General features: G+C 40.8%; 2 protein-coding genes and 1 non-coding gene across 3 annotated transcripts; all 3 read left to right on the top strand.

Annotated features, from left to right (window-relative positions):
* The first annotated feature begins 4,068 nt into the window (after positions 1-4,068).
* CRISP2 (cysteine rich secretory protein 2) lies at positions 4,069-18,917 on the top strand. Its single transcript, XM_061146104.1, has 7 exons — positions 4,069-4,152; positions 7,688-7,804; positions 8,641-8,728; positions 12,660-12,805; positions 13,176-13,273; positions 15,796-15,884; positions 18,712-18,917. The coding sequence occupies exons 1-7, from the start codon at positions 4,084-4,086 to the stop codon at positions 18,837-18,839; spliced, it is 735 nt and encodes a 244-aa protein (XP_061002087.1). The 5' UTR covers positions 4,069-4,083; the 3' UTR covers positions 18,840-18,917.
* Positions 18,918-44,719: 25,802 nt separating this feature from the next.
* Positions 44,720-64,290, top strand: RHAG (Rh associated glycoprotein). The gene is given in 9 exon segments (XM_061146103.1): positions 44,720-44,882; positions 55,131-55,314; positions 55,918-56,068; positions 57,680-57,827; positions 58,022-58,188; positions 60,033-60,170; positions 61,069-61,194; positions 63,501-63,567; positions 63,777-64,290. Coding segments are annotated over 9 exon segments (1,350 nt in total). The 3' UTR covers positions 63,983-64,290.
* On the top strand, positions 60,625-60,696 carry TRNAS-GCU (transfer RNA serine (anticodon GCU)). The gene has a single exon. It is a non-coding gene; the product is annotated as a tRNA-Ser (tRNA).
* Positions 64,291-72,089: the final 7,799 nt, after the last annotated feature.

The following is a 72,089-nucleotide window of genomic DNA, read 5'->3' as shown; positions in this document are numbered from 1 at the left end:
TTAGGAAGTATCACTGTGAACAAAGCTATTAGAGGTGGTGGAATTCCAGTTGAACTATTTCAAATCCTTAAAGATGATGCTGTGAAAGTGCTGCACTCAATATGTCAGCAAATTTGGAGAACTCAGCAGTGGCCACAGGACTGGAAAAGGTCAGTTTTCATTCCAATCCCAAAGAAAGGCAGTGCCAAAGAATGCTCAAACTACCACACAATTGCACTCATCTCACACACTAGTAAAGCAATGCTGAAAATTCTCCAAGCCAGTCTTCGACAATACACGAACCATGAACTTCCAGATGTTCAAGCTAGTTTTAGAAAAGGCAGAGTAAACAGAGATCAAATTGCCAACATCCACTGGATCACTGAAAAAGCAAGAGAGTTCCAAAAAAACATCTATTTCTGCTTTACTGACTACGCCAAAGCCTTTGACTGTGTGGATCACAATAAACTGTGGAAAATTCTGAAAGAGATGGGAATACCAGACCACCTGACCTGCCTCCTGAGAATGCAGTATGCAGGTCAGGAAGCAACAGTTAGAACTGGACATGGAACAACAGACTGATTCCAAATAGGAAAAGGAGTCCGTCAAAGCTGTATATTGTCACCCTGTTTATTTAATTTACATGCAGAGTACATCATGAGAAATGCTGGGCTGGAGGAAGCACAAGCTGGAATCAAGATTACTGGGAGAAATATCAATAACCTCAGATATGCAGGTGACACCACCCTTATGGCAGAAAGTGAAGAAGAACTAAAGAACCTTTTGATGAAAGTGAAAGAGGAGCGTGAAAAAGTTGGCTTAAAGCTCAACATTCAGAAAAAAAAGATCATGGCATCTGGTCCCATCACTTCATGGGAAATAGATGGGGAAAAGTGGAAATAGTGGCTGACTTTATTTTGGGGGGCTCCAAAATCACTGCAGATGGTGACTGCAGCCATGAAATTAAAAGACGCTTACTCCTTGGAAGGAAAGTTATGACCAACCTAGACAGCATATTAAAAAGCAGAGACATCACTTTGTCAACAAAGGTCCATCTAGTCAAGGCTGTGGTTTTTCCAGTGGTCATGTATAGATGTGAGAGTTGGACTATAAAGAAAGCTGAGCAATGAAGAATTGATGCTTTTGAACTATGGTGTTGGAGAAGACTCTTTGAGAGTCCCTTGGACTGCAAGGAGATCCAACCAGTCCATCCTAAAGAAAATCAGTCCTGGGTGTTCGTTGGAAGGACTGATGTTGAAGCTGAAACGCCAATATTTTGGCCACCTGATGTGAAGAGCTCACTCATTGGAAAAGACCCAGAACCTGGGAAAGATTGAAGGCAGGAGAAGAAGGGGATGACAGAGGATGTGATGGTTAGATGGCATCACCGACTTGATGGACATGAGTCTGAGTAAACTCCGGGAGTTGGTGATGGACAGGGAGGCCTGGCGTGCTGCGGTTGATGGGTTCGCAAAGAGTCAGACATGACTGAGCGACTGAACAGAACTGAACTGAAATTTTAGTATGCATAAAAAGAGTGAGAATATGCTTTACTAGTGTGCATGCTCAGTTGCTCAGTCATATCTGATTCTTTGTGACCCTCTAGACTGTAGCTTATTAGGCTGCTCCGTCCATGGGATTCTCCAGGCAAGAATACTGGAGTGGATTGCCATTTCCTCCTTCATGAGATCTTCCCTACCCAGGGATTGAACTTGTGTCTCCTGCATTTCCTGCATTGGCAGGCAGATTCTTTACCACTGAGCCACCTGGGAAGCCCTGTTATTTACTCATGTTAAAAGCTAAATGAAAGCTAAATAATGTCAAAAACAACATCAGATAACTGACAATGAAATTGGTATTAAAAAAATTCTATTTTGGAAATGTATTGATTTAGATTTACTTGCAAACCAGAATGTTCGAAAACAGAAATAGATGTAATATATATTGTGCTCTAATCTCCTCTGCGCGCTTTTTCTTCCTACAGACAAAGCAGACTCTTCATCCTGCTCTGAAAACCAACAGTAAGGCATAACTCATTTATTTAAATGTGAACATTTTGTCAATCATTTTTATTTTGCTAGTGGTAAAACTATATGTTTAATAAGTGAATCCATGATTTTCAAGCTTAATGGATAAATTTTTATTGAGAGAATGGGTCAATTCTACTCTCACTATGTCAAGTTGAAACAAATGAATTTTTTGCATCTGATTCTAAAATACATAATATAAGTTTCCATTTTTTTTTTGTATATCCAACTTTTGGATGTACAAGTTTCTATTTTTTACTTTGAAACAATTATACTAAAACTATATTTCATAGAAAAATGTAAAATATGACAATTTGTATATTTTATATACCCTTACATGTTAGTGATTTTTATTACAAACATATACATTTATATATTAATATAGGGATTTTTAAAATAAAGTATCTCCATTAGGCTGCAAAACGATTGATTTTTCCCAGTTGAAACTATATTTTCCTTTCAATGTGCATTGATTTGGACATCATAATTGGATGAAGGTTAATTTCTAACATTACTTTAGAAATTTTCATTGGCATAAGTCAATTAACTCTTCTAAGCCTCAATTCTTTCATTGGTAAAATACTGCCATACCCACCAAGGTATGAGAGTGAAATTAGACATTGCATTTTACCACAAACTATCCATAAATATTCATTCCCCTCCCTTTGAAGATCATACTATTGAGAAGGAAGGCAATACACGGAATAAGTATCAATTGTCTACTCTTTACAAATTAATAAGACCTAAGAAGTACTGACTTCCCTGGTATGTCAGGTGGTAAAGAGTCCACCTGCAATGCAGGAGACCCCAGTTCAAATCCTGGGTTGGGAAGATCCCCTGGAGAAGGGACAGGCTATCCACTCCAGCATCCAGGCCTGGAGAACTCCATGGACTGTATAGCCCATGGGTCACAAAGAGTCAGACATGGCTGAACGACTTTCACAAGAAGTACTGCAGATAAATAATTTAGAAGTTTCTTTCCCTCCAAGAATTTGGGAGTACCAATTTCATAGGAAGAGAGCTAATCAAGGTATTATTCCTTACTTAACAAAGTGAGCAGTTTATATGACTAATACTAGACAGGGAATATGAGTTCTTCCTAAACTTAGTTCTTGTTGCTTCATCTAAAGGACCAAGGATTTTTTTTTTTTTTTTTTTGACACATTGACGAAGGACAGCCTGGGCAACCCAATGCTGAGTGTGGTTTTAAAAGTTAATAAAGATATTAAGCCACCTTTCTACCTAATCATGGATTCAGCAGATTTGAACAGCCTGGACTTTCAGTACATTTGCTCTCTTTGCATTTTTTCTATATTGGGAAATGTGAAAATACAGACAAGTTTAAGGAAAAAAAAATAAACATCACTTCTAATGCCTCCGTTGGAGAAATAACTTCTAATAAAGTATTTGTACATTTATTTCTGTGCAGTCACAACCCTGAAATCTTGATTAGAGTTGTTTGTAAATAAAAGGACAAACATCTAGTTTTCAAAGAGAAGAGGAAGCTAAGAGATGGTATACAATGAAAATAAGCTTTCCCAAAAATTGAGCTGAATGATCAATTGCTGCTCAGCTGTGTCTGACTCCTTGCAACCTAATGGACTGTAGCACACCAGGCTTTTCTGTCCTTCACCATCTCCTGAAGCTTGCTCATGTCCATTGAGTCAGTTAGGCCATCCAACCGTCTCATCCTCTGTCATCCCCTTCTCATCCTGCCTTCAATAATCAATGCAGGATCATAATTATCTGTGAAGGAATCTATTTTTTTTTTCCATGTTTTTTTTTTTCTGATGAGTTCAGGAGCAATAGAACTGGGCAGAAAACAGTACGTCCCTTGCCTTTACAGGTATAATTCAAGTCAAGTTCTACAACTTATCGTTTCTATCAGAGGCAGGGGTGGGTCTACTGATTCTTCTTGCACCGTATGGTAATTCTCTCTTCTTACATTACTTATGACTTTGGGAATCACAGCTCAGTTGAAATAACCAATATCATTACATTCGTTCTCCCATCTTAGAGGCCCCTGTACTACATGTTTTGATGCAGATCTGTGTTCCCTCTGACTCACTTCCTAGCTATGGCTTTACTCCCCGTGGTGCTGTTCCTGACCGCTGTGCTGCTTCCATCTTTCCCCACCGAAGGAAAGGTAACGTTAAAATCAAAAATATTTCCAGAACTCTTTGGGATGTGCAAAAAGTGGAAAGTGGAGAGTGGAAAAAGTGAGTGTCTGGTACATCAGAGTACCCACTCATAGCTCAAAGAACTTAATTATCTAGATGAAAGTTTAAGGATGCTGTCAGTCACACAAGGCTATTGTGAAAACTTGAAATGTGACTTTTCCATAACAAGATAAAAGACAGACCAAATTTCAAAGATTTAGTATTTTTGAAAAAAGAAAAATAGTTCAGTATTTTTATATTGAGTACATGATGAAATGATCTGGAAAATTAATGTAGTAGGTCTTTAGGGTTGTTGTAAAGAAATTAACACAATTTTGGTGGCTTTGCACATAGAAATTTATTCTCTCACAGTTCTGAAAGCCAGAAGTGTGAAATCCGGGTATCAGCAGGGCCATGCTCCCTCTGGAGGATCAAAGAGGAAGTCTGTTCGGTGTCTCCTAGCTTCTGGTGGTTTCTACCAGTCCTTGGTGTCCTTGACTTGTGGCTGCATCACTGCAATCTCTGCCTCCATCTTCACATCACCTTCTCCTCTATGTCTCTTTTAAAGACACGTGTCATTGGATTCATTTTTCATTCAGTATTGGTCCCTGTCCTTAGGAACATAATAAGCAGACAGGAGAAATAGACGCATGATGAGATGATGATGATAAAATGTAGTCAGACCCATGTTCACAGTATTTGCAGAGCTTTGAGGGGACTCAGTGCCTAAGAATGTTCAAACTGCTACACAGTTGCACTCATCTCAGTTCAGTTCAGTCACTCAGTCATGTCCAACTCTTTGCGACCCCATGAACCACAGCACGCCAAGCCTCCCTGTCCAACACCAACTCCTGGAGGCCACCAAAACCCATGTCCATTGAGTCAGTGATGCCATCCAACCATCTCATCCTCTTTTGTCCCCTTCTCCTCCTGCTCTCAATCTTTCCCAGCATCAGGGTCTTTTCCAATGAGTCAGTTCTTTCCATCAGGTGGCCAAAGTATTGGAGCTTTAGCTTCAACATCAGTCCTTCCAATGAACACCCAGGACTGATTTCCTTTAGGATGGACTAGTTAGATCTCGTTGCAGTCCAAGGGACTCTCAAGAGTCTTCTCCAACACCACAGTTCAAAAGCATCAATTCTTGGGCACTCAGCTTTCTTTGTAGTCCAACTCTCACATCCATACATGACTACTGGGAAAACCAGAGCCTTGACTAGATGGACCTTTGTTGGCAAAGTAATGTTTCTGCTTTTTAATATGCTGTCTAAGTTGGTCATAACTTTTATCTCACACACTAGCAAAGTAATGCTCAAAATTCTCCAAGTCAAGCTTCAATAGTACATGAACCAAGAACTTCCAGATGTTCAAGCTGGATTTAGAAAAGGCAGAGGAACCAGAGGTCAAATTGCCAACATCCGTTGGATCATTGAAAAAAGCAAATGAGTTTCAGAAAAACATCTACTTCTGCTTTGTTGACTACATCAAAGCCTTAGACCGTGTGGATCACAACAAACTGTGGAAAATTCTTCAAGAGATGGGAATACCAGACCACTTTACCTGCCTCCTGAGAAATCTGTATACATGTCAAGAAGCAACAGAATCAGACATGGAACAACAGACTGGTTCCAAATTGGGGAAGGAGTATGTCAAGGCTGTATATTGTCACCATGCTAATTTAGCTTATATGCAGAGTACATCATGCGAAATGCTGAGCTGGAGGAAGCACAAGCTGGAATCAAGATTGCCAGAAGAAATATTAATAACCTCAGATATGCAGATGACACCACCCTTATGGCAGAGAGTGAAGAAGTACTAAAGAGCCTCTTGATGAAAGTGAAAGAGAAGAGTGAAAAGTTGGCTTAAAACTCAACATTCAGAAAACTAAGATTATGGCGTCTGGTCCCATCACTTCATAGCAAATAGGTGGGAAACAATGGAAAGAGTGACAGACTTTTTCTTTTGGGGGTCAGGTGGAGAGTGGTTCCAAAATCACTGCAGATAGTGACTGCAGCCATGAAATTAAAAGACGCTTGCTCCTTGCAAGAAAAGCTATGACAAGCCTAGACAGCAAACTAAAAAGCAGAGACATTACTTTGCCAACAAAGGTCCACCTAGTCAAAGTTATGGTTTTTCCAGTAGTCATGTATGGATGTGAGAGTTGGACTATAAAGAAAACTGAGCACCAAAGAATTGATGCTTTTGAACTGTGGTGTTGGAGAAGACTCCTGAGAGTCCTTGGACTGCAAGGAGATCCAACCAGTCCATCCTAAAGGTAATCAGTCCTGAATATTCATTGGAAGGACTGATGCTGAAGCTGAAGCTCCAGTACTTTGGCCACCTGATGCAAAGAGCTGACTCATTGGAAAAGACCCTAAACCTGGGAAAGATTGAAGGCAGAAGAAGGGGACAACAGAGGATGAGATGGTTTAATGGCGTCAACGACTCAATGAACATGAGTTTGAGTAAACTCTGGGAGTTGGTGATGGACAGGGACGCCTGGTGTGCTGCAGTCCATAGGGTCTCAAAGAGTTGGTCATTACTGACTGAACTGAACTGAAGTGATGGGACTCAATACTAGAGGAGCAGAGAATAACTTATCCCAAGGTGTCAAGGGAAAATCAACAAAGGACCCCATCTGTTCAGATTTACACTTCAAAATTTTATTCATGCTCATGTAGTATCAGCCTTTTTTGTAAATTTAGGCTATCCAATTGCTAGACCTTGTGGGAACAATTCACATACCCTACTCCACCTCCAGCTTTAGGACTCAACCCTCCCCCAGCACACACACACAATGATACACCAAGAATATCTGCACCTGGTTTAATACCTTATCAATTATATTTCTGTTACTAAAAGGAACATGGCCAGGAATGGTATACTGATTGGATGGCTTTGCTTCCTCCAAATGGCCTTGGAGATTTTTTTAAGAGGGTCTTTTGAGTGACTCCATAAAATCTACAGAGCAGAATCATTTTACCAGAATATAGAATGCACTTTGACTGAACCTAAACATTCTTAATCTAAAGACATTCCTTCCCTAAGAACCGATACCATGTCAGGACAAACCTACCCTTAAAGTACAGGGTGATTCTTGAGTCCCACTCTTATCCCCCTGTTGCAGCATGTGGATAAATCTGTCTTAATGTTCCTGTTATATGCCTTTGTAGGCAAATTATAAAATACTATAAAGCATTATCACTCATATATTGAGAAAAATCATATTGAGAGTTCCCCAGAAACTCGAAATTGGTGTTTGTGGCCTCAAAAAGAGTTTTTAATTTGTCATGACATGAATTACATCCCCATTCTCAAAGCTTCAAACTCTCTCTTTCCTATTTGTTGTGGCTTTGGCTCAGTTCATTGACAATGCTTACCAATTCACAGTGTCCTGAATGGAACATTTTGTAAATTAATCCCTGGTTCCTTAAATTAACTTATTGCCTCTTAAATGCAATTAAAAATTTTTTATTTCCCTCTTAAATGCAATTAAAAAATAACCTTATTTTTATTTTCCTTTAGGATCCATCCTTTACTGCTCTGATAACCACTCAAGCTGAAGTCCAAAGAGAAATTGTAAATAAACACAATGAACTAAGGAAATCAGTCTCTCCACCTGCCAGCAACATGCTAAAGATGGTAAGAAGCAGTAATATAAGAAAGTAGTGTGAACCAGAGTTGGTAAGAATAGGCAGCTGGTAACTGGCCTGTCTTAAAAATTTTGTGGTTTACAAATTTCTGTCTCTATTTTTATTTCATTTAGCTGTGTCATGGGCAGGGCAGAAATGAGTTTCCCTTTATAATGTTTAAATAGCTTGTCAAAGTTATAAGGCAATAAAATTGGGAATGCAGACCCAGAAGCCAAATCTTCAGACATCAAATGTGAAGTCATTACATTTCTTTTGTTCACTATCTTCCTCAGTCAAAAATAAAGAAATTTATCTTTCAGGATTAATGCCTTTTAGGGTGAATATTATAACAGCCCATTTCCCAGGAAATAGTCCATAAAAACTGTCCTCTCCCATATGGACACAGTGGGCTACAAATGAAATTGGCAATAACCTGGGTCTGCTTATTACTATTGAAATGTAGTTACACTCCCTCACATGTTAATTAGCATTAAGAGTAGCACCATTACTAAAAGATCTTAGGTGTCGCTGCTATGCTATCATAGTCAGATAATATTGTATTATCTTAGGTGTTTCTCTCATTAAATATATCACCTGGGGACTTGTCTTTGTGTGGTAACTGGCACTGGGGCAGATAAAGACACACATATGCAAATAAAAAGATATTTTAATACCAATGACAATTAGATAATATTATAACTTAGATGATAATATAACTTTCTGGCCAACCTAGCACATCTACAGAAGTTTTAAAGTAGTGCAAAATCAGCGTACCAATCAGATTTTAAAGCGTGTACTTCATTGGAGTTTAATCTTTGTGTATTTTGATTTTCTTGGGACGTTTAGGAATGGAGCAGAGAAGTGACAGCAAATGCCCAGAAGTGGGCAAACAAGTGCTCTTTGGAACACAGCAATCCAGATGAACGAAAGATCAGTACGTAAATCAATACATGTTTGCTGAATAAATGAACAAATAAAATACTGGACAAATAATAGGATAGACCACTCTGGGGCATTGTACTAAGAAGACTTTGCAAATAAATATATGGCTGTATCTTTAAAATAAAGTGTCTGTATATAGAGAGATACATACTAGTACTAGGTATGTACCGGTACACAAAAAAGTGCTATATTGTGTTTGTTGATTGTTTCCATTATGCAGATTTATTTCTTAAGCAGCTCATTTATTTCTTTGACTAGCTCATGGTAAAGAGGTCATGCAGAATCATTTTTCCAATTTTCAAGACTAAAAAATAAGGATGTGAAGGAATATATTATGCAAAAACATAACAGGAAAGAGTATCATACATTGGAAAATTAACCAGGCTTCCTAATTTCTCACCCTTTGCCTTTTTTGTGTAGCTGTTTGGTGTTTTGAAATCCATTTATTTTGCATTCCCAAAATGTATTAAAATATGTTGAATTGTTCCTAAATTTTACACCAAAAATATATAAGCTTTTAAAATCAGGATCGATATTTTGGGTGTGTTGATTCATTTTTTAAACTTCTGATGACAAACTATCAAATATTTCATATAGACTATGTGCCTATAATGTATAGAATAATAGACTCAAAAAAATTATAAGACATATCAAGGATCATAAAAACCATGGAAGAAAAAAAACTGGTATGCATAAACATTACATAAAATATTTTACATTATCAAGCATGATATGTACATAGACAAGCCCAGTTTAAAAGAAGTGAATAAAAAAATAAATTAAAAAAGAATAAATAAATAAATAAAAGCAGTGAATAGCTTACCTATTATTTCAGCAGAATTATTATTGTTTATATTGTTGGATGCAAGCATTATGATGAAATTACAAGAAGTGACTGCATTCAGTAGACTATTGGAACAAATGGCCTTAAAAACGCAAGTCTACTGTTAGATTCTTAGTTTCTGTCTTTCCCTGTTAAAGGAGATATTCACAAACATTTTATACTCTCTTTAAGCAGCACACAGACATTGTTATTTCAAGTTACCAAAATGTAAATATTAAATGAGGGCTAAAAAAGTTAGGGAAAATTTTCTGGACTACAAGGCACTTATTTCTTTTCAAATTATTTTTTGTGGTAAGAACACGTTTTTTCAGTTTTTAAAAAAGATATTATGATAGTAAAGATTCAACATGTGATCTACTCTCTTAAGAAATGCTTAAGTGTATAATCCAATATTGTTAACTACAGATGCTTTGTTGTCCATCAGGTATCTAGAACTTAGCCATCTAGCTTCCCTGAAAGTTTCTGCCCATTGTTTAGTAACTCCCCATTCTCCCTTCCCCCAAGCCCAGCAGCCCCCATGCCACTTCTAGATTCTGTGAGATACTTCACAGTGATGGAATCGGGCACTAGTTGTCTTTCTGTGACTAGGTGGTTTCACTTAGCATAATGTTCTCAGGGCTCATCCATGTTGTTGCATGTTGCAGAATTTCCTTCTTTTCTAAGGATGAATGATAGCCCATTGTATGTATAGACCACATTTCGTTTACCCATTCATCTGTTGGTGGACCCTTAGATTGTTTCCACATCTTGGCTGTCATGAATAGTGCTGCAATGAACATAACAGTGCAAATATCTCAAGATCCTGATTTCAGTTCTTGTGGATAAATACTCAAACTCAGGACTGCTGGATCGTTTGATAGTTCTACTTTTAATTTTTTGAGGAAGCTCCGTACTGTTTCTCACAGCAGCTATACCATTTTACATTCTCACCAACAGAATATACAAGGATTCCAATTTCTCCACATCCTCACTATCACGTTCTGTATTTTTTTTTTTTATAACATCTTGACAGTGGGGGTAAGGTTATGTATTTCACTGTGGTTTTGATCTGCATTTTCCTGATGATTACTGACTTTTGAGTCCCTTTGCATATACCTATTGGCCATTTGTACATTATCTTTGGAAAAATGCCTCTTCAAGTCCGTTGTGGTCAGAAAAGAGTCTCAGTCATTTCCTCAGGAAGCTCCCAGAAAAATAAAAAAAATGGATTTCTGGACATTCCATCCAATTCTTTCTCTCCCCGGATAGAGGCTAGCCACTAGGGTATTTTATTTGCTCACTCTGTGCTGAGCGAAGAAGGGAAGTTATGGCAACCGCCAGCCCAAATCTCTGTCTCTGTTCTTACTAGCCCCAGACAGTGAGTTTATGCTAGATCTTCTTAGCATTCCAAAACAGGCAAGTCAGGAGGCAGTTCTTCAGGCAGCCTCTGGAAAATGTGTGGCATCAGATAACCAAACCAACTCCTTCCCTCCCCAGGGAGAAGCAGGAAGTTGAGGTCTTTTTCTGCTTACCTGTGCTGAGCTGTAGAAAAGGGTTATGATATCTCTCAATCCAAATTGCCAACTCTGTTCTCCCCCAGGGAGCAAGACACTGCTCCAGGACTGGCAAGGAAGGTGCCAGTTCTTTGGGTAACCCCAGAGAAATTGGAGCACTGTACACCTTGATCAACTCTACCGCCCAGGGTAAAGCTCAGAGCTAAGATTTTTCATGTTTGCTCTGGCGCTGACCCAGGAGGAGTTATGGGATCTATCAGCCCGGTCACCATCTCCCTTTTTACCAGACTATCAGAGCTCCAACACTAGCAAGACAGAAGCCAGCCTTGTGGGGCGTGCCCTTGCAAAATTTGGATTGTGGGACCCATGAACCAACTCCTTCCCTCCCCTGGGAGAACCTGGAAGCTAGGGAGTCTCTTCTGATCATATGGCACTGTGCTGAGGGTAGGGACTCTTGCAAGAGGGTTTTCCAATTTCGCTACAGACTTCAGGGAGTCTGGCTGTATATCCTTCAGAGTATGAAGCCTTAAAATTTGTTTCTTGATTTCTCAGGAGGGCAATCAGTTCATGAATTGTTGCTGAGTCAGTGTGTCTGTTGGGGGTAGGAGAGGCCAAAGCTTCCTGTCCCAACATTCTGCCGATGAGAGCTTCTGCAAAGTCCTTCCTCCCTAACTCCCTGAGGAGGGTTTGGCTTTGAGACGGTATGATTTATTGATTAAGGAAAGATCAACAAGTTCTGAAAGTTGTCTTCCTCCTGTTGTCAGTTGCCTCTTGATTAGAGGTCTTAAAGTCTGTCTGCTGGGGACTTCCCTGGTGGTTAACACTCTGAGCTTCCAATGTAGGGGGGCTTGGGTTCAATCCCTGTTTGGAGAACTAAATTCCCACATGCCCTGTGGCACAGCCAAAAAGGAAAAAAAAAAGACTGCCTATAATCTTTTCTTCCCCGAAGTTTACACAAATCATAATCATAAATATTTACACTAGCTCTTATATGTGAAAAATCCCTACTGAGTGTAAAAGGAAAGAAATAATAGAAATTGTTGCTGCCTTACTCAAGCTTAACAATACAAAGCCGAAAGCACACACAGCATACATATAAAGGATTTAGCATGAAAAAGAATGCATCTTTGACAACCCAAAAGGAGAAGGATTTGTTTCATTTTAATTTTTATTGAAATAAAGTTGATTTACAATGTTGTGTTAGTTTCAGATGTACATTAAAGTGATTCAAATATACAGATATATAAATATATGTGTTCTTTTTTTTTTTCACATTCTCTCCCATTGTAAGTTATTACAGGATATTGAGGATCGTTCCCTGTGCTATACAGTAGGTCCTTGTTAGAATAAAGTCTTCTCAACCTATTCAAAGGTTACATGTTGTGACCAGTCTCAGTGGGCTAGGTAGATCTGTCTTCTTTTTACCTTGGTAATTGATTAGGAATGGAAGTCCTTTCTTAATGTTAGAACATATAGTTAGAACGTACAGGCAGAGTTGGAAGGTAGCATTCTTGTGTTCATATAGCTGACTTCTCTTGCCACGGCATGCTTTGTTGCTATCTTCATGATGATCTGTTCCTCCTTAGGCACAAAATGTGGTGAGAATCTATACATGTCGAGTGACCCTACCGCCTGGTCAGATGCAATCCAAAGCTGGTTTGACGAGCGCCATGATTTTGTCTATGGTGCGGGACCAAAGAGCGCCAGCGCAGTTGTTGGACATTACACTCAGGTGAGCAGGGCAATTGAAATACTTCGGCCACAAGTGCCCTAACAGAGGAGGCCTCTCCAGATGATGACCAACTCCACTCTTCAGTTTCGGAGAAGAGCTTGAGTATAATAGGATCCTGGCATCTGGCTGGTATTTCATTTCACACCATTTTTACCATGGTTGGCAAAATTCTTAGCAGGGAAGTACATGCTGTATTTTTCCAGCACTAGAAATGGATAAGATAGTGAATGTACGTGAAATTTAATATTTGTAAAGTTTGTGACTTTGTTTCAGTAGTTTAAACATTTCCGGAAGGCATTTGCTGTTATTTGCATTTTAACATTTACCCCTTCTTTAATGTACTCTCTTGTATTCCCTTATGGATTTGTAGCTTGTCTGGTATTCATCTTTCCGTGTTGGATGTGGAATTGCCTACTGTCCCAATCAAGAGAGTCTAAAATACTACTATGTTTGTCAATACTGTCCTGCGTAAGTATACACTTTAAACTTTATACCAATAATTCATTGGCAATTTAATATTTTAAAATACTCATATTTAACCAATCAAAATTAAAAGCCTATTTCAATAAAGGGAAGGAATAAATTTTGGGAAAGGCTTTTTAAAATGATATACATTCAACTTACCAGAGAAGAGATCAAGTTCTCTGTTCCTAAAACACTTTCCTCAGTTATGAGTTGATGTCTTTTCTCTCAATTCCCTTTCCCTGGAGCTCAAGGTTATTCCTTGAGCACGTGTTGTATAATTCTTTAATTTGGTGTCATTAATTCTTGCTAATTTTACATCTTAAGAAGGTGAAAGCTTGTAGGCTAAGCAAGAGGTAGTAGTGGAGTAGAAAATAAAGGATAGTAAATTGTGATTCCAGCCCTTTCTGCTAAAATGTTCTAACTCCTACCTATCTTAAAAGCCATGCATGTTATTATCATTAGAAATGATTCATTCTTTGGGGTCTCAAAGATTTTTCAAAAGATCTTTAATACATTTCAGAGTCCCAAAAAAGGTAACAGCTTAAGCTTTTGTTTCTCAGAAGTTTTCACGAAAAACTCCACAATGAACAATCCTTAATGTCTTTATAGCAGGAAACATGCTTTTCAGTAAGCAAAATGTTTGAAGTTATCCAGAACAAAGCCTACAAACACATTGAAGACCTAACCTTAAGATATCTGTTAGTCTTGCTTTCTTTTAAACCTTGGAATTCTTTACTACTATAGGCAGGGGGTCCCCAAAACCAAGCCTCCTACAGGATTTACTTGATACTATAGGTAGCTCAGTTGGTAAAGAATCTGCCTGCAATGCAGGAGACCACCTGCAATGCAGGATACCTGGGTTCAATCCCTGGGTCAAGAAGATCCCGTGGAGAAGGAAATGGCAACCCACTCCAGTATTATTGCCTGGAAAATCCCATGGACAGAGGAGTTGGGGGTGGGGGGTGCTACAGTCCATGGGGGGGGGGGGGGTCACAAGAGTCAAAGCCATGACTTAGAGACTAAACCACCATAGGTGACCAGACACATGAGCTTCCTGTTTGAGGCATATGGCCTCCAAAGTCATTTTCCTGCAAACACCTATCGGAGTTTAGTATTAATAGAAAGAATTGGTAGGTCATTTGGAGAAGGACAGTTGAGGCCTAAGAAGATGCTGAACTGACCTCCTCCCCTGGAGACAATGAATCTGCACCTACATACAGAGCAGGTCCTCCTGAAGAAGACATGTGGGCTGATACATACAAGGACCACATAGAAATGGGCAGAAAGATGGAGAATGTATCCAAACTCACTGCCTGGCTGTGAGAGACGAAGCATTTAGAGCCAGGCATCTGAAGTGAGAGTTGGTGTGAATAACGAGGAAAAGCAGGTGTGAGAGAATCTCTGGAACACTTTTGTATCTGTGTCATAATTTCCCCAAGGGCCACCACCTTGCATCCTGCCGTGTTCTGTGCAGGGAGACTGAGATGCAGATACATTGCCTTGGGCCCCTGACTCCCTCGACACTGCTGAGATTTGGATTCCTGTGTATTTTTCAGTGAATTACATAAACAGTCAATAGGATAATGATCATCAGTGAATTACAAGTTAGTCACTGTAATTGATTATACCCAGGACATTGGTATTTATCAAAACTTTTAAAATGGATGTTCTTTTTTTAGTAGATATAAAAATCTCTCACATACCACCTCTGGAAACTCACAAGCCTTCCCTAGCTTTTCAGGCCCACAGACATACACATCATAAACCACTTAAATACCAGAACATCATCTAGAAATCAAATATATGTATATTTAATGTGATATATATATGGGAGTTTTGTTGTCCTTAGTTCATAGGGGAGAAATTATGGTATTTATCCTCTTTTAATATAAAGTTATATTGTAACATTGAGTATTCTTTTTCATACTGCAACCCCCTACCACCAGGGCCTTCCCCTGGCTCTGTAAGGGATGTATTTACTCCTAGTCAGCTCATTGAGGTGAGCAGCCTTACCAGTTTGACTGAGACTTCCCTGGTGGCTCAATGGTAAAGAATCTGCCTGCAATGCAGGAGACCTGGGTTCAGTCTCTGGGTTGAAAAGACTCCCTGGAGAAGGGAAAGGCTACCCACTCTAGTATTCTTGCCTGGGAAATCTCATGGGCAGAGGAGCCTGGCAAGCTACCGTCCACAGAGTCACAAAGAGTCAGACACAACTTAGCTACTAAACAACAACTGGGAGATGAAAAGTGTGTTGCCACAAAAACTTACTCTGAAAGCTTTAAACTAATTATGCCAACTTAGTTGCTCAGCCTGAAGAATTCGAGTCAAGTAGATGGGTCAGTGTGTGTGAAGTGTCTCCTTAACTTGGATGTTATCTAAATTATCTACATGTTGGGAATTGTAATTTTTCAGTTTTGTTAACATAACTAAAAACATTTAATAACATACATTAAGTGGTTGATGTTGCTCTTGACAACCAAACAGCAAAGTGAAAAATATTTAACATTGTGTGTTTTAAATTGCAGTGGTAATAACGTGAGTAAAAAGAACACCCCTTACCAACAAGGAACGCCTTGTAGCAGTTGCCCTGGTAACTGTGACAATGGATTATGCAGTAAGTTTGAAACGATTACCTTGTATTATGGTCAGGAATTCATATTTAGGGACTTCCGTGGTGGTCTAGTGGTTAAGACTCCATGCTTCCAATGCAGGAGACATGGGTTTGATCCCTGGTTAAGAAACTCAGATCCTACATGCCACACAGAGTGGTTCAAAAACATTTTTTTAATTAAAAACAAAGAATTGGTATTTAATTTTCTTTTTATGGATTAAGAAATCTCCTAACAAATTTAAATAATGTCTTTATGCAAAAGACAAAACGATTACTCAATAGAGTGTAAGTAAATATTTTACACACTTCAATAACCTTCGTATTCTTTGCAATGAAAAGAGTACAGACATACCTCACAAGAAAGAACTAACTCTACAGAAAGTCACACACATTTGGGGGTTTCTCAGTGCACATAAAAACCATTTTACACTATCCTGTAGTCTATTAAGTGTGAAATAGTATTATGTCTAAAACCAAGGTACTTAAGTTAACATAAATAGTACTTTCAGAAAAATGACTCTAATAGATTAGCTTGATGCAGGGTCACCACAAACCTTCAATTTTTAAAAAACAAAACACAATATCTGCAAAGCACAATAAAGTGAAATGCAATAAAATGAAGTATGCCACACTGAGGAAACCAGATCTGAAAGAGACACGTGCACCCCAATGTTCATCGCAGCACTGTTTATAATAGCCAGGACATGGAAGCAACCTAGATGCCCATCAGCAGACGAATGGATAAGGAAGCTGTGGTACATATACACCATGAAATATTACTCAGCCGTTAAAAAGAATTCATTTGAATCAGTTCTAATGAGATGGATGAAACTGGAGCCCATGATACAGAGTGAAGTAAGCCAGAAAGATAAAGAACATTACAGCATACTAACACATATATATGGAATTTAGAAAGATGATAATGATAACCCTATATGCAGGGCAGAAGAGGAGACACAGATGTGCAGAGCAGACTTTTGGATTCTGTGGGAGAGGGCGAGGGTGGGATGTTTTGAGGGAACAGCATTGAAACATGTATGCTATTTATAGTGAAGCAGATCACCAGCCCAGGTTGGATGCATGAGGCGGGTGCTCGGGCCTGGTGCACTGGGAGGACCCAGGGGAGTCGGGTGGAGAGGGGGGTGGGAGGGGGGATCGGGATGGGGAATGCATGTGACTCCATGGCTGATTCATGTCAATGTATGACAAAACCCACTACAATGTTGTAGAGTGATTAGCCTCCAACTAATAAAAATAAATGAAAAAAATAAAAAAAATTTTTTTAATTTTTTAAAAAATGAGGTATGCCTATATTTCCACATGTAAGATGAAATGAAACATCTAGCATTCATTTGTTTTTGTGACCATGGAGAACTCATTAATAGCTATTTATTTTATCAACATTAATACCATTACACCAAAGATTGTATTTTGAAAGAGCAAAATGTATAAATTTAAAGATGTGAGACCACATTATGGCTCAGTCTACACAAACAAACTAAATATTTCTTTTTGTGCAAATGAGTCCCCTCATGATGATTTAGCATTTTTTTTTCCTATAGTATAATTGGAAGCATGGTGATTAACATAATAAATGATCACAGTCCTATAATTTAATCATGATTATATGCACATTTTTAATGACAAAATCCAACCTGTACTTGATATTGATTCATAGAGTCCATGAACATATTGTTGAAAGGGAAGGAATAAAATAAATGTTATAAATGTCATTTCTAAAGTTGTCATGATCTGAAACAAAAATAGCTGTTGGCTTTTTATAGTTGGGATACTTTTATTAAAATTATTACAAACAGTAGAGTTGGCATATTCTCTGAGATTTTTACCTTCAAATGAATTCATCTATAGTCCACATTCTTTCTTACTGAATTGTAGAACTAGAATTCAGAATATTGATGATGTCAGAACTATAAATCAACTAGAGGAAAAATATCAACTTAGAAAAATGTGGAATATCTCTACCTCTACTGAGTGCTATATTTGCTAAGGAGCTTGGAATTTATCCTATTAGCAATAAGCACACAATTCAAAGGTTTTCAACAAAAGAGTGACAAAGTCAGAATGATGTTTTATAAAGAGCTTTCTAGCAATGGTGTGTAGAAACTACTGGATGGAATTCAGTTAGAAAACTGTTGAAAAGCATGAATTAAAAAGAAACGGAGGGACTTTCCTGGTAGCCCAGTGGCTAAGACTCCAACCTCCCTGTGCAGGGGGCCTGGGTTCGTTCCCTGGTCAGGGAACTAGATCCCACATGCCACAACTAAGACTCAGTGAAGCCAAATAAAGAAACTGAATGTCTTGACTGCATTTACTGCAAAATGAATGAGGAACAATGGACAGGGCTGAGAGACAAGGTGTCGAATAGCCAGTGTTTGTAACCAGACTAGCTTCCCAGTAGCTGCTGGTCTCAAGCGGTCTTTGAACACCATGGCTAGTAAGATTAAGGAACCAAATTTTTAATTTCACCTAATTTCAAATAATTTAAATTTAAATAGCTCTGTGTGACTGGTATGTCCCACGTTAGAGTCTACAGGTATTTTCGTTTCACACTCTTTGCTAAGGGAGCAAAGTAGGTCAATTCACTTTAGAAACACATCACCAAGTTCAAAATAAAAAGTGGTGAGTTGATCGGTGCACTCAGCTAAGGCACCTCGTATGTCCCTCAAGAAGCAAAAGGCCCTTCGTGGTGTAAGCGACCCTGACTTGCTTATCCAGTCTTACTGCCTCGTGTGTACACTTGGAATGTGTGGATTGCTTTGTTGCTACTGAGGAAAACGATAATGATGTTAACTCGTCTGTTTTGTTACAGCCAATACTTGCGAGTATGAAGATCTCCTCAGTAACTGTGATTCCTTGAAGAAAACAGCTGGCTGTGAACACGAATTGCTCAAGGAAAAGTGCAAGGCTACTTGCCTGTGTGAAGGCAAAATTCACTGAAATGCCCGATTTGCGTCGTGTAGGACTACATGGAGAAAAGCTGCATCATTCAGTTGACACATAACCAGGAGGGCGACTGTAGACATGTTAGATATACATTTGATTCCCAACAGTAATGAACCTTTTTTCTCCTGGATATTTACAGAGATCTCTTTCATACAGAAATTTACAAAAGTAGCACAGTCTGCCATGACAACTTTGGACTGATACAAACTGGTCACATTACCTTTAGTTAATTGAATCAAGTTGAAGATTTTGAAAGCGGTACAACCACGGGACTTAGTCTGGATTAAAATAGTTACATGTTTCCTGAAACAACATGCCAAAAAGAGAAGACTGTAACATTGCCACTCCCTAGAATGAATTCAAACATTGACATCTACCTTTGTTTTCCAACCTCTTCTTTAAACAAAAGCAAACAACTTTAAGAATAAAGAACTTATCTAAGCAAACATATGGATGTGATTTAAATAAATAAAATATAAAATCATATTTTATAATATTTATACATAGCCCTAGTTAGACTCAGCCCAGATAAACGATAAGACAAAGCAAAACTTCTGAAAACAGCTGTCTATAAAGTTAAATTTTAACAATAATAATAACAAAATGAATCAGTTATATTCTCATTTGCTTTTTGTTTTTTGACTTTTTGATCTCCTCTTAACTGGCTTGGTAGGGCTTCCCTGGTGGCTCAGACGGTAAAGCGTCTGCTTACAATTGGGGAGATCTGGGTTCGATCCCTGGGTCAGGAAGATCCTCTGAAGAAGGAAATGGCACCCCACTCCAGTACTCTTGCCTGGAAAATCCCATGGACGGAGGAGCGTGGTAGGATACAGTCCATGGGGCTGCAAAGAGTTGGACATGGCTGAGCAACTTCACTTTCACTTTCACTTAACTGGTTTGGTATCCATTTTTTGTGTAAAAAAAATAGTACAAAAATACACATGTATTCATTAGCCAAAACGTTTGTTCAGGTTTTTCTGTACTATATAATGAACTTTTTGGCCAACCCAGTACCTTCACATTTATGGAAAATGTACATGCAACATAGGAAAAGTATACCAGAAACTAAAGAGATTGGTTACATAGAGTAAGTGGGCCAGAAGGGGGTAGGTGGGATGGGGAGTGTCAAAAAGGGTAGGAATAAATGTGTTGGGGGAGTGACCTCTTCATTTGTAGAGGTTTATTTTGTGATTTTTGTCTGACATTTCACACACTCTTTAACATAAAATATAATCAACAGGATGGAGAGAAAATCCAAAATGTAGTAGAAATAAGAATAAACTATATTGATTACAAAACAATCACCATAAAGTGTGAGAAAGAATCAATTCAACTAATGTTTGAATGCTATATTTGGACTATATGTCTTCTATATATGTATACAAACAAATGTTCAATTCTAGTGAATGAAATTTTGCTTTTAACATAGACCCATGGATTAGTAGTTCTGAAAAAACTATGTACCCCATGCTGTTCTGTGCTTAGTCGCTCAGTCGTGTCCAACTCTTTGCAGCCCCATGGACTGCAGCCCACCAGGCTCCTCTGTCCATGGGGATTCTCCAGACAAGAATACTGGAGTGGGTTGCCATGCCCTCCTCCAGGGGATCCTCCCAACCCAGGGATCGAACCCAGGTCTCCCACATTGCAGGCAGATTCTTTACCACTGAGCCACCAGAGAAGCCCAAGAATATTGGAGTGGGTAGCCTGTGCCTTCTCCAAGGGAACTTCCCAACCCAGGAATCAAACCAGGGCCTCCTGCATTGCAAGCGGATTCTTTACCAGCTGAGCTACCAGGGAAGCCCACTATGTACCTTACAAACACAAATAATTACAAAGAATGGAAGCCAGGATTCTCAATTATGGAGAAAGGATTTACACATATTGAAATAAAGGATCAAATCCTGTGTTGTACTGGAATTGAGGTATTGGTGTGAATTTGTAGTTTTTCACATAGAGACAGAAATGCTAGAGAAATATCAGTGATAGAAGCAGAAGGAATCCCTCCCCTTCTGAAATCTGAATGGCTGATTTCTGAAACTGGAAAAGCACATAATGGTCCCCAGAGCCACTAGAGATACAAACCGTACTTTGGTATGCTAATTTTGGATGATCAGTTCAGTTCAGTCTCTCAGTCATGTCTGACTCTCTGCGACCCCATGGACTGCAGCACGCCAGGCCTCCCTGTTCATCACCAACTCCCAGAGTTTACTCAAACTCATATCCATTGACTTGGTGATGCCATCCAACCATCTCATCCTCTGTTGTCCACTTCTCCTCCTGCCTTCAATCTTTCCCAGCATCAGGATCTTTTCAAATGAGTCAGCTCTTTGCATCAGGTGGCCAAAGTATTGGTGTTTCGGCTTCAACATCAGTCCTTCCAATGAACACCCAGGACTGATTTTCTTTAGGATGGACTGGTTGGATCTCCATGCAGTCCAAGGGACTCTCAAGAGTCTTCTCCAACACCACAGTGCAAAAGCATCAATTCTTTGGCACTCAGCTTTGTTTATAGTCCCACTCTCACATCCATACATGACCACTGGAAAAACCATAGCCTTGACTAGATGGACCTTTGTTGGCAAAGTAATGTCTCTACTTTTTAATATGCTATCTAGGTTGGTCATAACTTTCCTTCCAAGGAGTAAGTGTCTTTTAATTTCATGGCTGCAATCACCATCTGCAGTGATTTTGGAACACCCCAAAATAAAGTCAGCCACTATTTCCACTGTTTCCCCATCTGTTTCCCATGAAGTGATGGGACCAGATGCCATGATCTTAGTTTTCTGAATGTTTAGCTTTAAGCCAACTTTTTCACTCTCCTCCTTCACTTTCATCAAGAGGCTCTTTAGTTCTTCACTTTCTGCCATAAGGGTGGTGTCATCTGCATATCTGAGATTATTGATATTTCTCCCAGCAATCTTGATTCCAGCTTGTGCTTCATCCAGCCCAGCGTTTCTCATGAGGTACACTGCATATAAGTTAAATAAGCATGGTGACAATATACAGTCTTGACATACTCCTTTTCCTATTTGGAACCAGTCTGTTGTTCCATGTCCAGTTCTAACTGTTGCTTCCCGACCTGCATACAGATTTCTCAGGAGACAGGTCAGGTGGTCTGGTATTTCCATCTCTTTCAGAATTTTCCACAGTTTATTGTGATCCACACAGTCAAAGGCTTTGGCATAGTCAATAAAGCAGAAATAGATGTTTTTCTGGAACTCTCTTGCTTTTTCAGTGATCCAGCGGATGTTGATCTCTGGTTCCTCTGCCTTTTCAAAAACCAGCTTGAACATCTGGAAGTTCACGGTTCATGTAGTGCTGAAGCCTGGCTTGGAGAATTTTCAGCATTACTTTACTAGCGTGTGAGATGAGTGCAATTGTGTGGTAGTTTGAGTGTTCGTTAGCATTGCCTTTCTTAGGGATTGGAATGAAAATTGACCTTTTCCAGTCCTGTGGCCCCTGCTGAATTTTCCAAATTTGCTGGCATATTGAATGCAGCACTTTCACAGCATCATCTTTTAGGACTTGAAATAGCTCAACTGGGATTCCATCACCTCCACTAGCTTTGTTCGTAGTGATGCTTCCTAAGGCCCACTTGAGTTCACATTCCAGGATGTGACTCACCTGACTCTAGGTGAGTGATCACACTATCATGCTTATCTTGGTGGTGGAGATCTTTTTTGTACAGTTCTTCTATGTATTCCTGCCACCTCTTCTTAATTTCTTCTGCTTCTGTTAGGACCATGCCATTTCTGTCCTTTATTGGATGATAATTATTCATAAAATGTAACAGCAAAGGGAGAGATGCAGTCTTAATCACTTTTCAGTGAAACACATAGTACCTTTGAGTTTTAAAAGATCCAGAAAAAATGGTTTCAGATTGGCCACATGAAGTATTCATCCTTCTCTCTGGAACACAATGCTGGTGGTAACTTATGAGCAGCCATCGGAAGGCTCAGTGGAGTCCAGAAAACAAACTCATCTTTGAGATCTGAAGCTACTGGAAACATGCTCAGTGAGAGTCCCCAGACATCGGAATCCTTAGAGTCACAGATCTGTGAGAGAAGCTGGTGCAGAAGCACAGAGAAAGAGCAGGTGCTATGGAGGAGGTGCTAGCATCTGTTAGCACAGGTAAGAAAATCCCTGGGGTACCCAGGATCTTTTGGGTTAAAAGAAGGATTTCTGGCTCTTTCAATAGCAGGAAGAAGGGAACACTCCCTGTCCCCAACAGACACATACATGTACATACACATATGAAAACAGTTAATAGAAGTTGTTTTAAAACCAAAACCACTAGTATTGGGAAATACAATTACAAAATATACTTTGATCTGTATATAGAATATTTAAGTGTCACCAGATACTGATTTCTCTTTTCAAATTGAGATGATTTTTTTCTTTTTTAAGTGAAATAACGCATGGAAGATACTTAGCAATAAGAGAGACTAATAGTGCTCAAGAAATTCTAATTTACTTCTCTGTGTCTCCTTCATGCTACTGAAGTTACTAATGAGTCTACATTCCAGGTGACATGCTGATTGGCTTATAGTCATTTTTGCACTTTATCCTCCTAATAGTACTTTGTCTCCGTTCTGTAGGTAAGTGAACAAGGACAGGAGAATTTTTTGGTCTGGATATAGACAACCATGCAACATCAAAGCACAGACTCAACCCTCGGGCTTTTATGCAATATGCAATGCTGTTTCCTGATCTAGACTAACACTAATCAACAGTTTAGATTTTAAAATGCACACAGACTGAGGATTTAATATGAAATAAAACAAATGTTTATACACCGTTCCTAAATTTCTTTGTCCTGTGTTCTTAGAGATGTGTTTACCTTTGACAATTAAACATTTAAAACTTGTAGTTCAATTGTAATCAGACATAGAATACCTTCATAGAATTGTATAAAATTACATCATGACTCAGTCCTATTGACTTCCATTTTATTCTTTTAAAAACCGGTTCTATAAACCGTAAAATTACTACAGAAATGTTCTTTGTGAGACTGACATAGATTTGTTCAGACATCAAAGGTTTCTTTACCAAGAAGGATGTATTGCCAAAGAAATCATTAACATACTTCCTGCTAAAACTGTATGTGAAAGAACACTGTCTGCTCTCTAACAAAAAGAAAGAAAGAGATAATTGTCATCCCCACCTCTTCTGTAAATACGGCCCACCACTACTGTTTTTGTGGGGGGGGGGGGGGGGAGAGAAATAGGAGCTTGGCCTCAGCGGATGCGGCACAAAGGCTTAGGAGCACCTCTGCACCCGGGGAACTCAGCGGATGGGGAGTCCAGCATCGTCCTTTGAATTGCAAGTTCCTGTTGGTGTAGAGAGGGCTTCTCATGGGACTGGCATTTCGTGGTGGAGCGCATGGACGCTGGGATTCGAGGGCTGCACTGGTTTCAGCTCTCTGGCTCAGTAGTTGCGGTTGCCTGGCTGTAGAGCGTTGGCTACTGGTAGCTGCTCCCCACGAGAGATCCTCCCCCACCAGGAATCGAACACTTGTCCTCTGCTTGCAAGTCGGGTTCTCAAGCCCTGCTGCGGCTGCTCCTAAGTCGCTTCAGTCATGTCCGACTCTGTGCGACCCCATAGACGGCAGCCCACCAGGCTCCCCCGTCCCTGGGATTCTGCAGGCAAGAACACTGGAGTGGGTTACCATTGCCTTCTCCGCTCAAGCCCTGAGTCACCAGAAAGACCCACAACACCTTTCTTGAGGGCCGATGCTCCCTAAAGTTCTGCAGGCCTTGGGAATGAAGATGAAGTGGTCCCCCGCACCAGCTTTAAAGCTGCAGCTGCAGGAAAATGTCCACGAGGCGGCAGCACTCTTTCATTTACTCTCGAATTCCTGCTGCTGCTAAGTCACTTCAGTCGTGTCCGACTCCGTGCGACCCCATAGACGGCAGCCCACCAGGCTCCCCCGTCCCTGGGATTCTCCAGGCAAGGACACTGGAGTGGGTTGCCATTTCCTTCTCCAATGCAGGAAAGTGAAAAGTGAAAGTGAAGTCGCTCAGCCGTACCCGACTCTTCGCGACCCCATGGACTGCAGCCCACCAGGCTCCTCCGTCCATGGGATTTCCCAGGCAAGAGTCCTGGAGTGGGGTGCCACTGCCTTCTCCGCTAGAATTCCTAGAGCCCGCAGAATCCTGGAGAAAGTCGTGTTCCTCCGTTGCAGATTAGACGCGGGTGTGCCGCATAACGGGACTCATTCCTTCTTCCTCCTTAACCTTCCGCCAAGCCGCGGCAAATGCCAAGCCATACCCATAGTGCGATGCAAAGGGTGCTCTTTCTTCCTCCTTAGGAAGGGTGCTCGCGCTCTCTCTCTCTCTCTCTCTCTCTCTCTCTCTCTCTCTCTCTCTGCCCATGGGGACCACTGTTTTCTACTCGGCTGAGCTGTCGGAGGACCCATCTAGATCTGGAGGTCGCAGCCCCATGCCCACGAGACCAGGTGCTCCAGTTCAAAAAGGGGCTCCTCTGCTGGACCCCCTCCCCGGGCCCCTCAGCTCCACCTCATTCCAACCCTGGGCCCCAAGGAGGTGACACCAGCCTGGGTTATCGAGGCCTGAGGGGAATCCCCTTGGTGTTTCTACTCTGTTCTTTTTAAATTTCATTTCTATTTTTTATTAAAGTAGTGTGGATTTACAATGATGTGCATGTATCAAGCTAGGGCAATCTGATCCAGTTACCCAATACATCCATCTCTCCCAGCCAGATTTTGCCCACATTGGTATTACAGAGTGCTGAGTAGAAATCGCTGTGCTAGACGGAAGGGCCTTGCTGACTCACGTTTCAGATCTATTACTGTGCGTACCTGAGGCCCAGCCTCCTTGTCTCTTCTTCCCCTGCACCATCTCTTCTTTTTAGAAAACAGAAGCTTTTTGTCTGTGTCCTTGAGTCTGTTTATCATTTTCAAAATGAGTTCACTGGAGTCAATTTTTACATTCTGTCTGTAAGCCTAGGATTCTTCTCATCTTTTGTCCGCCCTCACTCCATATGACCATCTCCAGGGTCATCCATGTCGCTGGAAAAGGCATTATATTATTCATTTGGATGCTTAATCCTGCCTTGTGTAGATAAATATATAAAACATCTCCTTTTATCATGCCTCTGATGGTGCCCATTTTGGTTGCTTCCATGTCTTGGCTTTTGTAAAGCATCTTGCATGAAGGATAGGATGCAAGGGCCTCTTCGGATGAGGATTTTTCTATGTGTACAGGCCGAGAGGTGGCATTTCCATATCCCAAAGCAAGCCTGTTTGGGGGCTTAAGACACTTCCCTACTGTTCTCCATCCTGGCTATTACCAGTTTAAATTCCCTCATATCCCTAAGGAGAATTCTAGTCCCTCCGTGCTTTCACGCTCGGTATAATTGCTAGACTTTTGTGTGATGGCAATTGTGACCTTTTAGGAATGATACCTCATTGTAGTTTCGCTATGCAGTTCTGTACTAAGGAGCCACACGGAGCATCTTTCCCAGTGCTTTGAAACGCCAGAACAAAAGCCCTGTGCCTTAACTTGACCTGTGGAAACCGGATTATGGAAGGACAGCGCTTTGAAAACATTTTTGCATTCCCTAGGGCAGCACATTTCTTTCTGTCTGTCTCACTTTATAGATTTGTTTTTGCCTGGGCTGCATCTTTCTTACTGTCCCAGGGCTGTCTCTGTTTGTGCAGAGCGGGCTTCTCATCACTGGCATGTCTCAGAGGGGCACATGGGCTCTGGGATTCACGGGCTTCACTAGCTTCGGCTCTCTGCCTCAGAGTTGCAGCTGCCTGGCCATAGAGCGTGGGCTCAGCGGGTGTGGCGTAAAGGCTTAGGAGCTCCCCCGCACCTGGGATCTTCCTGGACCAGTAGTGGACCACTTCGTCCTCTGCATAGTGAGTTAGGCTCTTAAGTCCTGGGTTACCAGAAAGACTCACAGGACCTTTCTAGAAAGCTGGTGTTCCTTAAAGTTCTGCAGGCCTTGGGAGTGACAGTGAAGTGTTCCCTGGCACCCGCTTTAAAGCTGCAGTTCCAAGAAATGTCCACAAGGCAGCAGCACTTTTTCATCTACCCCTAGGATTCCCATGGCCAGCAGAACCCTCGGGGAAGTCCTGTTCCTCAGTAGTAGATTAGAGTCGAGCATGCCAGGTCACAGGTCTCATTAGTTCTTTTTCCTTTGCCTTCTGCCAATCGGGACAAATACCAAGCATGCCCCAACTGCGATGCTGAGGGTGCTATTCTTCCTCTTCAGCTGGGAAAACACCAAGGAAGAAGGCTGCTGGTGGCAACCCCACCACCGAGAAACTTGCTGACCAGCTGCCTTTTCAACACTCTCTCCGCCATCGGGACCACCTAGGGACCATGTTTTCTGGGTGCACGCTGTGTGGTTGAGCTGTCAGAGGACCCGTTTAGATCTAGAATCCCAGTCCCATGAACACGAGACCACGTGCTCCGGCTTCCACGGGGCTCCTTTGCTGACGCCCCCTCCCCAGTTCCCTCAGCCCCACCACTCTCCAGCCTTGGGTGCCAAGGCTCCTCAAGCTCCAGGGATGTGACACCAGGCAGGGTTATCAAGGCCCGAAGGCAATCCCCTTGGTGTTTCGTCTGTGTTCTTTTTAAATTTAATTTTTGTTTGATTAATATACAGAAGATTTATGATATTGCGTATGCTTCAAGCTGCAGCAACTGGATCCAGTTACACAGGTCCATAAATCTACTCTTGAGTGTGTTCATTTCCCACATAAGTATTACAGAGGGCTCCTCGTGTGCAAGAGTAGGTCCTCGCTGATTCAGTTTTCATGTCTATAGCTTGGCATTCATGAAATCCTGCCTCCTCTTTCTCCCATCTAGGTCCCCATCTTTTCCTTTGGGAACCCAGAAGATTGTCATTGGTATCCTGGGGTCTCTTTTTGTTTCTTTTTCAAAATGAGTTCAGTGGAATCGATTTTTATACTCTACCCAGAAGTCATCTCCTAGGATCCTCGTCCTTCTCTGTCTGACTGCCCTCACACAGTGTGACCATCTCCAGGTCCATCCATGATGCTGGAAAAGGCATTATGTCCTTCATCTGGATGCTTGAGTAATACTGCCCTGCATCGATAGATATATTAAATGTTTTTTTTTTATCTGTGTCTCTAATGGTGCCCATTTTGATTGTTTCCACATCTTGATTATTGTAAACGCCCTGCACGAAGGATGAGATGCAAGTGTCTCTCCTAAGGAGGATTTATGTCTGCATATAAGGCCCAGGAGTGGCATTTCTGGATCTTGAATCAACTCTGTTTGGGGGGTTTAAGGCACTTCCCAACTGTTTTCCATCCTGGCTGTTACCATTTTGCGTTCCCTCAAATCGGGTAGGAGAGTCTTCTTTTGTCCAAGCCTTCATGCCACATGTAGTTCCTAGACTTGGATGATGGTAATTGTGATCTGCGAGGAGTGATACCTCCTCCTAGTTTAAATATGCAGTTCTATACTAATGATCCACGTGGAGCATCTTTTCTCTTTCTTCTAAACACAAACAGCAAAACAAAAGCCCTGTGTGTTAACTTGACCTCCAGAGACTGAGTTTTGGAAGGATGGCCACTTTGAAAACTTTTTCCATTATCTATCCCAGGAAAATCTTACTTTCGGTCTCACTTTCATTTATAGGTTTGCCTGGGCTGTGTCTTTCTTACTTTATTAGGACTGCCTCTGTTTGGGTAGAGCAGGCTTCTCATGGCACTGGTATTTCTTGGGGCACACGACGCTAGGATTCGAGGGCTTCCCTAGTTTCCGCTCTCTGGCTCGGTAGTTGCGGCTGCCTGGCTGTAGAGCGTTGGCTTTAGTACATGCAGCACAACGGCTTAGGAGCTCCTCCCCACGAGAGATCTTTCCCCATCAGGGGTCGAACACTTGTCCTCTGCAAAGCAAGCTGAGTTCTTAAGCACTGGGTTACCAGAAAGACCCGCAAGATATTTCCTGAAGGCCAGTGATCCTTAAAGGTCTGCAGGCCTTGTGAAGGCGAAATGGTCCCCAGCCGCAGCGTTAAAGCGGCAGTTGCAGGAAGTGGCCACAAGGCGGCAGCACATCTCCATTTCCCACGGCAATTCCTAGGTCCCGCAGAGTCCCGGGGGAAGTCGAGTTGCTCCACTGTAGATTAGATTCGAAAGCGCCAGGTCTCGGTTCTCATTACTTCTTCCCCCTTAGCCTTCTGCCACCCCGAGACAAATGCCAAGCCCTGGGACTTGGACCTCCAGATCTAGACAGGTTCGCCAACAGTCTGCGGAGGAGACTGCCTTTCGGAAGGATGGCGGCATTGAAATACTTTCTCCACTGCGTATCGCAGGACATTTGTTTCTTTCTCTCTCACTTTAATTTATCGATTTATTTTTGGCCCGGCTGCGTCTTCCTTGGTGCCTCCGGGCTTTCTGTTTGTGCGGAGCAGGCTTCATACTGCAGAGGTTTCTCTTGCTGGGGAGCACAGGCTCCGGGTTTCACCGGCTTCACTAGTTTCAGCTTTCTGGCTTAATAGTTGCAGCTTGCTAGCTATAGAGCGTGGGCTCAGTAAATGCGGCACAAGGGCTTAGGGGCTCGGCTTGGGGGAATCTTCCCCGAACCAGAATCAAACCCTTGTCCCCTGCATGGCAGGTCGGATTCTCAACCACTGGACCACCACGGGAACCCCACTGGATATTTATTTCTTGAAGGCAGGTGTGCTTTCGAGTCAGGCTGGCCTTGGGCGAGTGGCCCCGAGCATCAGCTTTAAAGTCGCAGTTGCGAGGAATGTCCACAAGGAGGCAGCACTTTTCCATTTCGCCCTTGGAATTCCTCTGGCCAGTTGAGCCCTTGAGAAAGCCCTTTTCCTGGGTTGTTGATTAGAGTGGGATGTACCAGATCACGAGTCTCATTACTTCTTCCCGCTTAGCCTTCAGCCCCACCAACGAAAAATGCCAGGCCCTGCCCAAACTGCAACGCTGAGGATGCTGTCCTTCGTCCTCTAGGTGGGGGCCTCGAGGAAGGAGGCTGCTGGTGGCAATGGCACCATGGGGGAAGGGGTGACCCGTTGACTATTCAATGCTCTCTCAGTCCATAGGGCACACAGCTTTTTGGGGTGCCCTAGGGGTGGTTGAGCTACCAGAGGGCCCACCTGGATCTGGAGATCGAGGTCCCATTCACAGGGGACCAGGTGCTTCAGATCCCAAAGGGGCTCCTTTGCTGGACCTCCTCCCCAGTTCCCTCAGCCCCACCACACTCCAGCCTGAGGTTCCAAGGCTGTTCAGACTCCAGGCATGTGACACCAGCCCTGGTCACCGAGGCCTGAGGGGAACACCGTTTGGCCTTTCTCTCTGTTCTTTGTAAATTTAAGTTTTCAGTTCAGTTCTGTTCAGTCGGTCAGTTGTGTCCGACTCCTTGCGACCTCATCTATGCACCAGGCATCAAGGTCCATCACCAACTCCCAGAGCTAATGCAGACTCATGTCTATTGAGTTGGTGATGCCATCCAACCATCTCATCCTCTGTCGTCCCCTTCTCCGCCGGCCTTCAATCTTTCCCAGCATCAGGGTCTTTTCAAATGAGTCAGTTCTTTGCATCAGGTGGCCAAAGTATTGGAGTTTCAGCTTCAGCATCAGTTCAGTTCAGTCGCTCAGTCATGTGACCCCTTGAACCACAGCATCAGTAGTCCTTCCAATGAACACTCAGGACTGATCTCCTTTAGGATGGACTGGTTGGATCTCCTTGCAGTCCAAGGGACTCTCAAGAGTCTTCTCCAACACCACAGTGCAAAAGCATCAATTCTTTGGCACTCAGCTTTCTTTATAGTCCAATTCTCACATCCATACATGACCACTGGAAAAACCATAGCCTTGACTAGATGGACCTTTGTTGACAAAGTAATGTCTCTGCTTTTTAATATGCTGTCTAGGTTGGTCATAACTTTTCTTCCAAGGAGCAAGCATCTTTTAATTTCATGGCTGCAGTCACCATCTGCAATGATTTTGGAGCCCCTCAAAATAAAGTTTGTCACTGTTTCCACTGTTTCCCCATCTATTTTCCATGAGTGATGGGACCAGATGCCATGATCTTAGTAGTTTTAAGCCAACTTTTTCACTCTCTTAAGTAAAATTTAAGTTTTATTTGATATTAAAATAGAGTGGATTTACCATGTTTGTTTTGGTGTACAGAACCCTGATTCAGTTACGCACGTACTCTTGTGTGATTCTTTCCCCATGTAGGTATTACAGAGTGCCAAGTAGACTTCCGTGTGCTAGACAGTAGGTCTGTGCTGATTCACTCATCATATGTATTACTGGGCATATGTTAATTTCAGTTTCCTCATTTCTCCCTACTCCATCGCTTCTTTTTGGCAACCATAATTTTGTTTTTTGAGTCCTTGAGTGTCTTTCTGTTTTCAAAATGAGTTCATTTGCATCAGTTTTTAGATTCTACTTAAAAACCGTATTCAAATCTCTTTCTCTTTCTCTGACTTCCTTCACCCATTATGACCATCGCCAGGTCCATTCATGTTGCTGGGAGCGGCATTATTCATTTTTTTAAATGGCTGACCCTATTGCATTATATATGTATATATGTGTATGCGTATAACTTCTTTTTAACCTGTTCACCTGAAGATGGAGATTATGATTGCTCCCACATCTCAGCTATTGTAAAACAAGCTTCAGTGAAGGATGTGGTGCAAGTCTCTTTTCTAATTACAGGCCCAGGAGTGGCATCTCAGTTCCTGCAGTAGGTCTCTTTTTAGTTGATTAAGGAACCTCCATACAGTTCTATAGGGCTTCCCTGGTGACTCAGATGATAAAAAATCTGTCTGCAATGCAAGAGACCTGGGTACAATCCCTGGGTTGGGAAAATCCCCTGGAGAAGAGAATGGCAACCCACTCCAGTATTCTTGCCTGGAGAACTCCAAGGACAGAGGAGCCTGGAGGGCTACAGCCCATGGGGTCTCAAAGAGTCGGACACAACTGAGTGACTAACACATACTATTCTCCATCCTGCCTGTTGTCAATTTACATTCCCCAAAACACTGTAAGAGGGTACCCTTTCTCCACGCCTTCTCTGGCATTTATTTTTTCTAGGCTTTTGGATGATGGCCATTCTCACCAGTGGGAGGTGATACCCTATTGTAGTTTGATTTGCTGTTGTTTAATCATGGGTCCATCCTAAAGGAAATTAGTCCTGAATATTCATTGGAAGGACTGATGCTGAAGCTGAAGCTCCAGTACTTTGGCCACCTGATGCAAAGAACTGACTCATTGGAAAAGACCCTGATGCTGGGAAAGATTGAGGCAGGAGAAGAAGGGGACGACATGGTTAGAAGGGGACGAGATGGTTAGATGGCATCACCGACTCGATGGACATGAGTTTGAGCAAGCTCCGGGAGTTGATAATAGACAGGGAAGCCTGGCGTGCTGCAGTCCCTGAGGTCGCAAAGAGTCGGACACCACTGAGCAACTGAGGTGAATCATGAGCCATATTGAGCATCTTTTCACATGCTTTAAAAAACAAACACAGGAAGGAAAAACCTTGTAAGTTAAAATGACCTTCTGACACTGGCTGTTTTAAAGGACAAACTCTTTGAATTCTTTTCCCATTACCTACCACAGGACATTCTTCAGGGCGGGTGGTCTTTAGGGCCGGCCGGGCAGGTGCCTTCATGAATGTAAAGGCACCATCCTTATAGTTGTAGTTACAGAACATGTCCACAAGGCGGCAGCACGTTTTCATTTCCCACTCAGGGTCCCAGGTCAACAAGAGCCCTAGACAGTCATGTTCAGGGGGTGTAGATTGTTTTGGAATGTGCCACGTCTAGGAGCTCATTGCTTCTTCCCACTTAGACTTCACTCCCTGCCCAAAGCCCTGCCAAAACCTCGAGGCGTGGGGTGTTGTCTTACTTAGGTGGGGGGACCCTGAGGAAGAAGGTTGCCGGTGGGAACACCAGTACTGGGAGTCACGGACGCCGGGCGAGTTTCCAAGGTCCCTCATGCTTTCGAGGCTGTAGAAAGGCCCCCCTGGATCTGGAGGTCGGGGTGCCGTGCACAGGGGACCAGGCACCCCAGGTCCAAGTGGGGCTCGTCTGCTGGCGCCTCCCCCAGTCCCCTCAGCTCCACCACACTCCTGCCTTAGGCTCCAAAGCTCTTCAGGCTCCAGGGATATGACACCGGCCCTAGTCACGAGGCTGAGGGCAATTGCCTTGGCATTTCTTTTCTGTTCCTTTTAAATTTGATTTTTATTTTATATTGAAACAGAGTGGGGTTCCAATGTTGAGTCTGTTTTCAGTGTACAACAACCTGATCCGGTTACACATGTACTTAATCCTATGCGTCAGATTCTTTTCTCATTTGGGTTGTTACAGAGTGTTGCGTAGAGTCTGGTTTGTTATTTGCCTTGCTTTTTGTCCATCCTATGTGTACTGGTTTGCATTTGCTAACCCCAATCTGCCAATCCTTCCCTCTCCCACACCCCTTCCCCCTTAGCAACCAGAAGACTGCTCTCTATTTGAGGAACTTTTTGTAACTGTGGAGGTCATAAAATATTCAGGGTTAGTGGGCTACATAGCACCTCTGTCTCATATTCTTCATTTAAAAAAAAATATACAGTGGGCATAGACCTCTTATCATCAAATGGGATACTATAGCCAATAAAAATCATTCATTTGCAAAGATGGAAAGTCATATGAAATGTGGTTTGGTGAAACCAAAAAGAACATCTTTTCCCTATCTAAAGACCTTGTTCCTTTTCATAGTGGAAAAAGGTGTTATCCATCAGCTGTATATACATATATATTCATTTCTTCCCTTTTGTTCAAATGGGAAAACTGTCTCACTCCATCCAAGGCCAACCACGGCATCTGTTCTCTGGTTCCCAATGCATTTTGGTTACTTGATAAGCTTCTTTCTTTTTCATTTTTTTCCTTTGCACGGACATTTCAAATTGTTTTGTTTTGCTTTGTTGCCACACCGCAGGGCATAGGGGATCTTAAATACTCAACCAGGCATCAAACCCGTGCCCCCTGCATTGGAAGCATGAGGTCTCACTGCTAGACCGCCAAGGGAAGTCCCTCCAATTGTTGTATTTATTAATTCCTTCACTTCTGCTTTCCCATTTTCTCCTTAACCCACTCCATTCTTTACTGCCGCTACGTCTCTGAAATCCTTGTCATAACTGTCAGTAATACCTACAAGACAGTGAGAGAGCGTCAGCATCCATTAGACAAAGAAAAAGAGCAACAGTCAGATAGACTGCATTCTAATCTGAGCCCTGAAATTTTTCTAAATGCTATTAGACTTTGGGAGTCATTTATTAATAGTTTCTCCGTTTTCCCTTTGTACGATAGCAGTAGTAAACAAACCTACCTTGTTGGACAGTTTGAAGGATTATAATTACTCTGTGTAAAGAGCCTGGCAGCTATCAGGTACCAGGGGTTGTTCAAAAGGCCACTAAATGCGTACTGGAAAGATACATTAGGGCCTGAAGCCCAGTGAGCTGAGGCACCCTGATAAAACACAGTCGGGAAAGGACCCAGTTCTGGAAGGAAAAAAAGGTCGCCATGCTTTCGGGGAGGCTCTTCAGTTCTCATCTTATCTTTGGAAAGCAGCTTGCCCAGCACCAGGCCTGGTTACTTGCCTTGCCTTTCATTTTAGCTGTCACCTCCCTGGTGCCCAACGGCCAAGGCCCTGATGAGGCGGGATCTCCCTGGAACGCAGATGCAAATTTCTCTCCCACCCACCTCCTTTTCTTTTATTCTTTTTGTCTTTTACTTTTGTACAGTGGAATAGCAGCTGCTGCATTTTATTAAGAGTGAATTTAGGGAAACATATTTGGGGCCTAATCTTTTCTGGGCAAGACTATGGGGGGGGGGGTGAAATTTTCTCAACATCCAACTTCTTCTCCACCTCAACCACGTAGCCAAGGCCAATATCCCCAGTGATAAAACATATCCAGATCACACGCTCTGTGATACGACATGAGAAGAAGCGCAGTTCACCTCTGGAGTAGCTAGCCCTAAAATCCATAACCCCATCTAATCACGAGAAAACATCTGGCAAACTCCATTCTGCAAAACACCTGACCAGTATTCTTCAAAAACGTCAGGGTCATCAGAAACAGGGAGAGACTGAGAAACTCTTCTAGATGAAAAGAGGTTAAAAGACACGATGACTACAAGCAACATGGGACCATGGGTTGAACTTTGGAACAGAAAAGACACCAGCAAAAAAAGTCTGAGGCTAATAGTGTTGTACTGTCAGTATCGTGGGCTCCCCTGGTAGCTCAGCTGGTAAAGAATCTCCTTGCAATGCAGGAGACCCCAGTTTGATTCCTGGGTTGGGAAGATCCCCTGGAGAAGGGACAGGCTAACCACTCCTCTGTTCTTCGGCTTCCTTGGTGGCTCAGATGGGAAAGAATCCACCTGCAATGCAGGAGACCTGGGTTTGATCCCTGAGTTGGGAAGATCCCCTGGAGGAGGGCATGGCAACCCACTCCAGTATTCTTGCCTGGAGAATCCCCATGGACAGGGGAGCATTAGCATTGTCCCAGTGTTAACTTCCTGATTTTGACCACTGTATTATGATTATGTTAGATGACAACTTTAGAAGAAACTGAATGAAGGATAATAAGGAACTCTTTTGTCTTTGCAATAGAGATAAACCTAAAATTTTTATTCTAAACCTAAAATTATTCAAAATAGAAACTTTTAAAATCTCTTCTGATTCCTAATGTTGATAAGATATAAACACTTTAATAGTTTTATAATTTAAATAGTATGTTTTTATTTTTCCAGCTTATACTTGGTGTACTTGTACTTATACCAAGGTTTCAAAATTTCCCCCCAAACTGCCCTATACATTTTCCACTTTGTTAGTTTTTTAATAGCCTAGATTTCTCATCTCTTTTTGATTTATAAAGTACCTGCATATATTCTCTCTTACCTAGCCTTTACAGCTTCTTGAGATGGAAAAGAGTCCTCAGCCACATTAAAGATGAGAAAAATTATGACAAACGCAGTTTGAGACTCACTTTATATGGTATCTGAGTTAGCGACAGAGTTCTGTCAAGAACCTGAATTGGTGCAACACTTTAAAAAAATTATGAGCAAAGGATCTGAGCAGACATTTAAGATATGCAAATGGTCAAAGCACATGAAAAGATGTTCAACATCATTAGTTATCAGTTCAGTTCAGTCGCTCAGTCGTGTCCGATTCTTTGTGAGCCCATGAACTGCAGTACACCAGGCCTCCCTGTCCATCACCAACTCCCAGAGTTCACCCGAACCCATGTCCATTGTGTCGGTGATGCCATCCAACCATCTCATCCTCTGTCATCCCCTTCTCCTCCTGCCCTCAATCTTTCCCAGCATCAGGGTCTTTTCAAATGAGTCAGCTCTTCACATCAGGTGGCCAAAGTACTGGAGTTTCAGCTTCAACATCAGTCCCTCCAATGAACACCAGGACTGATTAGTTATCAGGGAAATGCAAGTCAAAACCACAAGGACATGGCACCTCATACCCACTAGAGTGAATGGCGGGGTCAAAAATTCAGACAACAGCAAGTGTTGACGAGGGTGTGGAGAAAGAATCCTCACGCGCTTCTGTTGGGAACAGAAGACACTTGTCCTGCTCGGTCACGTCCAACTCTTTGTGACCCCACAGACTGTAGCCCTCCAGGCTCCTCTGTCAGTGGAATTTTCCAGGCACGAATACTGAAGTGGGTTACCATGGTGCAGCCATTTGGAATACAGCCCGGTAGGTCCTCAAATGATTAGTCATAGTTATCATATGACATAGAAACTCCACCCCTCCATGTATACCCCAAAGAAATAAAAATATATTAATGTATCTGCAACAAAAACTTGTACATGAATGTCCATAGCAGCATTTCTTATATTAGTCAAATGTTAGTGTGAAAATTCTGAAAGTAGCAAGAAGTGACCTCGTTAAAAAGGGGATGCTTTTATATAATGTCAACCATGTCTCAACTCTTAACACATAGTAACAATCAGATTAGAAAACTCTTTGTACATGTTCATTAGTTGATGAGATTTTTCCATCTAACAGGCAGGGGTAAATACATGTTAGTGATTCCCACTCTTTCAGAGTAAAAACTACATTTAAATAAATATATAATTAAAATTTAAATATATAATGTATACTGTAAGTGTAAAACATTCCTGACTGAACAGCATAGAGATGTAGTTTCCATATCTTTTAAGTTTTTTATGTGGATCATTTTTAAAGTCTTTATTGAATTTGTTACAGTACTGCTTCCTTTTTTATGGCCTGGTCTTGTGGCCATGAGGCATGTGGGGTCTTAGCTGCCTGACCAGGGATCAAACCTGCACCTCCTACATTGAGAGATGAAGTCTTAACTACTGGACAGCCAGGGAAGTCCCTCCATCTCCTTTGATTTGAGAAGTACGTGGAGTGTATTTTTCTCCTCAGTCTACAAAGTTTGAAGTGCATAGCAATTTTTAGGATTCCACGATAAAGTCACTATGTATCAGGGACAGAGTCTGGGGACAGCTGTTAAATAACTATTATTGTTGTTCAGTTGCTAAAGTCTTGTCCAACTCTTTGTGACCCCAGGCTCCCTGTCCTCCGCTTCCTCCTGTAGTTTGCTCAAATATTGAATAGCTATCTGTAAACATAAAATATTCTCTATTATCTAGATGTATCCTCATTGGGAAAAAGAGGGCTCCACGTCAGAAAGTTGACACTATTTTAATTTGACAGCACCTTCCAAACTAAAGCTAAATAAAACATAATAAACAGAAGAAAAAGCTAAAATTTAAAATGTCTTCCTTTGATATTTCAGAAGTTTCTTTGACATTTTTGATACCTTGAGATCAGTGGAAATCCAATTTATCTTACACAGAAAATGAAATGATATAGCAGAAAAAGGTTAAATTTAGGAAATTAGACAGACGTGTTTGGCCAGGCTCTGCTTTCTACCTTCTGTGCAAACTTGAGCAAGTTGCTTAAACTCTCTGAGCCTCAAGTTTGTTATCTGTCTGTAGAGTTCTCTTCTGCTCGGCAAACTTAGTTTTACTATCTTTGCTGAGGATAACTTCACATGTCCTCTAGCTCTTCTTATGTAAAGCCTATCACATACGGGGTGTTGAATTAACTTTTTTAAGGAGCACAGGCACTCCTGGGGAGATTTTGACTTACACTCCTCCCTTTGCCCCTGGGATGTCAAGTTAAGGAGATTTATTGCTATAAATGAAGGTAACTATGAGAATTACCAGGGACAAGAAATGACAAGGAGATTCCTGAGGTAAAATTACATTGAAACAGAGGACTTCCCTGACAGTCCGGTGGTTAAGACTTCAGCTTCTAATGCAGGAGACGTGGGTTCAATCCCTGGTCAGGAAGCTAAGGTCCCTCATGCCTCGTGGTCAAAACACTGGAATGTAAAAAACAGAAGCAATATTGTAGCAAATTCAATACTTCAAAAATGGTCCACATTTTTTTTTAAAAAATCTTTAAAAAAAACATATTCAGTCGTTTAAAATGGTCCACATTAAAAAGAAATCTTTAAAAAAAAAGAATCAACAGATATTTTCACCCACAGCTTCATGAATAGAATTCAGGTGGTCCATATAGTTGAATAGGGGAAAAAAGTGCATTTAATTGAAATTCATTATTTCCATTAGTAGTTTTATGGTTTTTGTCATCAATAGAAATCTCAAATAATTTTCTCCCATATTACACTTGTTCCAGATGCCTTAAAATACTCATTACTCTTACTCTGAAATTTTACTAGTTATTAAAAATGCCACTAGGTCTTGTTATTTTCTATATTATGAAGAAACATCTCTATCAGACTTTTAGGTTTTATTATATTTTGATCAACAAATTTCAGTGCAGCTGGTCACCTTGATAATTCTATGCACACTATTTTGTACATTTAAGAAATATTTCAAGGGGGGATTTCCCTGGTGATTCAGTGGTTAAGACTCCACTTTCCAATCAGAAGGTACAGGTTCAATCCTTGATCAGGGAGTTAAGATCCCACATGCCTCATGGCCAAAATAACAAAAGTTAAAAGAGAGACAATATTGTAATAAATTCAATAAAGACCTTTAAAAAATAGAATACATTTTTTAAAAGATCACTTTAAGAAGGTAAATTAAAAAAAAAAAAAAGAAATATTTCGAGAAGAGATTCAGAAACTTCAACGAAATGCTGAAAGTACCCATGGAACAAAAAATGTTAAGAACCCTTGGCTTAAGACAAGGGCCGACACCCCAAACAGCTGCTCTGGGTGTGCTGGCCCTCACTTGGTGGTAATGTTCTGGGAAATAATTCCACAGCCAGGTAGGCTGATGAGGAAGCCCTAGGAGGGTACAGGGCCCCCCAGCTATAACCCTGAAAGGTGGAAAGAGCCTTTGTGGGAACAGGAAGAACCTTTTCTTCACTAGATACATCTGGTAGCAAAGAAGGTTCCTGTTTTCTCACCACTGGGAAGAGACGCTGGACTAACCATCTTATTAGGCTAAAGAAAGCCTACATCTTTTTCTGGAAATAAAGCATTCAGTTCAGTTCAGTTGCTCAGTCATGTCTGACTTTTTGTGACCCCATGAACTGCAGCATGCCAGGCCTCCCTGTCCTTCACCAACTCCCGGTGAGTTGCTCAAACTCATGTCCATCGAGTCGGTGATGCCATTCAACTGTCTCATCCTCTGTCATCCCCTTCTCCTCCTGCCCCCAATCTTTCCCAGCATCAGGATCTTTTCCAATGAGTCAGTTCTTCAAATCACATGGCCAAAATATTGGAGTTTCAGCTTCAACATCAGTCCTTCCAATGAATATTCAGGACTGATCTCCTTTAGGATGAACTGGTTGGATTTCCTTGCAGTCCAAGGGACTCTCAAGAGTCTTCTCCAACACCATAGTTCAAAAGCATCAATTCTTCGGTGCTCAGCCTTCTTTATAGCCCAACTTTCACATCAGTACATGACCAGTGGAAAAACCATAGCTTTGACTAGATGGACATTTGTCAGCAAAGTAATGTCTCTGCTTTTTAGTATGCTGTCTAGGTTGGTCATAGCTTTTCTTCCAAGGAACAAGCCTCTTTAATTTCATGGCTGCAGTCACCATCTGCAGTGATTTTGGAGCCCAAAAATATAAAGTCTGTCACTGTTTCCATTGTTTCCCCATCTATTTCCCATGAAGTGATGGGACCAGATGCCATGAACTTCCTTTTTTGAATGTTAAGTTTTAAGCCAACTTCATTCTCCTCTTTTACTTTCATCAAAAAGCTCTTTAGTTCTTCACTTTCTGCCATAAAGGTAGTGTCATCTGCATGTCTCAGATTATTGATATTTCTCCCAGCAATCTTGATTCCAGATTGTGCTTCCTCCAGCCCGGCATTTTGCATGATGTATTCTGCATATAAGTTAAATAAGCAGGGTGCCAATATACAGCCTTGACGTTCTCCTTTCCTGATTTGGAAACAGTCTGTTGTTCCACGTCCAGTTCTAACTGTTGCTTCTTGACCTGCCTGCATACAGATTTCTCAGGAGGCAGGTAAGGTGGTCTGGTATTCCCATCTCTTTCAGAATTTTCCACAGTTTTTTTTGTGATCCACGGAGTCAAAGGCTTTGGCATCTTCAATAAAGCAGAAGTAGATATTATTCTGGAACTGTCTTGCTTTTTCGATAAAGCATTAGTGAAACAATGAAAGGGGGTCTCTGGACTTCATACCAGGATGACAGTTGGGTGCTTGAGTAACTATTAAATTATTTAAAATCAGTGGAGTAAGTTCAACTTGTAAAAACAAAAAATTATATCTACCTGTGGCAGGATTAGAGCTTTCCAGGTGGCAAAAGTAGTAAAGAACTTGTCTGTCAGCGCAGGAGACACAAGACGCAGGGTTCAATCCCTGAGTCAGGAAGATCCCCTGGAGGAGGGCATGGCAACTTTGTCTGGAGAATCCCATGGACAGAGGGGCCTGGGGGGCTACAGTCCATTGTGTCTCAAAGAGTCAGACTCGATTGAAGAGACTTAGCCTGCAGTACCCCCATGGTGGGATTAAATGTGGTGCATAAATAGGCACCTAACTCAGGGTCTGGAATATAGAAAATGCTGGAAATCTTTCAGCATCTTTATCCTCTGATAGCCCTCTATTGTAGACCCACAAATGTGGAGAGAGAGAGATCATTGAAGAGCATAAATGGTCTTGTTTCAACCAGTTTTGCTAACAATAAGTAAGCACCCTCAAATTAAAATTTCTAATTTTCTAATATTAATTGTTATCCCATTTTACAAATATTCAGAAACTGAGATTAAGAAACTGTGTCACTCTCCTGAAGCTACCCTGAAAGTTAAGGATCAGCCTCGGGCAGGATCCTGGCTTACCCATCACTTTCAAACTTGCCTCACACTGAAAGTCTGTGAATGGCACTAAAGGAAAACCATCTCTCTTTATGCTTCAAACTCCCCTACTCTCCCCTCTGTGCCCTTTGCCACTAAGAACTGTCAGGAGAGGAACTTCCCTGGTGGTGCAGTGACTAAGACTCTGTGCTCCCAGTGCTGGGGCCCAGGTTCGCTCCCAGTGCTGGGGCCCAGGTTCGATCCCAGGTCAGGGAACTAGATCCCATAAGCTGAAACTAAGACCTAAATAATTAAAAAAAGAACTGCCCGGAGTTTTCTAAAGACTGTTGAAACCTTCAAGGTCTAAAGACCTTGAAGGGTGTGCACGCGCGTTGTATGTCTAGCACCTTTTACGCCGTCTTTGGTCTTTCTAAGCTTCATACTTTGGGCTTGACTTCAGTTTTGTTCGAGCCACAGAGATCCTGATAAGAAGCCCTCGCTGACCAGAATAATGAGAGAGCAAACAGCAATATGAAGGTCACAGCTGCGGTTCTGCAAACCATAATTTAAAAGCAGTTTGTGAAATGAGGTTGTCTCTATCACCCTTCTGCATACCATTTGGACTGCCTTCTGAGCTTTTTGCCCCCTTCAAGTCGGTCTTGAACTTAATTCATCTAAATGGTATTTATCAATTGTCTACTGCATGCTGGGCATGGCATTGAGTCTAGATAACAAATGATGTGCAACAAAGATACAGCCCTGGTCCTCAAAGTGCAACAAGCCAGCCAGGGAGACAGCCACTTTTTAAAATGCCATCTAAATAACACACACCACATTAACACAGCACACACAACCAACTAATTGTGAGAAGCGAGAGATGATTGTGAGAAGTTGGGTAAAAATGGGAGTGAAGGAAGAAACATTTTAGGAACTAAGAATGATGTGCATGAGATATGGGAAAACAGTGTGTGGAGACAATGCTCCAGATGCTTAGAGAGAACAGCTTGAGTGAAAAGCCGAAGTAATTTCCCCAGATCACAGGTGGCTGAGCTTATTTCAATGCAAAGGTCCATAATCAGAAGAAGGGCAACAAATCTGAACTTCTCATTGTCTATTAATACTCCAATATTTCTCATTTTTTGAAGTAGTTTAAAACCACATTGTTTAGATCTCCATGCAATGTATAATTTTTTAGTTGATGGATTTTTTTATGAGAGGTGATCATTTTCTTTTAATTTTGGTGTTTTTTTTTTTTTTTGGCTGCCCTGTGTGGTTTTTGGGGTTTTAGTTCCCCAACCAGGGATTGAGGAAACCCAACCAGGAATTCCCTTCCCCCTGCAGTAGAAGTATGGAATCCTCACCACTGAACTATCAGGGAATTCTCTGTTACTTGGTGTTTTACAACCTCATGTAGAGTTTATCACATGAGGACTTTGCATTTATTGTCTGTTGGAATTATCACGAGGACCCTTTGGGCCACTGCAAAACCAGAAATCAAAGTGAGGAACATACCCATGTGTTCCCAAAGTTAAACCTCTGCACCTACTCCTATAGAGTCTCCTTGGAAGAAACAGTGGAAATAGTCATTTTCAAAAATGTAGAAAATAAACTTATGGTAATGAAGGGAGAAAGTAGGGGAGAGGAATAAATTGGGAGATTGGGGTTGACATATACACACTACTATTATAAAATAGATGAATAATAAGAACCTACTGTATAGCAAGGGGAACTCTAATCAATACTCTGTAATGATCTATATGGGAAAAGAATCTTAAAAAGAATGTATGTGCGTGTGTATATAAAACAGTCATTTTGCTTCTGTTGTTTAGTAGCTCAGTCGTGTCCAACTCTTTGTGGCCCCATGGACTGTAGCACATCAGGCTTCCCTGTCCTTCACTATCTCCTGGAGTCTGCTCAAACTCATGTACATTGAATCAGTGATGCCATCCAACCACCTCATCCTCTGTCACCCACTTCTCCTGCCCTCAATATTTCCCAGCATCAGGGTCTTTTCCAACGAGTCAGTTCTTCACATCAGGTGGCCAGAGTATTGGAGCTTCAGCTTTAGGATCAGTCCTTCCAATGAATCCAGACCACCTGACCTGCCTCTTGAGAAATCTGTATGCAGGTCAGGAAGCTATAGTTAGAACCGGACATAGAACAACAGACTGGCTCCAAATAGGAAAAGGAATACGTCAAGGCTGTATATTATCACTCTGCTTATTTAACTTATATGCAGAGTACATCATGAGAAATGCTGGGCTGGATGAAGCATAAGCTGGAATCAAGATTTCCGGGAGAAATATCAATAACCTTAGATATGCAGATGACACCACCCTTATGGCAGAAAGTGAAGAAGAACTAAAGAGCCTCTTGATGAAAATGAAAGAGGAGAGTGAAAAAGTTGGCTTAAAGCTCAACATTCAGAAAACTAAGATCATGGCATCCAGTCCCATCACTTCATGGCAAATAGATGGGGAAACTGGAAACAGTGTCAGACTTTAGGTTTTGGGCTCCAAAATCACTGCAGATGGTGATTGCCGCCATGAAATTAAAAGATTCTTACTCCTTGGAAGGAAAGTTATGACCAACATAGACAGCTTATTAAAAAGCAGAGACATTATTTTGTTAACAAAGGTCCATCTAGTCAAGGCTATGGTTTCTCCCGTGGTCATGTATGGATATGAGAGCTGGACTATAAAGAAAGTTGAGTGACGAAGCATTGATGCTTTTGCACTGTGTGTTGGAGAAGACTCTTGAGAGTCCCTTGCACAGCAAGGAGATCCAACCAGTCCATCCTAAAGGAGATCAGTCATGGGTGTTCATTGGAAGGACTGATGGTGAAGCTGAAACTCCAATACTTTGGCCACCTGATGCAAAGAATTGACTCATTTGAAAAGACCCTGATGCTGGGAAAGATTGAAGACCGGCGGAGAAGGGGACAACAGAAGTTGAGATGGTTGGATGCCAACACTGATTCAATAGACATGAGTTTGAGTAAACTCCAGGAGTTGGTGATGGACAGGGAGGCCTGGCGTGCTGCAGTCCATGGGGTCGCAAATGGTCTGACACGACTGAGTGACTAAACTGAACTGAATTGAACTTCTAGTGAATATTCAGGGTTGACTTCCTTTAGGATTGACTGGTTTGATCTCCTTGTTCTCCAAGGGGCTATATATATATATGTGTGTGCTTATATATATTTTTATGTATATAAATATATATATCACTTGATCATTTTGGTGTACAACATTTTTCATTTAAAAATGTATTGAAAGAAAAAAGAGAAAAAAGAGTTTAGACACTCATGTGCAAAGGAGCATTTCTATCAGCTGGCTACTTCCGATCTACACTGTATTTTCTTCAAACCAGCATTTATAGCAATCTGGTTACAGAGCATAATTTTCTCCAGTGGATGGGGTGTTTTCACCAGCCTTGCCCCTTTTTTTTCTTGCAGTGTCACAGGAGTGCCTTGAGCTTGTAGCCCAATTCCACACGCAGAGCAGCCCCTCTGTCCTTATCAGCCTCCCACAGTCCGTGAAGCCCTCAGTGTGCCTCTGTCCTTTGCCACAAACATGAGGTTCACGTTCCCTCTCATGGCCATTGGCCTGGAAGTTGTCATGATTGTTTTATTTGCATTATTTGTTCAGTATGACACGGGTTCGAACAATTTCGGCAAAGTCAACAGCACCGAGTCACCTGCCATAGATGTGGAAACATCCATGGACTTGTATCCTCGTGAGTGAGCCATCTGCTTCTTATTGCACATTTTTGGGTTCTCAGAATGTGAGGTCTGTGGGTATTGTAACCTCTAGCACTCTACATTGGAGCCCCTTGTAGAATTATGTGACAGTTCTGAGTGCTAAGGGTATAAAAGTTTATGCTGGGACATCTGATCTCCGTAGTTCATGTGTTTGGATAGAATCTGTATGTGTTAAACTAACAGAACAAGAAGCTGAGAATTGAATTAACTGATCGATTTTTGATGTTCTTTTTCTTTTTTTTAAGTAAAAAAAATGTTTACTGGAGTATAGTTGCTTTAAAATATTGTGCTAGTTTCTGTTGTGCGGCAAAGTGAATCAGCTATGTGTATACCTAGATCTCCTCTTTTCAAGATTTCCTTCCCATTTAGGTAAATGACCTTGCTTTTACTTTGATTACTAGTTCTGCTAGGTATAAAAATATCCCTCCCCCACCAAAAAAAAAAAAAAAAAGATTTAGAGTTAACTTTGGAGGAGAAACTAGAAACAAAATGTAATGGGGAAAGTAAGCCTGGATTTCATGTGAGAGCCCTAAGGTATAAGAAGGGGTATGAAGGATGATACAGGATATAAATAATACTGTTGTTTAATCGCTAAGTCATGTCCGACTCTCTTGTGACCCCATGGACCGTAACTTCCCAGGCGCCTCCGTCCATGGGATTTCCCAGACAAGAATACTGGAGTGGGTTGCCATTTCCTTCTCCAGGGGATTTTCCCACCCGAGGGATGGAACCTACATCTCCTGCATTGGCAGGCAGATTCTTTACCACTGAGCCACCAGGGAAGCCCTGGAAATACTGTATTGAGGGTTTTGGAAGACTGTTTGTTCCTCTGAGATGAGAATAAAATTGTGAGCACCCAACATAGTTTAAAAGCAGAACCCTTCCCTGGGAATGGCGACTGAAAGAAAGAAAGGATTTAGTTTCAAGTTTGGAAAGACAGGTTGTGGAATAGTTAGTATAACAATAATAATTACCATTTACTCACTACCTATTATGAGCCAGGCATACTCCTCACCTTTTAACCAGGGAGGGAGGTAATAATATAATCCTATTATATAGACTGGTTTTTTAGTGAGGTACAAATAATTTATTATTGATTAAATGTTAAATTGTATTAAATTATTCTAATAGCAATATTTATTATAGTTCTACTGCCTATCTCTAAGCTTTTCAAAAACAATGTGACTTTTGTTCTCTCATTTCTACATTTTTTGAGGGAACATATATAATGGGGAGTATTCTTGAGTAGAAATTATGGCCTAGAGTTGCTGAGTCAAAACGCACAATCTCAAGTAAAGGACACAGTTAGGGCTGTAAGTCAGAGGCTCCGGGTCCACATCTAGTTCTCTTTACACTACACAGATATCCAAAAGGATTCTGGATGAAAGAATCTTACAATTTGCAAGTTCAAGAACACCAAAACAGAAAAGAATTCTGTTCAACTCTGTACACTTTTGTACATTTCATTTCATCATCTATTCTTCTGGCTATAACTTGAAAGTATTGCTAACAGGATTTTCTGTTATATCAGCTATATCATACATGAAAACAAGAGAGGAATAAAAAAAAATTGATGTCAAGGGCAGGATGCTTTTTCATTTTGCAAAGGAAACATCAAGTCACAGTTGTCAATAATAATAATAATTAACAATCAATGTACTTTGAAACAGCCAACACATACACTCCCCCCCCACAACCTCTTCCTCACTATAAGGGCAGTGAGGCTGGGATACAGGCAGGAGGCAGGATAAAGGGAGGAGAATTCAAGCCATAGAGGCCCCTGGGGGCCCAGAAGAAGGGCAGTAAGCAGAACACAAAGTGACATTTTACATGGAAAACAGTCTTACATTCAGAATGCTCTCCACAGCCCAATCTATACACAATTCAAGGTTCTCTCTTCTAACAGGTCCACGGATACAGAGAATAAGCTTGTAGTTGCCGAGGAGGAGGGGTGGGGAGGGATAGCCTGGGAGTCTGGGATTAGCAGGTGCAAACTGTTATATATAGAATGGATAAACAAATCCTAGTCATCTAGCACTGGAAAGTATGTTCAATATCCTGTAATAAACCATTAAAGCAAAAGGGAAAAAAGTTCTCCCTTCAGTAAGGTGGCTCTCAAGATGTAAAATTCCACCTAGTACTAATTTTCCAGTTCAGCTACCTTATCACTGGTTAAACTACTTTGTAGAACAGCCCTAGAAACAACATGATTTTACTGATTATATATATATTTTCCCCACATTTCAAACAACCTATGTACACTAAACTTATGTAACAGCGTAAGTCATTGGAGAGAAGTTTATGAAACATTCACTAATTAAGAAGCAAAATTCAAGTCAACAAATATTTGAGGGTGCCTGCCTAGCACCATGCACTATGCCAAGTGCAGGAATTCAAGACAGAAAAGGCTCAGTTCCCGTCTAAGAAGCTCACAGTGCATTACAAGAGTTCTCAGTTGCAGTATGCTGAAAGTTGTGAATTTCTCACAAACAAATCAGTGTTAGTCACTATGTTGTGTACGACTCTTTTGTGACCCTAGCCCAGCAGGCTTCTCTGTCCATGGGATTCTCCAGGCGAGAATACTAGAGTGGGTTGCCATGCCCTTCTCCAAAGGATCTTCCTAACCTAGGGTTCAAACCCAGGTCTCCAGCATTGCAGGCAGATTCTTTACCACCTGAGCCACCAGGGAAGATCTAAAAATAAATCAAGTGGGATATTAATTTATATTTTAAACCAATCCAATTGAATATAATTTTATTCATCCCTCTGACTTACTGCATTCAGCTAGGCAATGCAGAGAAAGGGGTGAGGTCGCACAGACCTGGCATCTGAACCCATCCCAGGGCACAGCCACGGAAGTGGGTGGCACGCCTGACATCATGTTGCACGTACCGACGGACCCCAGAGAAACCCATCTGAGAAACTAGCTCTACTCCATGGTTTTGGCTTTCATGGCACCCAGCAAAGAGTCGACCCCTTTGCTGAGGCAAATAACTTGACAAGAAATGAGGCCTGACTGTAACTGAGGCTCCGTGGTAAAGAATCTGCTTGCCAAAGCAGGAGACGCAGGAGACGCAGGTTCAACCCCTGGAGTGGGAAGTCCCCTGGAGGAGGAAATGACAACCCACTCCAGTGTTCTTGTCTGGAAAAAGCCATGGACAGAGGAGTCTGGTCGGCTGGAGTCCATGGAGTCACAAAAAGTTGGACACGTGACCACGAACGAATCCTTGCTGACACGGAGAAAGACTAGAGAAAAGTAGAGTTTAAGAAGAAGGCTCTTTGAAGACTGTTAACATGCTATCAGAAATTCTGCAAACACAAGGTGTTTAATGCTTATGGGACATTAAAACCACATCAACGAATTCTTCGTCCTCTGTTAAACATTAGAATCCATTGGCCTATCTTGTCACTTTGAGTGGATCATTTATCTATGTGTGATCTTGTTACATTGTACATTGATCACACTTGAAGAATTATGAAGATACAGCAACAGATTAGTACAATGATTTATTTGTAAAATCTCCATTTAAGAAGGTCCCTATATTTATTCAGATTTTATTTATTTATTTACTTATATTTGGCCATGCCAAGGCTTGCAGGACCTTAGTTCCCCACTGGGGACTGAATCCAAGTCACACCAGCGAAAGTGTCAAGTTCTAACCACTGGACTGCCAGAGAATTCCTCCTTCAAGTTCATTTATTACAAGAAATTCAGCAATCTAGATATATGTTACAGGCAAAGGGTTACTAAAAGTGCAGGAAAACAATTCCTAAGAAATTATTTGCTTCTATTCTAAAGGATACCTGAAATTGTTACCATAACTGAGTTAACATGCTCTGTTTTGTAATCTAACAATAAGACACTGGCCTCTGCTGTGCTGCCTTTGAGTTGAACCGCTTTATTTACGTGAAAGAACTGGAAGCAGTGAGTACAAATAGAACTGAAATCTTGGCTTCTAACGACCTTCTCCACTGAGGGGCTCATTCCTGGTCAAGGTAAACCAAGGAGGTATACACTAATGGGGATGTGTCAGGAGAACACAGGATCCTACTTGAAAGAACACCAATTAGCTGAATTGGGGGTAAACAGAGGATTAAGAATAAGAATAGTGTGATGATGATAGATGATAACACGCTGAAACAAAGGAAAAAGGCTTCACTGAGTCCATAGAAATATACCCTAAAGCAGGGTACGGGGATCAGATTGGAGTTCTTTATATACAAATGTCAACTAATTAATACAAAAGAACTAAAGATATAAAAATTATAATTTTGAAATTAAAAAAATGTAACAATTGACTCTAGCAAGGTTCACCAATGACGGCTAAAATTATTAAGTAAAAAGTGATTGGACAATACAGGATGAAAGGTATATCCATAGGGAGAGATCTGGCAGAACAGTCTTAAGCAAGAGATCTGATGTATCATCACCGGTAGTAAGACAAACAAATTATGTGCTACCTGGTATGATGAAATGGCAATTGCACAGCACCATCTGTATTAATAGTCTTGCCAAAATGTATAGTCTGATTCTAATTTTGGTGAAATAGCCAAATACAAACTGTGGTACATTCCCCATTAAAGACAAATCAATACCACCAGTAAAAAGCATGGTGTGAAGTGAAGTGAAGTGAAAGTGGCTCAGTCATGTCCAACTGCTTGCGACCCCGTGGATTATTCACTCCATGGAATTCTCCAGGCCAGAATACTGGATTGGGTAGCCTTTCACTTCTCCAGGGGATCTTCCCAACCCAGGGATTGAAACCAGGTCTCCCTTATTGCAGGCGGATTCTTTACCAGCTGAGACACAAGGGAAGCCCCAAAAAGCGCTGTGAGAGACTCTAAATTAAAAGAGTCTAAAGACATGTAATAAGGGCTTCCCAGGTGACTCAGTGGTAAAGAATCCATCTGCTAGTGCAGGAGACGCAGGAGACACAGGTTCAATCCCTAGATTTGGAAGATCCCCGGAAGACGAAACGGCAACCCACTCCAGTATTGCTGGGATAATCCCATGGACAGAGGAGCCTGGAGGGCTACAGTCCATGGGGTCACAAGAGTTGGGCGACTGAGCATGCATACAAAGACACATAACAAACAAAATATATGAAACTTGAGTAGATAAAGGGGGTCAAAAAAATCCTATAAAAGGACAGGTTGGAAACAGTTAAATAAATTCAAATATAGATTCTAAATCAGATGTTACTGTAGCCATGTTATATTTTTAGATGTGAGGATAATACTGTGGTTATTTAAAACAATGCTCTTTTGCTTAGGAGATTCATGCTGAAGTGGTTTAGGGCAAAATGTCATACTTCTCAATGGGTTGAGAGATATATCTGGAAAGAGAGAACAAATACAGAAAATATTAGCAACTGATAAATCTAGGGAAATAGTATATAGCTCTTCATTGTACTATTTTTTCCAAATATTTGAAATATATAATAACAGAATATGTGAAAGTAGGGGAGGAAAGATACCACTACTAGGATACTACTTTTCAGAAAAGATAAGTTCAGAATGATCGCCCAAATGGTTCGAAAGATTGGAACTCACTAAGAACCAATCGCTATCTGCATGCAAACAGCTTGCCAGCCCTCAGTCATTAAAAACAAAACAAAACCAGCTTCTAATTGGAGAGTGAGTTGAGCAGTTTTAACTACCTGACCCAGAAGAATCATTTTTCTGAATAAGAGACCTAGAATCCCAAAGAGGCAAATTCTCAGCAACCCTCACCTGTGAGTCATTTATTCCTGCATAAACGGGGCATCTCCTGAAAAGCTGCAGTTGCCAGACTTTCTGCTGGGTCTCTAAGGAACAAGTCATTTAGAGATCCCTACCTTAACACTTGCACTCACTTTCTCCTGAAAGAATGCCTTACCGGCAGTACTCACTCAATAGTCTATCTGAATAAATGATAAACGGGCACAGACAAGCACATAAACAAATGAAATAAAACCGGAGGGACATGCACATTGTCACAGCTGTGCCCAGCGCCTGGTTCTTGAAAGTCATCTAGAGGTAGGCCAGGTAAAGAAGTGCTGGATGTGGAGGCAGTCCCTGGAGGTCCAAGGTTAGAACTCAGTGCCCTCACTGCTGGGGCCCCAGGTCCAGCCCCTGGTCAGGGAACTAAGATCCTACAGGCCACACAGAGTGCCCAAAAAAAGTTGGGTGTAGGGTGGAGCAGACATTCTAGGAAACAGGCATGTACAGGAGGTCGAGGGGAAGGAAGGCTCTGTTTCATTTTGTTTGTGGCTGGTGGTGGAAGAGGAGAGTTGAAATCATCAATTGCATTTTAAAGTTATCAGGGCTTTAAAAGATATCCTGGTCCAAGCTAAATGTGGTAGTAAAATACAGAACAAACTTACCAGACATTGCCAAATTTACTTTAGAGGCTAAAATCGCCTGCTATTGACAGAAACAGACAAACGCTATATGATATCACTTATGTGTGGAATCTAAAAAATAATACAAATGAATCTGTATACAAAACAGATACAGACTCACAGACACAGAAAACAAACTTATGGCTACTGAAGGGGAGAGGAATGGACAAATTAAGAGGAATTAACAGATATAAACTACTCTACCTAAAATAAATAAGCAACAAGGATTTACTATATAGCACAGGGACTCTGACTCAATATCTTGTAAGACCCTATAATGGAATATAATCTGAAAAAATAAGTGAATCACTGTGCCTTAAACCTAAAACCAACACAATATTTTAAACCAGTTATAATTCAATTTTTAAAAATTGCCAGCTATTGAGAATATCTGATTCAGATGAGACTTGGCAGCCTTTGAAACCTGTCAGAGCACTTCACAGAAGTTCCAACTAGTAAAGAAATGCCTTCTTCCTTCTGTAAAGAATTCCTTTATTGCAGCATAATTTAATTGCACCATAAAACTGACTTCATGACCCTCTCCCTGGTGCTTACCCACAAAAGAAATTCCTAGAGCAGGATGAAAAATAATGCATGACCCTAACTGTTTATAAACCTTTTTATCCATACCTTTTATACAGAATCATCATCAGTTGAGTCAACTCTGTAAGCTCTCTTTAGCAATTTAAATAGATGAGGTTCTTAGGCCCCCTTGTGGCGAAAAGCAGTAACAAGCATGAGATTACAGGGGGAAAAAAAATTGGAGCGCTGTCCATACAGGACCTCCCTCCCTCCTATAATATGTCTGGTTTTCCATCAGCTGTAAGAGCTACTCTGGGGATAACTAGGAAATCTGAATATGAAGTGTTAGATTATAATTACAAATTGTGATTATACTGCCAGGAATGATGATGGTGTTGTGATTGTGTAGAAAAATGTCCTTAAATTTTTAGGGATACATAAGTATTTAAGAGTGAAATGTCATATCTTTTATTTACTTCAAAATATTTCAGAAAAAATAGGGAATGAAGCATGTACATAGCAAAATGTTAACAACTGTGAAATCTAGGTGATAGATATATTTGTGTCCATCATACTATTCTTCTACTGTTTTTTAGGTATGAAAAATTTGTATAAGAAAAATTATAAATAAAGGGGAAAAATGTCTGATTTACCATGAAAGCGGGAGGAGGATGGAGTCTGAAGAATTATTACTCCTAGTGTGAGACATTAAAAATTGGCTAAGCCAATTTTTAAATTAGTTGGCTACTCCATATTTTAAAATCAGCAGACTATAGGAGGAACAAGAGCACTCTAGGGGAAAAAAAGGAACAAATTTTAGAAAAGTAGCTTGAAGTAATGAAAAAAACCAGTGAAGTCAGTAGACTGGGTTCTTACCTTTATTTTAGCTTTGTGAGTATAAGTAAATCATCTAATTTCTCTGGATCTTAGAGTCTGATCTAAAAACAAAGTAAAACAAACAAACAGCAAAGACCTATTATACAGCACAAGGAACCCTTATAATAACCTATAATGGGAACACATCTGAAAAAGAATATAGATAGATAGGTATGAATTACTTTGTTATAGGTACATTTGAAATTAACACGATATTATAAATCAACTATGCATCAATAAAATAAATATCAGCAAAGTAAGTTGTAGAGCTAGGAGGGACATTAGACTTCATCAAATCCAAACTGTTCTTTAAAAGAGGAGAAAGCTGAGTTTCAGAAAGGTCTAGTAAAATCATAGCAAGTCAGTCAGTCAGGCATATTCTCTGAGCTCCACGCCAACTTAGTCTATGACCTAAATCAAATGTTTACATTTAAAAGTGGTAAAAAGAGTTTGTAAAGAAAAAAAAAATGTGTGTATATATATATATATATATGTAGTATGTATGTATGTATATATGTATGTATAGTATATGTATATATATGTGTATATATATAGATAATCAACTATATTTCCAAAACCAAACAATTTGACAGTTGCCTGTTGATAAATCAGGTAAAATCCCAATTCAGAAGTTCGCTAGGTGGATATGCAATGAGATGAGGGTGGGCATTCAGAATGCGGGTATAAGTCAAATTGTTGCCAGTATGCATTACCTCACTAGGAAAAAAAAGACTGCAGCAGTCGTCTCCTCTCTGAGACCTCCTTCAAAGCTGCTAAGGAAAGAGAATCTTCAGAAATTTATTTTTTCCCTTCTCACCCTCCTCACACTGACTCTCTTGGGAGGTGGAGCCAATGAACAATGAAATGATCAGAAGACTCACTGCCTGGATGAGGTCGAAAAACTGCTGATGCTGTGTGTGCCTGAAGTAGGAAGTTTGGGTCTGGTTTTCTCATTCTCTTTATTCTTACATTTGCTGGACTCATGCACAAATGAGACTAGCTTCTAGACCACCAAAAGACCCTTGTGATTCAATACATGTTGCCAACCTCTGCCTGTCCTGATATCTATCATAGACTAAGACTGTAGGGTGAGTTCCCACACTTCCAACCAGCCCTTTTCAAGTACTGGGAACCCTTGGAAACCCAGCATCTTCATCCAATTCCAGGTGTGTGATCAGTGCCAGATTAGTGCGTCGGATTTAACTTGCAAAGTTTCAAAAAAATGTGATATGCAAGTCATGTTGGAAAGAAAGTCAGGAAAGCTCTACAGAGACAACGGGAGCCCCCAGGAAGGTGCTGCAGACTCTAAGAGCAGCATTAGCCTCAAGGAAGTTTACTGGGGCGTGTCTTATGATCAATACCTGCAGCAGAAGGGTTTGGGCAGAGAGAGAAAGCCTCAGGTGACCTCAAAGGAAACTCTGAGACTGGGATTGTCTAGCTTCAAGTGGCTCTTTTCCCAAGGTGAGGGGATGCTGTGGTGAACCCGCCACTGGGCTGAAGTGACCCGAGGGAAGGGCTGGGACTGGTCACCAGCATTTCTCAGAGAGAAGTGAAAGCTGTCACTGGACAGCACTCCCTACAGCCCCGGAAAATGTGAAATAGAGCCTTTTCAGTATTGCAAATGAGAACGTCAAAGTGAGGAGAAGTGACTTGCCCAAGGTGATTTGCCCAAGGTCACACGGTCACATGACATTGTTGGGGGACCTCAGCCTCCATCTGCAGAACTAAGTCAGGAATTTGTTCCTCAAGAGGATGCAGCCTCCCTTGCATTGGCTTAGAAGGTGTAAACAAAGACATCAAGCCTTATGACTTAAATAATGATCTGGTAAGATTTCCATTTGAGGCATAAAGATACCATCTCATTCATTTAGTCAACAGTGCCTCATTCTCTATATGCAGGCTTTTGTGACAGATTCGGGGAATCAAAAAGCCCTAAACCCTTCAACCAGGAAACTCACCATCTAGTGCAGGCAATGGACCCCTCATCAAATAACTATTACAGTATGATATGTGGTAAATAAATGGCAATGCAATGTACCAACTGCTAAAGCTGAGGTTTGGGGAAGACTGGAAGAAATATTAATTTTCCCTGGGAGTACTGGGAAAGTCTGCAAAAACAGGTGATTCTGGTACTGTATTTAGCAAAGGTGTCCTCACGTGGCAAGTAATGGAAAATTCTTCAGAGAGGATGAAAGACATATTGGTATGATAGTGCATAGTCTTCCAAGAAAAGGCTCAAGCCCTGAGTCACTTGCCCAAGGTCTCCTCGCGTTAAGTAGCCTCGCTGGCACCGCAACCCAGCCTTTGGCTGTGTAGTTAACTTTCCTATTGTAGTGTTTTCTGAAAAAGACACAGCACTTTAGTAAATGGAATATACTATGATGTCACACTTTCTCGGTGCTCCCTTTATGCAGATTTCTTTTTCTTTCTCCTCTTTTGCAGACTTCCAAGATGTGCACGTTATGGTATTCGCTGGGTTCGGCTTCCTCATGACCTTCTTGCGGAAATATGGCTTCAGTGGTGTGGGCTTCAACCTACTCATTGCTGCTCTGGGACTCCAATGGGGCACTTTTATACAGGGGATCTTTTATAGCCACGGACAGAAATTCCAGATAGAAATCAAAAGGTGAGCACCCATTACTTTCCAATCATTGTGTTTTCAGAGCAGTCGTTTCTCTGCTTAGTCTCTTGAAAGTCAGCCTCTGAACTAGCTTGCCGATTGTCTCCCTTCCATGAAACAAAGATCATTGGGATCCAAGGATCTAAATCAATGCCTTGCTCGACTGTGCTGGGCCATATATTCATGTCTATATCCTCTCTGATTTGACCTTAAGGGTATGAGAAATCCCCTTCCATAAGATTATTATTCCTTTCATTTCAGCTAGAGAGAGCAAAAATCCTTCTTTAGTAATTTTTCTGAGACTTTTTTTGAAGGTAATTTTTTTTTTAAGGTAATTCATTTATCAGATCAACAGAAGGTAAAACCCTAAATGAAGTAAAGAACAGGTAGGCTAAAGGAAATGCAAGAGCAACTAAAGACTGCATGGTGAATGGAGGTGAGGGTAGGCAAGGAAGTGGGAGAGGATAAAAGGAGGTCTGGAAGAAGCACCTGATGGAAACAGGTGCAGAGAGGGGCCTTGAACTCTGGACAAGGTGATGCTATATTCATTACAACTCATATATTTGAGATATGCATTGTTTTTCAACATCTTCTTTCTTCTTCCCTCAGCATGATAAATGCAGACTTCAGTACAGTCGCAGTTCTGATTTCTTTTGGAGCTGTCCTGGGAAAAACAAGTCCAATCCAGATGTTGATCATGACAATTTTAGAAATTACTATCTTTGCTGCCAATGAATATCTGGTTTTTGAGATATTTTCGGTAAGTGTTCAATTGATACTTACCTAGCTTTGAACAGCACAACACACATTAGATGCCCACCATAAATAAGCAGGGACAAACCTTGGTGGCCATGACACCATAGCAAGTAATAATCATAGTCATCATTTGAGTAACTACTGTAAACTAGAAATTCTATAAACATTGTCTAATTGCATTGGCACCACAATAGTGTTAGACAGGTATTATGATTCATTTATACAGAATGAAACTGATGATCACAGATACTAAATGACCAACTTGCCTGAATCTGAATGCAAATCCAGAGTTTCCTAGCTCTACAACTCTTTTTATGTAAATACACTTTCTATCAATGACCAATTCCTATTTATATTTCAACTACTAAGTGAATTGCTCTTTCAAAGTCTTTTATTAAAGCTTAGATCAAATGTCTTCCCCTCCGTGAAAATCTGATTGATTCCCCCAAGGGAAATCGATATGTCGGGCCCTCTCCAGTATTCTATTTATTCACGTTGTTGTTCAGTCGCTAAGTTGTGTCCGTCATTTGGGGACCTCGTGGACTACAGCACACCAGGCTCCACTATCCTCTATGGTCTTCCAGAGTTTGCTCACGTTTGTGTCCATTTACACGTCTATTGAACATGTGACTTGATAACAAATACTTTGGCAGATTTCTAGGTATCATGTGTTGGTGATTTAGTTGCAAACGTCTCTTCATAGAGTTTACAGTCTAGTGGGGGAGACAGACATCCAACAAATTTTCATACATTCAACCACCTACCCATAGAATCACAAACACACACACAATTATTACTATAAATTACAATACACACTATGAAAAATAAATAGAAGGGCTCTGAGGAAATATACCTAGAAGACCTAATTTAGATTGTGGAATCAAGGAAGGTTTCTTCAAGGAAACTGACAGATAAACTGGACCTGAAAGGCATGTAAGAGTATATCAAGCATGAAAATGTAAATAAATTAATAAATTTGTATCATTTTTCTACTTTAATAAGTACACAGCAATGACTTGGGTTTGGCACTCTGAACTTTCCCTCTAGAGACAAGAACTGTAGAAAACTACATCATATCCATTCAGTGTTCTAAAGAGGGACCTAAAATATATTTCTTCAAATGAATCTTGGGCCTCAACTGGTTTTCATGTCATCATAGCAGAGTCAATGAATGCAAAAGTCATGCTTGTTTTGTATTAGGTGCAGTGCATAATGTCTCACTAAGAATCTGTCTAACCTGAAAAAGTAACCTGAAATGTATTGAGTGCCCACTAAGGACCTAGCCCTTGAAAAACACGGTCCCATCTAAATCCCACCACAACTGTATTGGCTGGGTAACATTTCTCCATTTCATACAACTGGAGATTCAAAGAAGTAGCATAATTTGTCTAAAGTCACATCAGAGAAGTACCTGACCTAAGACTGAAAGTCAGTTCTGTGTTGTTCCAATGCCCGTGACTTTTCTTTTACACGAAAAGTCCTGTTTTATTCCCCTTTCTCTGACACATTCATTCTCTCTCTTGATCTTTTTTGTTTAACGCATGAAGCAGTCCTTAATGACCTCCCTCCTGTGTTGAATGTCACCTCTATTTACATGAATGCTTTCCCCTCTCAGGCTTCTGATATTGGAAAATCAATGACCATCCATGCCTTTGGGGCTTACTTTGGTTTGGCTGTAGCGGGCATCTTGTATCGATCAAAATTGAAAGAAGTACATCCCAATGAAGAGTCTGTATACCACTCGGACTTGTTTGCCATGATTGGTGAGTTGGGATGAAGTTGCCTGATTCTTGTCTATTTGGTCAGACACAAGGGAATGCCTCTCTTTCCCCCAACTCTTAAATAACAAAGCCTAAAAGTAAAGACAGCATGTCTGTGCCCAAGGTAAATGACTTCCTCTGGACTATCTTTCTTATTCAGAACTGTTAATAATATCTGTTTCTGTGATTTACTTCAGGGTCTCTTTTCTTATGGATATTTTGGCCTAGCTTTAATTCTGCCATCGCTGATAATGAAAAGAAACAGTACAGGGCCATCGTGAACACGTACTTCTCCCTCGCGGCCTCCGTGGTCACAGCCTATGCTTGTTCCAGCCTTCTTGAGAGCCGAGGCAAGCTCAATATGGTGAGTGCCATGTTAGCCCCCATGGAAGTTTGCTAAGCGACCCTGACGGCTGCTCTGATGAGTAACTCATTTCTGCATCACTGCTGAGCTGCCCGAACAAATCACAACACTGGAGACCTTGGAGAATAATCTGAAAATAACATTCCTTTATTTTTCAGATGTATACTGTGACAAATTTAAAAAAATATTATCAAGGAATTTACAGTTTTACAGGGAATATAGTCAGGTTTCTCAGGTGGCTTAGTGGGTTAAGAATCTGCCTGCAGTGCAGGAGATGCAGGAGACAAAGTTTCAATCCCCCAGTTGGGAAGATCCCCTGGAGGAGGACATGGCAACCCACTCCAGTATTCTTGCCTTGAAGATTCCATGGACAGAGGAGCCTGGCAGGCCACAGTCCATGGGGATGCAAAGAGTTGGACATGGCTGAAGCGACTGAGCATGCACACAGGAATATAATCATGCAAAAAATCAAAGATCTGAAACATATTTCTTTACTGATAGAGCCAACTGTCCCCAAGTTTTCAGAAAATCTTTCTTAAGAAACAGAACTTTCTATTAGAGTAGGAAAAGAGTGGGAGAATGCAAGTTGATTCTATTTGTCTAACAGCAAATATTTCAAAGAAATAACAACTAAATGTACTGTGGGATCCTGAATGGTGGTTTAGTTGCTAAGTCATGTCAGAGGAGCCTGGCAGGCTATAGTACATGGGATTCTCCAGGCAAGAATACTGGAGTGGGTTGCCATTTCCTTCTCCAGGGATCCTGAATAGGATTCTGGAAAAGAAAAGGGATATCAGTGGGAACATTGGTAAAATTCAAATAAGGTCTTCAATAGTAGTACACCAAAGCTAATTTCTTAGTTCTATGATAATGTAAGATGTTAACATTGGAGGGAATTGGTGGTGGTATATATGGAAATCCTCTGCAATATTTTTGCAACTTTTACATGTCCATAATTATTTCAAAATAAAACATTTTAAAAAGTCCCCCATAATGATCTTTTTATTTATTTATTTTTCATAATGATCTTTTTAGTTTCTTGCCTATGAACTAAAGAAATGTCAGTGAAGGAATAATCCTCAAATCAGCCACTCTTCTAAGCTGAGAGATAAAAAAGATATTGTATCAAAATATTTCTAAACATAGCTAAGGACATGTCTTTCAGTTCTCTACAAACTGTTTCATGAGAAAAATAAACGAAAACAAATAAAAGAAGCCATCATGCATGCATGGTTCAGCGGATCTCTTTCAAAAGTACTGAGAAACTTTTTTCCTTTGGCAGAACAGCCAGAATATAATTTTTCTGAGGAATTCTGGTAAATGGAAACTTGGTTCCTCTTTCCTCCATTCTCAGATATTCTCAGAACAGTGACGCTTGCTAAAGCTGTTGTCTTTGATGTGTAATACGTACATTTCAATGCGTTTAAATCCTGTCCTTGATTAGTGGAATATCATGGACTCAGCAAAGCACACAGCAGCCATAAGCCTGTTTCAGTTCACAGTAACCATAAATGCACTCCAAAGCTGCATAAAGAGGCAGACACTGCCAGAATACCTGCGGCATATTCCCACCCTCCCACAACTTCTCTTGATTCTGTCACATCCCTCCCCACCCTAGCCTTACTAACTTGATCTCTTGTGCATAACCAAGGAACCCTATAAGAAAGATTCCACAGGTCAACTGCTGGGAAAAAAAGGCCTTCTGGAACTACAAAAAACCTTCTTAAAGCAGAATCCATAACCCTTCCAACTGAAGAAATGTGTGTGGAATCCATCGAACCCGAGGTTGCTACAGTCCTTCTGAATTCCACCCCCTCTCACTCGTATTTCTGTGCCCCACACAGGTTCACATTCAGCATGCAAGTCTGGCTGGAGGAGTAGCTGTGGGCACTTGTGCGGACATGGAGATTTCCCCATATTATGCTATGATCATCGGGAGCGTTGCGGGAGTGGTCTCCGTGTTGGGGTTCAAGTTCCTGACTGTAAGTATTAACAGACACTCTCAGTCAAACTTTGGATCTGCCCCCCTCACCTTCTTATATCCCATCAGCTGCTGCTGCGGCTGCTGCTAAGTCACTTCAGTCGTGTCCGACTCTGTGCGACCCCATAGATGGCACCCACCAGGCTCCTCTGTCCCTGGGATTCTCCAGGCAAGAACACTGAAGTGGGCTGCCATTTCCTCCTCCCAGCAGAGAAATGCTATGAAAAGTCCTTTCCTAAGCACCTCTCTTTGGATCACTCAACATGTCAGTGTTCCAGTGGTTTCTACTCTTTCTCGCCTTCTTTTGTGGCTATCGGTTACTTGTGACAATATGAACTGAATGTTAAGTACTTGTATTACTTTTCTTGGTTTTTGTTGTGGTTGACATTTGTTGATGATGTTTGCTTTGTATAATTAAAGACTCTGAGCCCTTTTCAGAGGATTTAAGATGGGCTTCCCTGGTGGCTCAGATGGTAAAGCGTCTGCCTGCTATGCGGGAGACCCAGGTTCGATCCCTGGGTTGGGAAGATTCCCTGGAGAAGGAAATGGCAACCCACTCTAGTACTCTTGCCTGGAAAATTCCATGGACTGAGAAGCCTGGTGGGCTACAGTCCATGGAGTCGCAAAGAATTGGACACTACTGAGTGACTTCACTAAGATCCCGACAGTAGGTAAGAATGAGCAGGACTCAAAATCACTTACGGTCACATCCATCTACCTAGGACTGAAATGAGAAGTTCTGCCACCAATGCATTCAGATTCTTTGTTGTAAGTGGATTTCAGATGTAGATGGGAAACTGGCCTGGAGATAAAAGATTTTCCTTCATGTTTGTTTACTTTAGTCACAGGGCTCTCTATAGCTAACAAAATAATAAGGCTTCCTCTTTTTACAATTTCAGCCACTTTTTGCTACTAAACTGAAGATCCATGACACATGTGGGGTCCATAACCTACATGGCTTACCTGGTGTGATAGGAGGGCTTGCCAGCATCATCATCTTGGCCTTGGAGAACTCTGACTCGTGAGTGAAAGAATATGTTTTCCTGTTCCCCAAGGTCAAGTGCTGTTTCCTCTCACTCTGGGAGAAACACAGTGATAAGTGTTTTTTCTTTAGCAATCCAGACCACAGTTTGTAAGTACTGTTCTTACTGAAGCCAAAGAGACATAACTGAGGGCCAAAGAAACATTACCCGATTTGCAGTTTAATAATCTGAATAGACACATGAGAGTAAGTAGGCTTGATTCTTGCTCAGTGGCCAGATTTGGGGTAGATTCCATGTTTAAGCGTCTAGTCCTTGGGTATACAAGGACTAGAGAAGTTCTGCCACCCAAATTACCAGCAAATTAGCAGCAACTTAATTTACTCAGGAGGAGCTGAGGGGGCAAACCTTGGAAGGTCCATTCACATGTGTGGGCAAAATTCACACATGTTTCACACAGCAGCCACAATACTTTGTCCTAGAGTCGAGCCTACTTACTCACATGTGTCTATTCAGATTATGAAAATGCAAATTGGGTTTATTGGCAAACACAGAACAAGGAGAAGTTAATATACTTAGGGGACATTTTTTCAAATCCTGGCAGCCTAACTTTAATAATGCTGTTAATTTTGTTTAATCCAGCATTTTCCAAGTCTATTTTATCATGGAACATTTTTCATCAGAAACATCTTTTAATACCTTGTAAAAGATCTTGGTAAATTCTGGTAAAATTAACAGTCAGCTTACAAAAGAAGAAAATCAAATGAGTAAATATATATTAAATATTCAACTTCACTAGTAATCAAAGAAATGCTATTTAAAACAAGTTATCCATTTTTCAGTATATAATATTGATAAAGATTTTATAAACTATAATACTGAATGGTGGCTAAAGTAACAAAATGGAGACATAAATTGTAGAAGTTCCTATCTGGAAAAGGCCTTATTAAGCATATAAACTTTTACAAATAATCCCATTTCTAGTTAGGTGTTATTTTAGGGAAATTTCTGGACAAGTCCATAAGCATGTTCATAAGAGGATTTATTCTCACAGCATATTTAAAAATATGAAACATAAGAAATAATCTAAATATTCAATCTATAGAACTGTAATTGCAGTATATTTGTACAGTGTAACACTCTGTAGCAATAAAAGCTATGATCCAGATCTACATTTACTGACATAAAAGAACATTAAGATTTAATGTGAAAATCCAGTATCATGATATGATTGCATTTTTATAAAAATACTTATCTATATTTTACATGTTTATACTGATAGGATTGGAGGGAAATTAAACTTTTCCCCTTCTCTTTCTTAAGGGCTTTGTATATTTTTACAATAATCATACATTTCTTGGACAACTTTTCCTTCAGTAGAAAGAGATTAAAATCAAGAGAGAGAGAGAAAAAAAAAGAAATCTGAGTTTAGTACATTTTTTTCCTTGAAGGATAAGGAAGAAAGAGCAACACACTTTCTTCTTCCAGCAGTTTGCTGTCCTGCAACCACTGATTTGACCTTTCAACTATTTGTTAACTGCCTGTTAAGAGTGAGGCACTGGGAAGAACCAGAGGAATCAGGTGGAGAGGGAGGTGGGAGGGGGGATCGGGATTGGGAATACATGTAAATCCATGGCTGATTCATATTAAGGTATGACAAAACCCACTGGAAAAAAAAAATAATAATAATAAAAATTAAAAAAAAAAAAAAAAAGAGTGAGGCATGTGCTAAGGAGATTCCCACACTCCTAGTTCTTTTGACAGCTTTATGCATTTCTGTAGCTTTTTTATCATATTCTTCTATTCCCCAAATTATAAGGAATTCTTCATTCACTTCATTTCAAGGTAACTACTTCTAAGATACAGAGACACACTTTAATATCTTGTCCCTACACTACATGCTAAAATTAGCTTTTCTGATTTTTAATTTCATCACAGTTGTTTTTAGAGGGATGGGGTAAGGAGAGATGTCAGCTTCCATTTGTTTTGCTCATTGCTCCTTCCTCAGTGCCTAGAAGGGAAGCTGGCACAGAGCAAGCACCCAATAAATAGTTGTTGAATCAGATCTCCAATCACATTTTTAGAAATATTAAACCCTTTCTAAGGAAGATATTTCCATCATTTCTGAAGAAAAAGGTGGTTCTTGTATATGTGCTTATAAGAATTTGTGAACATTGATTAAGAGTTTCAAAGAAAATATATGAGATTAAAGAAAAATTGTCATGTTTGCTGGTATGTCATGCTGCACTCTGGCCTGAAGGTGGCAGGCATGCACACCCTCAGGAAATGCAGTTTTTATTGCCAGGCATCTTGGACAAATAATTCTATATTTTTGGTCTCCTAGGGCTAAGATGGCCAGTCAGGCAGCTGCGCTAGGTTCTTCCATTGCAACAGCACTTGTTGGAGGGCTAATCACAGGTGAGCATAAAAAATAAACATTTCCCTCTATCTCATGCTCTCAGCATAATAGATATTGTTAAACATTGGTAAACTTAAAATTTTTCTACATCTCTGACAGTAATCTTGTAAGCTCCAGGGGATGACTTTGTAACAGTATTTTAACTACTAAGCAAGTTTATTTTCCCTTTCAACCTCATAACATGACTTATTTTCTCCCACTTTCACAGGTGCAATTCTAAAGATACCTATCTGGGCACAGCCATCTGATGAGGACTGCTATGATGATTCTGTTTATTGGGAGGTACTGTGTAGTGTTTTAAGGGTGTATATGATGACTATACTAGGCAAAGTTTTGCCCACCACATGTCTAGATGTCTGTGTGGCATCCTTATGTCAAAATTGGTTGAACTCCCCACTTATAGAGAGAAATTGAAACAATGTACCCAGAAAGACAAAATCAGAAGCTATGATATCTTGCAAAGCAGAAACTAGATGAAGGAAAAACAGACTTTAGTTGACAAGTACCCTTTCACTCCTCCAAGAGCAATAAGAAAGAAAAAAAAAAAAAAAGCTCCTCATAAAAATACAGGAATCCTGGGCAGCCGTGTGAGATTTTACATCACATGTAAGTAGATCAAGGAGGTGGGACACGCAGGGTTGAAGAATCTTGGTGAGGATACAAGAAGTTCTGTGACTCACGAAACACTAGCTTTTCTCCATCCTCCAGTTTCTACCTCTTTATTTCGTTGACATTTTCTTCCAAATTATTTCCTGCAAAGCCAAACAGTGATAAGATACTTAGATACATTCAAATGGGGTTTTCAAAGAGAACAGGTTTGCGAAAGAGAATGTAGTCAGGATGGGTGGGATAAATATTTTTGTTCTTTTGTTTCTTCCCAACTCAAACAATTTTTATTCCCAGTTCTTTCTATACTTGAATAATTACAGAAAATATCTTTGTTTCAATACTAACCTTTGATAAGCCCAGTGAAAGAAACTGTAAAAAAGTGCCTTAATCTTTTTTTTTTTCTTAAGGTTCCTAGGAGGACAGAATATGACAACCGTTTCCATGACCTTCTCGATTTCACCCCATTAGAACATGAAGCCTAAAAGCCTGTGCCTCAGCTTCTTTTTCCATTATCTAGACTTGAAACAAAATGGCAGTATCCAATGAGTATACGAAATGGGATGGATAGAACCTGAGCCCCACATATCTAGTGTGAAAACATTTTAACAAAACCTAGAGCTGTCTCTTCGTATCAATGATTGTTTAATTGAAGAAATGTGACTCATACAACAGATGGTCAAATGGATTCTTGCCAGTGGGTAGATACAGGGTGAATTACTCCATGTATTTTCTTGTAATTTTTTCCACATGGAGGAGATTTTACAATGAAACCAGCACTTTCTAATCATGTCAGTTCCTTAATGTACATACTATGTCTTCAATCCCAAAGATTATAACTGAAGCCAATGAAACAATAATTTATGTAAGAAATAAGGAAATGTATGTATATAAACAGTAATATGATTTTTTTTGATAGTGCTTTCTGGATTTTAAAAATAGTCTATTTTAGAAGAATTGCGTTTTATTTGGCAGACTTGCTGAGGATTTAAGCTCAGGAGGCAGTCTCTGAAATAGCTCTGAGGACTGTTCCAAAGAGTGGGAGCAGTGGGGGGTGGCAAGATACATAGGAGTTTTGCAACAAAGACCAGGTGATCAGAACATCAAAAAATTACTGTTAATTAAAGAAAACCAGGTATTTCAAGTTAATGAATTTAGCTCTTTTCTAAGTATGGGAAGATGCAAGAGTCTGAGCTCACTGAAATCATTCATTTGATTTGCACCTTCGCTCTCTAGAGTCAAGTCTTGCTCTTTCCCTTCCTGAGTCCCCTCAAGGTACACTGTTGAAGGTGCTTGCAGTGACTGAGGGCTTGATGGTGGCATTCTGTGTTTTCATCCTGAGTTCCTTCAAGGCTCACCCTTGGGAACAGAGTTGGTGGCTGATGGCTGCAACATCCTTTGTATTCTGATATGGCAGGCAATATTTTTCATTCACATTTTGAATATTCTTATATTCACTTCTTTTGCATGTTTACTATTTGAAACAAGAGCTCAAATGCTATCTGACCAAAGGCTATTTTGTATAAAATGCCAGTGGATTAAATGTCATTATAAAATAAAATGTTTGTCTGGCTCTATTTTCTTTGGTGGTTAGAATTCACTTTAATAACAAACACCTGCGAGCATGCACACACACACACACACACACACACACACACACACTTCATATTTACTCCATACTCAATTCAAAGAAATTGTTACTTACTATGTAACAACTTAACTAAATTTGCCCTTTCTGGCCCATTTTAGTTCACTGATTCCTAAAATGTTGATGTTCACTCTTGCCATCTCCTGTTTGACCACTTCCAATTTACGTTGATTCATGGACCTAACATTCCAGGTCCCTAAGCACAACTGTTCTTTACAGCATCAGACTTTATTTTCACCTCCAGCCACATCCACACCTGGCGTTGTTGCCACTTTGGCCCAGCTTCTTCATTCCTTCTGAAGCTGTTTCTCCACTCCTCTCCAGTAGCATATTGGGGGCCTACTGACCTGGGAAGTTCATCTTTTGGTGTCCTATCTTTTTATCTTTTCATACTGTTCATGGGGTGCTCAAGGCAAGAATGCTGAAGTGGTTTGGCATTCCCTTCTCCAGTGGACCACGTTTTGTCAGAACTCTCCACCAAGACCCGTCCGTCTTGGGTGGCCCTACATGGCATGGCTCATAGTTTCTTTGAATTAGACAAGGCTGTGAGCCATGTGATCAGTTTGGTTAGTTTTCTGTGATTGTGGTTTTCGTTCTGTCTGCCCTCTGATGAATGAGGATTAAAGTCTTGTGGAAGCTTCCTGACAGAAGGGACTGGCTGTGGGGAAACTGGGTCTTGCTCTGGTGGATGGGGCCATGTTCCGTAAACCTTTAATTCAAGTTTCTGCTAATGGGTGGGGCTGTGTTCCCTGCCTGTAGTTTGGCCTGAGGCCAAGCTATGGTAGGGGTAATGGCATTAATAGCAACCTCCTTCAAAAGGACTTCTGCCAGCATGCTGCAGCTCCCAAGACTGTAGTATTCAGCGCCCCTGACTGTCATCCCATGCCTCAGCAGAGACTCCTGGACACTCCTGGGCAAGTCTGGATCAATCTTTTGTGGGGTCACTGCTCTTTTCTCCTGGGTCCTGGTGTGCAAAGGTTTTGTTTGTGCCACCCAAGAGTCTGCTTCCTCAGTCCTGCAGAAGTTCTGTAATCAAATCCCACTGGCCTCCAAAGTCAAACTCCCTGGGAGTTCTCAGTCCCGTTGCTGGATCCCCAGGCTGGGAAGACTGCCGTGGGCCTTAGAACTTTTGCAACAGTCCGAGAACTTCTTTGGTATAATTGTTCTGCAGTTTGTGGGTCGTCGGCTTGGTGGCCCTATGGTAGTGTTAATGGTGACCTCCTCCAAGAGGACTTAGGCCGCATGCCACACCTCCCAGGCCTGCTGCAGCCAGAGCCCCTGTCCCTGCGGCAGCCCACTGCTGACCCCTGCCCCCACACTCCACAGGAGACCCTCAAACCCTCAAAGCCAAGTCTGGCTCAGTCTCTTGCGGAGGTCACCATTCCTTTCCCTGGATCCTGCTGCGCGCAAGGGCTTTGTTTGCACCCTCCCAGCATCTCTGGCGGGTATGAAGTTTAATTCTAAATGCAATTTCTCCCATCCTACCATCTTGTTGGGGCTTCTCCTTTGCCCTTGGACGTCTGGTATCTTTTCTTGGTGGGATCCAACATTCTCCTGTTGATGGCTGTTCAGCGGCTAGTTGAGATTTTGGTATTCTTGCAGAAGATGAGTGCACGTCCTTCTCCTCCACCATCTTGACAACTGTGGTTTACTTACTTATATAGTCACTATTTTTGGAAAAATCAAGTTACTGTCTCATGCTATAGGATAAGTTTTTAAAAACTGAGTTTACTAAAGGTAACCAACATAGTCATATTGTGATTACATAATATTCTACATCAACTTATAGACTTAGGTAATACTCTGCATCAGCTATACTTCAGTAAAATTGTTCCTTGATATTTTTGTAGGTTTTTTTAAATCAACATAAATCCAAATGTCAGCTTTCTGTATATTTTATTGTTATCCTCCTGTTATGAAATCTATTAAAGAATGTCCAAATATCTTCAGAAAATAACATGGATATTTTGCTCAATCTGTTCAGTTCAGTTCAGTTGCTCAGTCATGTCCAGCTCTTTACGACCCCATGAACCACAGCACGCCAGGCCTCCCTATCCATCACCAACTGCCGGAGTCTACCCAAACCCGTGTCCATTGAGTCGGTGATGCCATCCAACCATCTCATCCTCTGTTGACCTCTTCTCCTCTTGCCCTCAGTTCTTCCCAGCATCAGGGTCTTTTCAAATGAGTCAGTCCTTCCCATGAGGTGACCAAAGTATTGGCACTTCAACTTGAACATCAGTCCTTCCAATGAACACCCAGGATTGATGTTCTTTAGGATGGACTGGTTGGATCTCCTTGCAGTCCAAGGGACTCTCAAGAGTCTTCTCCAACACCACAGTTCAAAAGCATCAATTCTTCGGTGCTCAGTTTTCTTTACAGTCCAACTCTCACATCCATACATGACCACTGGGAAAACCATAGCCTTGACTAGACGGACCTTTGTTGGCAAAGTAATGTCTCTGCTTTTTAATATGCTGTCTAGGTTCATCATAACTTTCCTTCCAAGGAGTAAGTGTCTTTTAATTTCATGGCTGCGATCACCATCTGCACTGATTTTGGAGCCCAAAAAAATAGTCAGCCACTGTTTCCACTGTTTCCCCATCTATTTGCCATGAAGTCATGGAACCAGATGCCATGATCTTAGTTTTCTGAATGTTGAGCTTTAAGCCAACTTTTTCACTCTCCTCTTTCATTTTCATCAAGAGACTCTTTAGTTCTTCTTCACTTTCTGCCATAAGGGTGGTGTCATCTGCATATCTGAGGTTATTGATATTTCTCCCGGCAATCTTGATTCCAGCTTGTGCTTCCTCCAGTCCAGCGTTTCTCATGATGTACACTGCATATAAGTTAAATAAGCAGGGTGACAATATACAGCCTTGACATACTCCTTTTTCTATTTGGAGCCAGTCTGTTGTTCCACGTCCAGTTCTAACTATTGCTTCCTGACTTGCATACAGGTTTCTCAAGAGGCAGGTCAGGTGGTCTGGTATCCCCATCTCCTTCAGAATTTTTGGCAATTTTGCTCAATACCTTTTTGAAATAACTAGACTTCCCACAAGTTTTCATTTTAAAATAACCTCAAGCTTTCAGAAAAAGTTAGGAGTACAAAGAGCTGTTTTTTTCCTGAAGCTTTTATGTTTCTAGGTCGCATAAACTGTGAATACTTTAGAATGTATTTCTTATTAACAAATAATCTCTCAACCAGAATAAAACCATCAAAACCTAGAAATCAACATGGATGAATTATGTCCATTGTTAGTTCAGGCTGCCATGACAAAATACCATAAATTGGGAGGCTTAAACAACAGAAAGCTATTTTCTCATTGCTCTGGAAGCTGGAAGTCCAAGATCAAGGTATTGGTCAATTTGGTTTCCAGTGAGAACCTTCTACCTGGCTGGTAGATATCTGCCTTTGTGTGCTCACATGGTTTTTTAAAAGTGTATGAACACACAGAAAGAAAGAGAAAACTCTTTGTCTTCTTATAAAACAACCGGTCTTGTCAGATAAAGACCCTACCCTTATGATCTACTTTAACCTTATCTCCTAAAAGTTCTATCTCCAAATGCAGTCATATTGGGAAGAGGGTAGGGGGAGTGGCTAGGGATTCATGAATCTGAGAAACACAATTCAGTTCATAGAAACTGTCAAGTCCTGAAACACCATTCAAGTTTCATCAAATGTCCCAGGGATGCCCTATACAGCAGAAAGATCCAGTTCAGAATCACATTTTTGCCTTTAGTTGTCATTTGTCTCTAATCTATAACAGTTCCTCATTCTGCCTCTGATTTTTATGACCTTGATACTTTGGAAAATTACAGGCTAGTTATTTTGTAAAACAAAATTAAAAAGGCCAGAGGTCTTCCCATCATTTTCTTAACTAACATACAGTAGAAGTTTTATTTACTTTACTAGAAGTTCATTTTACTCAACTGGAATTAAGCAAACTCTCTATTACTGTAATCATATTATTCCAACAAATAAATGTTACCAGTTTACTTAGTAATTGAACAATGCAATTTTAGCAACTTGTTAATAAGGAGTCTTTCTAAAACACCCAATTCAAAACTTATTCATGTTTTATAAATACATTTAACGTGGCCAGTAATTTCTATGGTAAATTTCTATTTTGGATTCATTAGAAAGTGAAAAGTTTGGGAGTCCCCAAGACCACACTCAGTTTCAATAACTTGTTAGAAAGAGTTACACGATTCAGAAAAACCATTAGGCTTGTGGCTCCAGTTTATTACAGTAAAAGGATACAGATTAAAATCAGGTGAAAGAAGCAGCACATAAGACAATGTCTAGGAAAGTTCCAGACAGTCTTCCAGTTGTCTGTTCCCAGTGGAGTCAAGTGAACTGGACTTACTAGTAGCAACGACTTGTGGCAACATGCATGAAATACTGGCAACAAGATCACCCAGCCTTGATTTCCAGAGATTTTATTCAGGCTTGGTCACATACACATGACTGACCACCCACATGGTCTTCACTCTCCAGAGACTGAGCTGTTACCACAGCCCAAGACCACATCATAAACCACATTATTACCAGAGACTGTCCAGGTTGCCCAAGGTTTCCGGGTAAACAAATACACTTTTATCAAGCTGGACATTTCAAGGTGTAGGGGTTACCTCTCAGAAGCTCAGAGCAAACACCAGACCTCAAACAATTATATGTTATCAGTTTACTTAATGCTTGCTTGAATGATGTGTTTTTAATAAGTTGCCTATGTAGCACCTTTCAAAAACATCAGATTCAATGTTCACTTGTTTTAGAAATGCAATAAATAAAAGTGGTGATTTCTAGATTGGATATATTAGAAAGACTGTAAAGACAAGTTACTAAAACAACAACAACAAAAAGAAACAAACTGCACTTGCATCAGACAAGAGCAACACATAAAATAAAGACAACGATGAAGACTAGAAAGTAAGCAGCACAAACATCTAGAAAGGTTCTTCATTCAGAGCTCTTGTCTAGCTACTTTACATTACTTAAAGAATATGAAGTTGAACATCTCAGACAATGTACTTTTTGTGTAATTTATGCCAGGAAGATAGAAAATTTCAATCAGCAGACAAAGGCAAGTCCTTGACCTTACAACAAAAGGTTGGTGAATAAATGCATGTGCATGGGTCTTTATTCTCTAAATCTTTTTTTTTAGTTTTAAGCAATTTTTTCAATAGGGCTTCCCTGGTGGTGGGATTTGATCATGTTGAATTTTACCTAAACCCTGTGATTCTGGAAATAGGGAAGTTTAAAAGAATCTTACCATTTTGTGTCCCAGAAAACAAAACAGTTTACTGGAAAAAAAAAAAAGCCTTTCATTGTATGTTTAGATAAGACGCACAAAGCCCCTTGTTTACCTATAACAAGGCCAGACACAAATTTCTATGCTCTGCTTAAATTATTTCCTGAACAACTGGTTTCACTGATCAATCAGGACAAAATACTTGTTAGAAAGACTGGTGAAGTTTCTCTCCTTCCTTCAGAGCCCTGAACTTTAGCCCACCCTGATCCCCAGCATGAGCCTTTAATTTATCAGTCTATATTGTCTAGTGACATGACACCACTCTTTAGAGTATAAACTATAACTTAACAACAGTGTATGTCCATCCCTTCCTTCCCGTACTTATGCTACTGCTCTTATACATTTTGCTTTACACGTTAGAAACCTCAGAGCACATTGACATTATTTTTGTTTAAAAATTTAAACAAAAAATTATCTTTTAAAGCACTCAAATAGTAAGAAAATATTTATATATTTACCCAAATAGTCACCATTTCCAGTGCTCTTCAGCCCTCTATGTATTTTATTTCCATCTGGTATAACTTTCTTTTCACTTGAAAGATTTCCTTTAACATTTCTTGTAGTGCAGTACTTCCGGTGATGAACTCTTGTATCTTTTTTTCTTTTCAGTTTATCTAAACCAAAAATACTAACAACAACAAAAAAATACCCCCAAAATAGTTCACTTATTTCTCCTACTCCCTACTCCCAGCAACCATCAGTCTGTTCTCTATAAGCATGGTTTTTAAAATATATATATATATTAGATTCCACACAAGGAGAGATTATGTGTTATTTGTCTTTCTCTGGCTATTATCACTTAGCATAATACCCTTGAGTTCTATCTATGCTGTTGCAAATTACAAGATGTCTTTCTTTTTTATGGCTCAACAATATTTCATTGCAATACATATACCATGATTTTTTATCAACAGGCATAAGATTATAGTTAATAAGATAACAAAAGAGATAA

Source organism: Dama dama, chromosome 7 (genome assembly GCF_033118175.1).
Source record: "Dama dama isolate Ldn47 chromosome 7, ASM3311817v1, whole genome shotgun sequence".
Taxonomy (NCBI): Eukaryota; Metazoa; Chordata; class Mammalia; order Artiodactyla; family Cervidae; genus Dama; species Dama dama.
This window is presented reverse-complemented; position numbering and strand designations above follow the sequence as displayed.

Excerpts from the sequence above, each read along its gene's own strand:
- CRISP2 (XM_061146104.1), top strand. The coding sequence starts at position 4,084 with ATGGCTTTACTCCCCGTGGTGCTGTTCCTGACCGCTGTGCTGCTTCCA. Across the intron at positions 4,153-7,687 it reads CTTTCCCCACCGAAGGAAAG|GATCCATCCTTTACTGCTCT; the intron begins GTAACGTTAAAA and ends ATTTTCCTTTAG. Across the intron at positions 7,805-8,640 it reads CCAGCAACATGCTAAAGATG|GAATGGAGCAGAGAAGTGAC; the intron begins GTAAGAAGCAGT and ends TGGGACGTTTAG.